Here is a 66,673-nt window from a genome sequence, read left to right as displayed (position 1 = left end):
TAGTGCCATTTTCTAGGGCCCAATAAGCTCCCAATAAGAGATTGGCACCACTACCATTCTCCACTGGTAGAAATGTTTACCGTAATATTATAGGAGGGGTATTCCAATGATCATAGGAGAATGGAACTAGGTTCCAATCCACATGTGAGTTTGGGATTCTAAGTGCCATTTTCTAGGTCCGTGCATGAGATTGGCATCACTGGAATGGTATTTTAGAGGATGGCACCACTGCCATTCTCCACCAATGGAACATAAAAGGATGCACATGTGATTGGTACCATTGCCATTCTCCATGTTCCAGCATGAGATTGGCACCACTGCAATTCTCCACTGGTGGCATTCTTTGCATGTCTCCTATGTGTAGTTATCATATTGAGTTGAATTTTCCCTAATCCTCCATAAAATTTCAAAGTTGAATTTACCCTTTTAGTGTAGCATGACACTGGTGCCAATGTACCTTTGATTGACATAAATCTTTTACTTAAAGCCTTCACATTTTGCCAATCTTTAGAATTTTTTTATATTTTTTAATTTTAGAATGGTATTGGTACCAATTCTTACACATAAATCTTGATTAGTGTTCCAAGTCTTTCACTTTACAACTAGAAATTTCCAATTTTCAAATTTTATTTATCTCAAGGGATATTGGCACTAGTGCCACTCTGAAGGACTTCTTATGAGTCTTGGAGAATGGAACTAGTGCCATTATCCATTTAAAATTTGGATTTCACTCTGTAAATTTGCCATTCAATAATGAGAATCAAAATTGAGATTGAAGTTTAACTTAAAATCGAAATTTGAAAACTAGAATTTAGTTTTTGAAATACAATCTCAAACAGAATTTATATATTTGAAATACAAATTGAAATTAAAAATATCAATATGAATTTTAATTTGAATCTAATATTGGAGAGAATGGCACAAGCGCCATTCTATATATCCAAAATTCAAAAGGGAACAATGGTGGGAAAACTATATTTCAAATTTTGAATTATTTAGTAGTTTCAAATTATCAATTTAACCTTCAGAATCTACATTTCAACCAAATCAAGCCCTTTCCTCTCATTTCAATTGATGCCTTTCCCTCATTCGCTTTCTATTCATTTCAAACAAATCAATCCTTTCCCCTCATTTCAAGCTTCTTCTAAGTCATACCCTTTCCACACACGGGTTCGGTTTGTAATTTATTAAAATTTTAGTGGAAGAGAGAGAGAGACTTTGAACATGCTCTAACTTTGAGAAAACAAATGCAGAGAGAGAGAGAGAGAGAGAGAGAGAGAGAGAGAGATTCGAATGTTGCCTAACCTTTTTAGCGTGCAGGGTTCCGTGCTCTTCCCTCTGCATCCACGAACTTGGACTTGGTGCTCACCAACAGACTATGTAGCTCAAAGCCTCAAACAATCACAGACTGTATGCATCTCTACTGAGTGCTGAATCCCACGCAAATGTGTACACTTCGGTCATGTAGTTCGAGGTCATTTGGTGAATTTGATGCATCACTCATCACATCTATGATTGTGAGGCTTTGCACACTGCAAGATTGAAGGCAGGGGCCGTAGAATTGAGGAGAGTCAACAGATAGAGGACTGAGAGGAGTCAGAGATGATGGAAAGGACTGAGAGACTTAGAGCTGAGAGGAGTCTCTATTATAGAGCAGTGCAGACAATTACTTACAACAGATTCACACAGAATTGAGGATGGGTCACTGAGCTACGAGCTCGAGAAGGTCACACAGACTCACAGAGAGTCTTGAGGGCAGGCAGGGGCAAAATCAAGGAGGTCGCATGGACTTAGACAGTCAAGGGAGTCTTGATGGTGGAAGTCTTGAGGGGGGGGCATGCAGTGACAATACACTACTATGTGAGGGCTCAGATGGAGTGACGGAGTCAAATGGACTCAGACGGAGTCACGAAGAGTCTTAAAAGTTGAGGGTGCCACACTGCTACAGTGGACTGAATGCTGTTGAGGGGTCTGCTCTATCTCAAGACTCTAAGGAGTCGTGAGGACTTAGTGAGAAGCATACAAGGAGATTGACAGCATAGCATATGAGGATAGTATGAGGAGTATCTGACCTCTAAGGAGAGTACTATGTACGAGGAGATTGATAGTAGGGCAATGAGAATGAGTGACAAAGGAGAAGGTAGGTAGGTACTAGGGTTCTTCAAATGTTTACCCTTGCATCTCATTAGTTTAACCTTTTGTATTTATTTTTAAAACAAATTTAACTTTACCTACCTAGCCTATTCAACCTAGATACATTTATTGGACCTTAATCAAGGTGAGTATACTCTAACATAAAAATATGTAACTCAGCATAACGAAGCTAACATGAATAAATTACTCACACAACTAAAGTAATATGATCAAGTATTTATCCTACGCTTTTCTTTTATTTAACATATTTCTTTCATCTAGCCTATGCATATCTTTTGTTTAACATACTTAACCTATGCATTTCTTTTATGTAACATATCTAACCATTGCATTTATTTTATTTAACCTATTTCCCCTATGCATTTATTTTATTTCTTTCATTTAATTTTTTATTTAACCTATGCATTTCTTTTATTTCTATTTTACATTGTCCACACTCCTTTTTTCCTTTTTTGCAGTGTCCTCACACCTTTTATTTAACATATTCTCATCTTCATTTTAAAAAATCCATAGCTTGCGATCTAATGATGAGCATGATTACATAGCCTCCATTTTTTTACAAAATGTGGAGAAAAATCACATGCTCATCAACTACTTCAATCTACAACTCAAAAATTTACATTACTTGGACCTTGATCAAGAAAAACATACTCTAACATAAACATTTGTAGCTTAACCAACCTAGCATAACCAAATTAACGTGAATAAACTCACATAACGAGCTAGGTTCCTTAAAGTAATATTGATCAACTATACCACATATATGAATAAATGGAAATAAAATAGTGTATGGTTTCAAATGATTACCACATTTATACACACACACAAAGTCTATGGTTTCAAATTTTGGCATCGCAATGGGAGAATGGCATTTGTGCCATCTTCCAATCTCCCCATTTTGCAAAGCTAAATTCTTTTAAACCCATTGCAATGTCCCAATTCAAAATTTTGGCTTTGCAAAGGGGGAATTGCACCAGTGCCATTCTCACAATGCATTGTACTTATTTAAAATATTTGCTTCACAAAGGGAGAATGGCACTAGTGCCATTTTCCCATTGCAATTTCCTGATTCAAATCTTGGCTGTGCAAAGGGGAAATGGCACTAGTCCCATTTTCCCAGTGTAATTTCTTGATTCAAAATCTTTGCTTCACAAAGGCAGAATATCACTAGTGCTATTCTCCCATCACAATGTACTGATTCAAAATGTAGGCTTTGCAAAGGCAGAATGGCAGCAATGAAAATATGAATCAGGGTATTGCATTTGGAGAATGGCACGAGTGCCATTCTCCCAATGCAATGTCTTGATTCAAAATTTTGGCTTCACAAAGGTATAAGGGCACCAGTGCCATTCTCCCATTGGAATGTCCTAAAGATAAAAATAGTGTATGGTTTCAAAGGAATACCACGTTTACACACACACACACACACACACACACACACACACAATCACACACATGCACATGCACACACATAGTGTATGGTTTCAATTTCTGGCATTGCAATGGGAGAATGGCACTGGTGCCCTTCTCCATTCTCCTATTATAAAGCCAAAAAATTTAAAATTTAAAATTTTCACCACTACCATGTTGGGATAAGTGTGATCAAGGGCTTGCTCTATGATGCATGTGTGCATCTATGGGAGTCACATGTGTGTGTGTGTGTGTGTGTTATAGAGGCACATCTAGTGCTATGATGTGTCTAGTGTGTGACCTAAGTGATGATGTATAAGCCAAAGGTCCCCACATGGAAGGTTCCTTTGATTTAGGCTAGTCCCACTAATGTAGGGGCTGATTGCCACTGATATGGGGGAGGTGCCTACACCATCCTCTCTTTCTATAAAATGGAGGTCATTACTTAATTCTAATATAATGGATTTTTCACTTGTGCTCTCACTCTTTGCGCCATGATGCATCTCTTCTACCCCTCACTCTTCTTCATTTCGTATCAGAGCTGGTAGGTTCTAGAAAATCCACTTTGGTAGTGCCACCTCATCATCTTCCCCATCACCTCCATTTTGAAGCTCTCTGTCCCTTTCTCTTCAGAAATGGCTAAGATCCGTTCTCTTCATTCTCTGTGTCTTTTGCCAAACCCTCTTAATTAAAGATTCTTCCCTCTGGGGTGCACCTTTGGCTCAAATCATTGCTCTAGATGTGGTCTCTGCTGCTCGTATTGATCCAAACACAGCACAACAACTGGTAGCAAAATTATGTGCCTATAGAGTAAATGATGACTTGCCCTTCAAGCACAAGTTAGGCAATGCCTAGAGCATGATTTTGGCAAAATCTGAGCCTATATGGTCCACTGGTTGCAAAGAAATCAGCAAAAGAATAGTCGACCTTGGAGAGACTCTCACAAGCAATGTGGCGCACTATTTTGCCTCTCCTCTACTGTGCTTACTCTCTGGTATAAGACTTTCATTCCAACTCACAAAGCCCCAAATCTAAAGATGTGTGGAGTGAGAATTCAAGCCTCCATGTTACTCTGTTTCCTTGCAAGCATTTTTTACAGTTTTTGAAAATTTGATGCTAGAGTAAATGCTATGTTGATGCTTGAGAATTGAAGTAATGCCAAGGTTCAGTTCAGAGAAATGTATTTTTAGTTTGAAATTCAGTTAGAACTGATCTTTTGTCAAAATGCCAAGCTCTGAGGGATCTTCAAATGATAAACACTTGAAGAAGACTACAAGAAGGACAAAGAGCTTGCTGATCCATTTCTTCATACCTTGTTTCCATCTTTGTTAGTTGTCAGCTGGCATAATAGATGGGTTGCATTCTATGTGCCTCTCCTTTTTGTAGCAATACAGCACCAATTGAATGCAAAGATACACTTGTATTTACATAAAAGTCTTGAGACCAATTAGGGGGCTTCAATATTGGGCCCTTACTCATGACCTCCTTAAGTTGTTGAAAAGACTCCTATTGCTCCACGCTGCATTGGAAAGGAGCTCCTTTTCTTGTCTCGATAAGTTTCCAGAATGACATATAAAGGATGCCAAGAGAAATTTCTTAGCTCAATGCACATTTAAGGCAATAGATGGTCAACACTATGCCTATGCTTGTAATGAGCATTCTAGAGGAGCATACAGTAAAGGAGAAATTACTTATGACACCTTCGTGAATGTGCCTCAATTCCACTAATATTATGCAAGCATTTGTATTTTCAAGAACGAGAAAGAATATTTGATTGAGTTGGAAAGACTTAATCATGACATTCATGCACTATGAAAGATCACTTCCACTTTAGAGATGTTGGCAAAAGCTAGGATCATATGGAGAACTTTTAATTCTCCTATGACCACCCTCCAAAGAACTCCTACTAAAGTGGAAGTGGAAAATCTTGTTGACTTCTACACATGATTGAGTGCAATTGTACCAAGGGGAAAGCAGGAAAGGATAGAGGTGATGACAAGCTTTAAGACACTAAGGGACAGTATCAAGACTACACAAGTATAATTTTCCGTAGTGATGAAGTTTTTGATCAGATAAAAAAAGTATGTCTGGCATGTGAGAAGAGAGATGTCACATATGAGGCTCCATAATTTATTAAAGACAAGGCAAAGAAGGATGAGAAAAAAGAGATGATGGCTTAGATGTGGAGGCCTATAAGAAATTGGCCAAACAAATACGCAAGTCTTGTTGCAAATAAATTAGTGTCCAAAGAATGATTTTTTGGCAAAAAGGGATAAAGATCATTGCATGGAAGATTGCATCATCTAGCAAGTCAAGCGTGATACAATAAAAAGTACGATTGAATATTTGCTGACAGAAAAAAATATTCCAATGTCAATGTAAAGTTTATCAGAGTATTGTGAAGCGGATGGCATCAACTTTACCATCGGCTAAAAAGAAGGCTTGGGCACACAAATGGGTCAATGTAGAAGAGGACGGGTTTGAAGTTACTCCTATGGCGAATGACATTCTGGAAAATGTGCATGCATATGCACAAAAAATCATCAATGAGCACACTCTCATAAAAGAAAAAACTTTGAACAAGTGCTTTTTTTTCATACATGAGATAATTTGAGTCTGGAAAGAGTGTAGAGTGCAAGGGAGTTTCATTGAATGAGTTATTGTCCGACTCTTGTTCGATGACACCGCTTGGGAGAGGCCTCAGATTTTCTTTGTCTATGAAATATCACATGATGATATTCCTCAACTCCTTGATAGAATATTACATACCACCATTGATAGAGTGGGGCTATGTAACATCATCATATTTGCTGATAAAGAAGACAAGGGAAAAAATTTTGCTACCCTAAAAAAACAATATGGCAATGAGCTTAAGATTTACACTGGTATTGGGACAAGAGAGAATGCAATCTCAAGATACATAGTCTTGAGACCTTTGGCTTGTGCATGAAGAGCCCTTACAATGATCACTCCTTACAAAACAACATAAGAGCGAATGCAAAGAGATTGCAAATAATGCTGGAAGAGCATAAAGCTCCAAGTCTCCTCCATTGTAATGCTAATCACTATGAAAGGCCAGCAAAAAGTGCTGTTTTTTTAATTATTATGATGAAATTTTTACTGCCGCCCAGATGGAAAGTCACATTGTGTTGAATGGGACATTTGTTTGAAGCTCTTATAAGAAAAGGACACTTTATAGATATTATTGAGATCCCTACTTGCTTGGAATACCTTGATACCGTGGCTGCTCTCACAATGAAGTATGATAAAAAAAGGTCCAATCTCACATGAAGAGGATGCTGACATAGAGATGGCCATGTATGATGAGAGCAAGAAAGAGGATGAAAATGCTGAAAGCTGTGGATATGATAGTAAGGACACCAACGATAATGAGGAAGCTGAAGGAGATGGATATGACATTGACCTTGCCTCAGAAGGTTACATAAAAAAACCATGAAGATATCTAAAGGTATGAAAACTTATCCTTAATTTTCTTCATTTATTTAAAAATCCTTTTTTTTGTTATAATTAATTTAAATATTTGAATCTCATAATTATTTTATCCTTTTATAGGGGGAGGAAAAGGAGGGGAGGACATAGCTAGAGTAGAGAATATAGGAAGCTCATCTCAAGAAAGCAAAGCTGCTCTGTCTATCCATCGGATGAGTCTAGAAAATAATCATACCTTACAGCAGATGGGGAAGTCATTTCAAGTTAGGTTTAGAGTTCGAAAACAACCTCTTACTTTTCTATTTGATGAAGAGAACATTTCAATCCTCTTAAACCCCAAGAAAGAGATTAATGACAATGTCATAACAGCCATCCTCAGATTTGACACAAACTTTTTCTTGACTTTATGCTTTTGTATTTCCATTGGATCAAATGAACTAATACTCTTTTCTTTTTATTACAGTATGGTTTTAGAACATCTTCCCCTTTATATACAGAGACATGTATATATGGTCAATCCTCTTGTTTCTAATGTACTTAGCAATAAGCAAAAGACCATAAATGATGTTTGCAAGTGGCTGCAACTTGTTGATTTAATTGAGGTGCGAGTTATCTTTCCTGCATATCACAAGGAATAAGTATCAATCCTTACTTAGCTTATCTCTTACATTGTGGAGGATTATGTCAAATAATAATCATTATTAATTGACAATGCATCACGCATTGGAGCTTGGTGACTATGGACATCTTAGCCAAGCAATGTTTCTTTGTCAAATCAATAGCATCTGTCCATGGCAGTGTGTCAGAGTAAGTTAGCAATAAGTTCAAAAATCTTGCTTTGCTTTTCTCTTTTTAAGGGATTTCCCAAAAAACTGTCCTAAGCTATTGCGTATGTAACAAATCCAATCCTTCGGGCTTTTTCAAAATTTACATTTTTTTAAAAAAATTCCCCTAGCCTATTGCATCCTCAACAACTTAGAAAGGCTTTTTTTATTTAGATTTCAAAAACTCTTTATTAGTAATATTATTTATCTATAATATAATATAACAATATATTAAAAATTATGTAAAAATGTATTAAAACATAGTGTAGTCTATATTATTATATAAATATGTTATATTTATAAGATATTATTTTCTAAGATTATTAATATTAGTTATATAAAATAAGAAATAAATATAACTAATAATTAAATAAAAAATATTTAACATATATATTAGCTATATATTAAACTAGCTAATTCAAAATGTATATTATTGATATAAAGGAAGAATGATAGTCTAATATATTTTTATTTTAAAAAATTAACATATTTAAAAAATAATTTATAAACAAAACAATATTCTTTCAAACAATTAAAGAATACAAGTACATCATAAAGTAAGGGGTATGTACTGAGGCCTTAGATTTTCTTTGTTTAAGGCTTGTGTAGAGTTTCATACCCATCGGATATCATTTGAGTTGTTTGGAATGCGTATTTTCCTATTTTGTACCATGCATGTGCCCATCTCCAATGGATATGATACTTTGGATAAGATTTACACTACATTAGTGTAGGACCTCTGTAAATTATCATACCCAAATGATATCATGTAGTATATGGTTTGAAATGCATATTTATCATTTCTTAGCATGCATCGTGCAAGAGTGTTGAGAAATACGCACATGGCATTGTGCTTCTTAGGTCTATGTACTTGTTTTTGATGGGTATGATACTTTATACGAACATTAAACTTGCTTACTTTAATGCTTGTGCAAAGTATCAAACCATTCTTTGGTGTGATTTATCATGCAAATTTTACTTAATTTTTAATATATGAAATTATCCTTAACCCTAAAGCCTACATCCTAAATTCTAAACCCTAATCCCTTGCACCTAGACCCTAAATTGTTCAACATATATTCTACATTCTAAACTCTTCACCTTAAATGCTAAACCCTAAACCCTAAAGCCTAAACCCTTGCACCTAGACCTTAAATCATTCAACCTCGATTCTACATTCTAAACTCTTTACCTTAGATGCTAGACCCTAAACCCTTAACCCTTAACCCTTAACCCTTAACCCTAAACTATACACCGTAAACCATACAACTTACTTTCTATATTCTAAACTTTTAACCTTAAATACAAATCTACAAATCCTTAACCCTAAACCCTAAACCCTAAATTATAAACCGTAAAACATACAACTTATTTTCTATATTCTAAACTCTTAACCTTAGATATAAAGCTATAAATTCTTAACCTTAAACCCTAAATCCTACAACTTATGTCCCAAACCCTAGAACCTATATCTTAGACCCTAAAACATAATCTATAGACCCTAGACTCCAAATTATAAACCTTAGCTGAAACCCTAAAATACAAGCAATAATTTACAATTTTAGGTGATTTGTTTTGGGTGTACCGCCAGCTTCTTGCATGTGCAATAGGTTGGTGGGTAAAACCCTCAGCTATTGTGGTGATTTGTGCAATAGATTGGGATTGCACATTTGGAGTAGTGTAGCATATTGTTTTAGACTAGATAACCCTTTTGTTGTCGCACTCCAACAAGAAATATTTTTGTTAGGGTAAGGTCAAATTCATGGCTTTATACCTACTAATGGAACGAGACTTAGTATGTCTTTGTCACATCACGCCCCAAGCATTGCATCAAATCATGTCCCATAAATAGTTCTATACATGCCTTTTTTTAAAAGAATTATGTTGCACACACTGGAACACGTGTGGGTTGTTAACGTTAATTTTTCAGAATGGTGTTGGGCATCTATGGTCTAAAGAAGATGAAACCTGGCATGATTGTAATAAATAAAATGGCATAAATTTGTTAGCTAGGAGGTATTGGATTTGGAGTAGCACAGTGTCTTGTTTGAGGATGGATAGCATTTCTTTGTCGCACGTTGAGGTGGAACATTTTTGAGTTGGTAAGGTCAAATCCATGGCTTTATATCTTGTAGTGGACAAAGGCTTGGTATGCCTCTAAGTCACATTGGACCCAAGTGCCATACAAAATCTTATCCCATAAATAGGAATATACATGCTATTTTTATTAAGAAAACTTATCACACATACTAGAACACGTGTGAGTCGACAACATATATTTTTCATAGCCATGTTAGACACCGATAGTCTAAACAAGATGAAACTTTTAAGGATTGTCATACTATATGCATATGATATGCAATGTTATGACAATTTGCACAGATCTTACACTAGATAAGATGAAGACGTATCTAAAATATTATAGATATCCTATATTAGATAAGTAGAAGATGTGTCTAGAGTTTCATAGGGATGGAAGATAAGCACAAAGAAAGACGAGTAGTAAAGAACTACTAGATATTCATTAGGGACCATTCAAATGATATTGGAGGAGTATGATACATTGGACTTCCATTGAGTAAGATGAAAACTTTTACAAATTATCACAAGTACATAGGGTAGGAGCACACAAACATATTTATTTATTTATTTATGTGCTTATATGTATATGCATGCATGCATGCATACATACATACATTTACATACATATACATATACATATACATATACATACATACATACATACATACATACATACATATATACACACACACACACACACACACACACACATTTACATATACATATACATATACATAACATATATATATATATACACACACACACATATAAATATACATATATATATATATGCACACATGTTAGAAGAAGCTTATTTGAAAATAGGAGAGATATGTATGTAATATATACACATATATATATATGTGTGTGTGTGTGTGTGTGTATGAGAGAGAGAGAGGGAGAGATATATTATATTATATATAATTTGATACATGAAAGAGAGAACGAAAGAAGAAAATGGGAGGGCGTGAGATAGGAGAGGGAGAAATTAATGAAAAGTGGAATTGGGAGTGGGGAGGGAGGGAAGAGTGGGATGAGGAGTGTGGAGGGAAAATGGGGATGTGGGAAAGGTGGTAAGGGAGGAGAGGAGAATGAGAGATTAGGATAAGCGATTGGGGGCCAATGACAAAGAGAGAAAAATGGGGAGATCCAATGGGAGAAAAGCCTAGTTTTTCCTATATATTCTCTATTTCTCTCATTCATTCTCCCATTTCAACAAGCAAGAGCAAGAGGAGGAGCAAGAGAACTAAGATACTTTTCCAGATAATTCTTTTTTAAGTTCACTTTCAAATTTATGATCTTCTCGCAAATAAATTTAGGAAAAACAATTAGAGAGAGAGAGAGAGAGAAATTTAGAGAGGGAAAGAGAGAGAAAAGAAGTGAAGTGAGAGATTAGCCATGGTCATTGTCACAGTAGTGAGAGTGAGGTGGAGGGAGTGGAGTGCACTGAGGAAGAGAGTAAGTGATTGGCCATGACCATTGCCACAGCAGTGAGAGTGAGGAGTGAGGGTGTGGCATGAGGGAGCTAGTGTGAGGGATTGGAGTGGCCATGGCAACAAGAGTAAGGATTGAGAGAGGGAGTGTGAGGCAATGGTGTGTGGGAGGGAGTGTGAGGGATTGGAGTGTGAGGAGTGAGAGAGTGGAATGTGAGGGAGTGGATTATGAGGGAGTGGAGTGGCTAGGGCCGCTAGCTCGATAGTGAGAGTGAGGAGTGAGGTAGTGGAGTGTGAGGGAGTGTGAGTGAGGAGTAAGGGAGTGGAGTGGCCACGGACGCGGCCACTGTCACAGTAGTGAGAGTGAGGAGTGAGGGGCTGGAGTGTGAGGGACTAGAGTGGAGTGGCCATGGTGGTGGCTATTGCCGCGGTAGCAAAAGTAAGGAGAGAGGGTGTGTGAGGGAGTGGAGTGGATGCGGCCAACAATGATAATGAGAGTACCGTGGCAGCGAGAGTGAGGAGTGATGGAGTGAGGTGTGAGACTGTGAGGGAGTGAATATGCCATGGCTACTACCATTGCAGCAGCGAGAGTGAGGAGTGAGGGAGTCAGTTGTGAGAGAGAGATGGAGGGAGGTCAGCGCGGTGGTAAGGGAGAGCTCTCTTTGTGAGGGAGAGGAGTGGAATGAGAGAGTCGAGTGTCACAATGAGGGAGAGGAGTGGAATGAGAGAGTCGAGTGTCACAATGAGGGAGAGGAGTGGAGGGAGGTCATTGGGAGAGGAGTGGATAAGACAGAAGCCAAAATCTAAGAAAATGTGGGAGAAAGGGAATGTGAAAAGATGTTAAAAATTTAAGAAATGGAATCATACCTCTTTTGAAGAGAAGTGAGCTGTAAAAAGTTGAGGAGTGAGTTGTTGTATGACATCATATGAAGTAAGAATGAAAATGAGGAGAAGCTGAGAAGTGAGTCATATGAACTTGTACCAAGTAGAAAATGAGGAGAAGATGAATAAAAATGAGGAGGAATGAAATAATGAGAACCTCAAAATTCAAAAATTGAATTTCCCCCCTCTCCCTCATCTCTCCATGTGTACCTACCCTTCCCCTTCTCGCCATGCTCACACCCCCCCGCCATGTGCACAGCCCCTCCTCCCCAACCCATCCTCATGTTTTGAAACAAACTTTTTAAACATTTAATCCCATGCCTGCTCCCTCATCCTGCCATGCTCACACCCCTCTGCCATGCACACACCCCCTCCCCCCAACCCTCCCTCATTTTTTCAAACAACCTTTTTAAACATTTGAAATCCTAGAGAGAAGAGTATCTCAAAATTTAAAATGTACATTTTGAAACAACCTTTAAGAGCCGACTATTATTAAAAATGAAATGAAAATAATATAAAACTGAGATTTAAAAATATTTTTTAAAAAAGTTAAATTTTTATTTTATTTAAAATTTGAATTTAATAATTAGATAATTATTAAATTAGTAACAATGTAAAAATTTAAGTTTCCCGTACTTTAAAAAAAAGTTTAAATTTATTTTTACTTACATTTTAAGTTCAATAAATTTGTTTTTATTTAAGTTTAAAATTTTTTAGTTAGAATTTTAATTTCATTTTATTCATATTTTTCATTTATTAAATTCGAATTTATTTTCATTGTAAATTTAGTACTTATAGATTTTTATTTCCAAATGAAATTAATTTTTTTTCTCTCCTTTTCAAAAATTTAAATTTAAATTTATTTAGGTTATTAATTTAATTATTAGAGGACAACTACCTTTTATCTTGAAATTGATATTTTAATTTACTCTTTATGTACAATTATAACCTAAGCAAATTAAAAAGAACTTTGGAAAAGAAAATATATCTTGCTTTAATTCGCTTCAATGGTTGGTGTAGTCTAGATTAGCATAGATTACTTGGCCTTAGAGGAGACACAAGTTTTCGATTTTGCTCAAATTTTCCCGTCTAGCTCCTAATCAATTGGAGTCATTCCCTTTGCTCACATGCGGTTTCACACTCTTCATGACAACCCTCAAGTGATTGGCTCAATTCAATATGGGTAGCTATATGTATCAGTGTGCAGGGCGGTTGAAATTGAAATCATTGCGCATAGCATATTACAATTTTATCAGTGTGTAGGGAAGTTGAAGAGCAGATTATACTTTTATTACTGATAGATTAAAAATGCCATCAATGAGTGATAGTTTTTTATACATTTTTGCAAATAATGAAGCCTTGTAAAGCCTTCTAGGTTATCCCCATTTTTTGTTAAATCATCTATGTATATATTTGAGTATTGTAAAGTCTTCTAGGTAGACTGTGACAGTGGTATCATTGGGCAGATTGTGACAGTTCTATCATTGGGCAGATTGTAGCAATGGTATCACTGGGCAGTTTGTGATAGTTGTATCATCGAATAGATTGTCAGTGGCACACATTGTACTTTTGTGAAAAAAATTATTGTTCTATATATTAAAATGACTTATCCTTATTGTTTTTGTATATAGGAATCATGGAGCATGCCAAGATTATCATGGATGTTGATGTTCCAGTATTTGTTAATGATATGACCTTGATGCACGATGGAAAAGTTTATGCCCCAAAGGACTTCCCACAATGGAGTGTACTTAAGACCATTAAGAGAGCTTGGTTCTCAGTAAAAAACAAAGAGAAGCTATTCTTCGTATGTGACAAAGAGGGACTTTGAGGAACATGAGGAGCCATAGGGTCCAACTTTTGGAAAATGCAATATGCTTCACGGGGGCACTATGCTCGGAATCACAATAAGGAAGGACAACACTTTAATCACAATTTACGCCACGTCTAGAACTGGCAATAGACAGTTTGTTCTCTCCAAGAAAGATGCAAAGCACTTTGTGATGCCGCCTCCAAAAACAAACCATTTTCTTGAATTGATGCCTCTGCATTGGAGATCCTCAAACTTGTATGGGAGCAATTCCCCAGTGGAAGCAAAGAGAATGCAGTCAAAGATAATGCTTGAATACTTCCAAGGTGCCATCATAGAGGGACCTAAGGTAAAAGGAACTACACATGAGGCAGAAACTACACAGGATGAGGCACAACATATAACCTTGGTTCATGTCATTTCTCATCTCCTCTCCTATCTCCTCGCTAGCTTTTTTTATCTTTAGTTCTTCTCTCACATTTCTACTTGCATATTCTATTCACTTCTCCTCTCCTATTTCTACTCGCATACTTAGTTCTCATCTCCTCTCCTTTCTCCTCGATATCTTTTCTCTCCACTCTTTAGTTATCCTCTCCTATTTCTACTCAGTGCATACTTTGCAAATGAAGAAAGTTCTTGCAATTTTCAATTTTGTTGAGCACACAATGAACGACTTATCATAGATTGCCAAGAATAAAAGACACTGAGAGGAGTGAAAGAGGCAAGGACCATTGACACAATATGAGAAAGATGATTTTATTGCCCAGAAGTGGCTCGAAGCAGAAGAGAATGACAAGATAAGACATTACATAGAAGAGCTACGAAAGTACTCTTCAAAAAGAGAAGAGCTTGCACATCTATTAGGAGAGATGTCTTATAGAGTTGCTCATTCTAGACAATGTTCAACAAACCAAGTTGAAAGTATTAAGAATATACAAAAAGCATTCAAAGAAAGACTGTTTCATTATTTAGGCATCTTTATGTATTATAATTATATTGATGAACATGGAAAAAATGATGCAGAGGATGGTGTAATCCACGAGATAGAGATCGCTAATGTGAACTCAAGATTGTAGCTTATTTCTCTTATATTTACTTGTACTTGGATTTACTTATACTTGGATCCCTCAGTTATATCATAAACTACTTTCACAAATGTGATGAACTCTTTTTTCCATGTACTCTAGTTTTAAAAACATGTCACATCCAGTCTTTTAATATTAAAATTTTTAAGCTTACTTTTTGCTTCAATATTTTATTTCAAGAGACACTTTTTTCCCCATTTTTTTATCCAAAAGTACCTCAAAAAATGAGTTTGGATAGTGCACTAGTCTAAATAAATTTGGGCCCATCATCAGTCCAAAAATAATGAAATAGGTGTTGCTCTTATCTTATTTTGTAACTTGATTTGTTCTTAGGGGGAGGAAACTTCAACCCATTTGGAGATCCATACTTAGAGACTGGATCTCAAGAAGAAGAGGAGAGGTTTGCAAAAGAGGAGGGCATGTGATCAGAGGCCTATGCGGATAGGCCACAAACAAGGAGGGCGAGGAAGATGAGAAGAGTTTGGAGGAGGAGGAGCAGTAGTAGGATAGGATATTTTGCCTTTTTGTATTTTGACACTTTTTACATTTTGTAGCATATTACTTTGACCGATTTGCCATTTTCAAGTTTGGCACTTTTGCCATTTTGTAGCGTATTACTTTGGCAAATTTGCCATTTTCAACTTTGTCGCCTTCGCCATTTTGTAGACCTTTTTTAAAACATTGTAACATGAGTTTGTAGACTTCTTTTGTAACATTTTAACATATTTCTAATGAAAGAAAAAATTTTGGGGCAAGATGGGACTGAAATAAACCCCATCCTACCCCACATAATCTTTTTTTACTTTTGTTAAAACATTGGTATATACCGACATTGCAGTGTCAATATCTACCAATGCTCATACTGATGCCCATCCAATGCTGAGAACATTCACTTAGTGATGCCCATATTGATATTGATGCTTTCTTTGTGATATACACACCGACGGACATTCTGACACTTTTCACTTGTTTTAAAAGAAATTTATTTGTATTTTGGATTGGTATTAGTGTCATAAAGTGGCCTGACATGTCTTTTAGTGGGTAGGTTACAATGACACTCCAAATCCTGAGCTCTAGAAATTAAAATATGAAAAAAAAAAGTGCTCTGTGGCTAGCAGAATGATCATAGGAAACCATTTTCTCATCTAGAAACTTAATCAAAATAGCCAATTGCTCATCGAGGTAGCTGGGTGGGCATTGGCTATTCAAATGCCATCTGGCCTCGTCAACTTCACACTACTCCACCCTCATCATCTCCACCACCCTCGTTGACCTCACACTACTCAAATGTCATCTTCACAACCTTAGTAAACTTCATGCCTCTCCATCCTCATCTCCTATTGCACCTCGTGCTCCATCCTCATATCCATCATATGGAACCACCAAGCACTATGTCCCACCTCCATATTTTTCTATTTGTTTTCCTATCTACCTCCAAAGTGGTGGCGATTCCCTCCCATTATTGTAGAGCATGGTGTAGAGATATCGAGCTCCACTCGTGATATGCCAAGGTGCCCATTGTGCATTTATGTCACCGACTTGTTAGCTGTAGATGCGGTTGGTACACTGCCCATGAATAATAGCTGGATGAAAGCTATCTTTATGTACTCTAGTTAGTGGCTCAGTTAGTATGCCACCTTAGTTAGTTGAGTTTGGTTTGAGACCCACATATAGGGTTCACCTATTCTTTTGTACTTAGAGTTCTTTTGGCTTTTACAACTAAGAAGAGGAAAATTGTTTTCAGCCTCCACCTTTGTGTATATTCTTCCATTGTGTATGTGAGAAAGTTGCAAGTGAGAGTGCTTCCTTCTCTCCCACTCTCTTCACACAGTATCAAAGCTCGGTTCTAGTAAGGAGATCAAGAAAGAAAACCAAGTTTGTGGTGTCCTAGTGAGAGAATCAATGTTGCTTTCCTTTTTTTTGAGTTTGGGAGCAAATCTATGCAGGTCGCACAGCTAGAAAGTGCTAGAGTGCACTATCTAAGTGCAAGAGTGCACTGTTTAAGATTGGGATGCCCTTTGTGGTGTGGTAAGAGGGAAATATATGCTACTTATGAGGCAAATTCACCCTTGAGAGGCAGAAGTTGTGTTTTTTTGCAGTGACAGAATATTTTGCAGTCTTTTGTAATGGTGTTTGATGCTCTTTCATAGATTGTCACTGAAAAGATTGACAAGAACAACTTCCAAGCATGGAAGTTTAGAATGACAAATTTCCTTAAGGGAAAAATCTATTAGCAGTTCATTACTGGAGCTGAACAAGAACTAGTTATTCCTAATGTTCCCAATTAACAAGAGTTGTAGGCATTTAAAGGCTGGCATGAGAGAGCCAAAAAAGTTATGCACTAACTATTTATCAGTATTTCAGATTCTATGATTGTGCATATTCAAGATGCAAGCACGCCGAAGGAGGCATGGGATACTTTGACAAAAATGTTTAGCACAAATACGCAAGCCAGAAAAATGCAACTCAAGTAGGAGTTGCATAATGTGCAGAGAGAAAAGATGAGCATCAATGACTACCACATGAAGGTGAAGAAGATTTCAGATGCACTTGCTTCTATTGGGTCACCAGTGGAAGATGATGATTTGGTTTCTATGACCTTGAATGGTCTAGGAAAGGATTATGCACAATTCCGGACATCCATTGCTATCCGTGAGAATTTTCTTAATTTTGAGGAATTGATTGCTCTTCTAATTTTTGAAGAGCAGAGAAATGGTGGTGCACGCATCTTCTTCAAGAGGAACTTCAAAAGATGACAACTTCCTAACCGAGATGGCGATTCCTATTTGGATCTTCTAGGTAGGTGTGAACTTCATTTTTTGCATTGCTTGGCTAGAAATTGCACAGTTTTTGTTAGTAGTAGGGAAGGAGTGATCTCTATGTGTGGAAAGATGAGTCCTGGTTGGTTACTCAAATGCTCGAAGAGGTAGAGGCAGAGGTAGAGCAAGCCAATTTGGAGGCTGTGGTAGAAATCAGAATATGCAACAAATTCAAGAAAACCAAACCTATGGAGGAGGATGTGGTAACTTTAGAGGCAGGAGGAGCCAAAGAGGTCATGGTGGATGGCAAAGAGGGAAAAATGCAAACAGCAATGTTGAATGCTACTACTATGGTAAAATGGGTCATATGGTTAAAGACTGCTATAAAAAATAGAATGACATCATGACTGGAAAATTGCAACAAGGCAATTATGCATCCGCTAGTAGACAGGGTGATGACAAAAATGAGCATCTGTTTATGGTGCAGCACATGACCAATTCTGTGACAAGTGCAGAAGAAAGCAATGATGTGTGGTATGTTGACTCAGGTGTGTCAAACCACATGACAGGTCATGCAAAATGGATGCAGGATGCAAGGAAAATGGAAAGACCAAGATTTGTGGAGATCCTATTATGCAAATTGGTAAAATTCCTTTGTTTATGTAGGATGGAAAAAAGAAATGCCCGTCTAATGTATTTCATGTCCCAAATATCACCAAGAACCTGGTTTCTATTGGTCAAATGGTTGAGCAGGGCTTGCAGGTCTGATTTAATCCTCATGGATGCTTTGTTGAGGATATGAAAAATAAAGGTCTCTTGATAGAAAAAGGGAAGAAGAAGGGTAGGATGTTTACGTTGGATGTGAACATGCCTGAATTGAGTGCAGCAATGTTTGCACATGGGACCGATGTAGTTGCAGATATTGATATCTTGCATAAACGCATTGGAATTAATCTACTCTGATGTGTGGACTCCTAAAACTACATCTATTGGAGGCTGTCATTATTTTGTCACTTTTATTGATGACTACAACAGAAAAGCTTGGGTATATTTTATGGAAAAGAAAAGTGAAGTGTTTGGACCCGATGGCCATGATACTTTGAATGGGCTTACATTGGTGCAGTCAATTCAAGCATGTCCACATCCAATGTAAGCATCTTGCCCTTCTTCTTTCCTTTTGCTATCGAGCGATGATTATTTTGCATATCCTCAACAAAGCATCCATGAGGATTAAATATGACCTGCAAGCCCTGCTCAACCATTTGACCAATAGAAACCAGGTTCTTGGTGATATTTGGGACATGAAATACATCAAACAGGTATTTCTTTTTCCCATCCTGCATAGACAAAGGAATTTTACCAATCTGCACAATAGGATGTGCAGTATCATCACCAGTCTCCACAAATCCTAGTCTATCCATTTTTCTTGCATCCTGCATCCATTCTGCATGACCTATCATGTGGTTTGATGCACTTGAGTCAACATACCACACATCATTTCTTTCTTCTAAACTTGTCACAGAATTGATCATGTGCTGCACCATAAATAGATGCTCATTTTTGTCATCACCTTGTCTACTAGAAGCTGCATAATTGCCTTGCTACAATTTTCCATTCATAATGTCATTCTGCTTTTTGTAGCAGTCTTTAGCCATATGACCCATTTTACCACAGTAGTAGCATTCAACATTGCTATTTGCATTTTGGCCTCTCTGCCATCCACCACGACCTCTTTGGCTCCCCTTGCCTCTAGAGTTACCACATCCTCCTCCATAGGACTAGTTTTCTTGAGTTTGCTGCATATTTTGATTTCTACCACGGCCTCCAGATCGGCCTCCTCTACCTCTGCCTCTACCTCTTCCAGCATTTGAGTAGAAGACAATTTCTTTTGAAGTTCCTCCTGAAGAAGATGCACCACCATTTCTCTGCTCTTCAGAAATTAGAAGAGCAAACAACTCCTCAAAATCAGGAAATTTTTCACGGACGGCAATGGATGTCTGGAACTGTGCATAATCCTTTCCTAGACCATTCAAGGTCACAGAAACCAAATCATCATCTTCCACTGGTGACCCAATGGAAGCAAGTGCATCTACAATTTTCTTCACCTTCATATGGTAGTCATTGATGCTCATATTTTCTCTCTACACATTGTGCAACTCCTGCTTGAGCTGCATTTTCCTGGCTTGCATATTTGTGTTCTACATTTTTGCCAAAGTATCACATGCCTCCTTTGGCATACTTGCATCTTGAATATGCACAATCATAGAATCTGAAATACTGATAGAGAACCAGTACATAACTTTTCTGGCTCTCTCATGCCATCCTTTAAATTCCTGCATTTCCTATTGATTGGGAACATTAGGAAGAACTGGTTCTTCATTTCCTGTAATGAACTCCCAATAGCCTTTTCCCATAGGGAAATTCGTCATTCTAAACTTCCATGCTTGGAAGTTGTTCTTATCGAGCTTTTCAGTGACAATCTGTGAAAGAGAATCAAACGTCATTATAGAACACTGCAAAATATTATGTCACTACAAAAAACACAGCTTCTGCCTCACAAGGGCAAATCTGCAAAACTAACGAAAGTGGTATTTGACCACACAGTCACTTCCTAGTGACGATTTTGCATGAACAGGCAATAAGGATGATTCTGTAACTCCCAGTATCTCTGTGCATAGGAATACAATGCAATTTTTACAGCAACTTTTCACCGACCTGAAGAGCAGTGGTCGCACAGCAAAAACAGGGCCTTTTTCTCAGTGCTTGCAAAGAACTTCCACCTCAAAAACGGGCCCCGAAATGTCCTCGAATCAGAAAAATAAAGTCACTAAGGACTTACCAAGACACCACAAATTTGGTTTGCTTTCTTGAGCTCCTTACCACGAACCACGCTCTGATACCATGTGAAGATAGTGGGAGAGAGGAAAGGAGTCTCACTTGCGGCTTTCTCACATACACAATGGGGGAATACATACAAAGGTAGAGGCTCAAAAGAGTTTTCCTCTTCTTAGTTGTGAAAGCCAAAAAATCTCTAGTACAAAGAAATAAGAGAACCCTATATGTGGGTCTCAAACCAAACTCAACTAACTAAGGTGGCATACTAACTGAGCCACGAACTAGAGTACATAAGGATAGCTGTCATCCAGCAATTATTCATGGGCAATGTACCAACCGCATCTGCATCTAACAAGTCGGTGACATAAATGCACAATGGTCACCTTGGCATATCACGAGTGGAGCTCGATATCTCAACATTTACAAGATGGGCGAGCTTGTGAGGTACTTTACATGATACAAAATTTGAAGCGTATCACTGCTCCATGCAAGGTTTTCATATTGCTAATATGGTGCACTTTTTTCTTTCTAGGTATGTGAGCTCAAAGGAAATAGATCCTACCATGCTTGAGAATGCTCGAGTTATGTCAGTGGAGGTGGTTTGTTTAGTGGAGGAGCCCTTTCCACGTTCTATTCTCACAAGCCAACTACATCTCATAGTGCATTTGATGGATGAGATTGCTATATGCGACAATGTACATGCACGATGGTTGTTATTCCTTGAGCACTTCATGAAGGCCTTGAAGGGTTTCGTGAGGCAAAATGCAAGGCCCAAAGGTAGCATAGCCAAGGGTTGGTTGGTACAAGAGTCACTTGTATATATTTTCGAGCTTCTTGTTGATGTGGATAGCTCTCTCCCACAACTATGAAGAGATGATGAAGACCTAAGGATGACCTCTATTGTGCCTCAAGGGCAAGAACGGAGCAAAGTAATAGACACATAGTTGCTTAATAATATCAACCTCTATTGCATGCTTAATAGTGATGTGATGAAAAGATGGGTGACAAGATACGAGGATGCAAAGGCAAGAAGACAAGGAAAGAGAGTCCTCTTTCATACACATCACGAATCTCATGTGCTATACCCTCAGCATCTAAGAGCACTTCCAAAGGATATTCATGTGGATTGGCTACTTGACGATATGGAGAGAGCAGAGAGAGACGAGGGGATGCATATCACAATAGAATAATGGGAGTATGCTAGAGGATGCATAAGCAAGGTCGATATATAGAATGTTATGCATAAGTCAGGAGCTTTCAACAATTTAGATTGCTTATTTAATTGACTTTTTCTTGGTGTAGTATACTATGTTCAATGCTATATGGTGTGACGGCGAGCATTTTCAGACACAACGGATTCATGATAAGAGAAACACACAAGATTACGGCATCATTGCTAGCTTTGAGGAAGCCAATGGAGCCATGGATGATTATTGTGGCATAATCCAAGATATTATTAAGCTTGACTTTCAACACTTCTTTGTGTATGTTTTGGATTTCAAGTGGTTTAAGGACGTGGTGGAAAGAGGCCCTAATGCAATAATCAAACGCCATGCAAGTGGCTTTGTAATTATTGACTCCATATAGTTTTGGCAAAGCAAGGACACACTAGTACTACCGCAACAATGTGAACAGGTACTGTACACACATATAAAAATACTCACTTTTAAATATTTGATACCTTCGATGCAAGAAAAATAACATGATTGTATTTGTGTTTGAATTAGGTTGTCTATTAACCAATGGTGGATAGTAATAGGTGGTGGCATGTCATACCTATTACGCCAGGTTCCAAAGTGATGTATAGTAGCGTATGGAGGGCCATGGAGGTGATGATGACCGTATACGAGAGAGGAGGATGATCATGAGATAGGAGATATAGATATTGAGGCCATTACCCATGAGGACGAGCCTATCATTAGTGATGCTGATTTCGATGAATACATGAGTAGCACAAGTAGTAGTGGGCTGAATGTATTTGTAGATCTCAACATTGGTTTCGATTTTGAAGTAGATGGTTTGACAAGGGTTGATCTCATTGAGGATGAGATCAAACCGTAGCCCATCATTTTTTACATATTGTCTCATTCTTCTCACCTCACTTAATTTTTGTATATGTGGGTTTGCCAAAAAGCATTGATATTTTTATTAAAAGTACGTGCTTTGGTAATCATGGGCAATGTTTGGAAAGCAGTGATGCACATTTATCAGCTTGCACCAAAATATCACTTTCTGTATTCTCTGTTCTGTGTTTATAAAGGCATCTAAATCCGCATCTAATTCACAGTGCAGACAAGCTATTAGACGTGCTAATAGACCCACTTATAAATGTGCCCATATTTTCACTATTCTAGCTACACCTATAGATGCGCCTGCTATTTTGCTCGTCTATAGTTCCTTTGTCTTGTTGTGATGCATAACATAATGGGTACCAATGGAAATTGAATTGTGCTGTAGATTTGACTTTACAATAATTGATATAGTTATGTTAATGGATTTTTAGAACTTCAAATATTAATATGAGAGGTAGATTTCAAAACTTGAACTTTCATTGTACATAGATTGCTGGTTTTTCATGAACAGTGCGTGCTGTGGACTTGTAACTACTACTAGAGTAGTGAAAAAAAATTTAAAGCTTGCAAAATCTAATGTTGAGGTAAATTTGAAAACTTGAAGTTTCATTGTACATGAGCCTAAGTACTATAGGAATACTAAAATACGCTCAAAATACGAAAGCTATTTGAAAGTGATATCTTTGTGTCGACCATCGCGGAGGTTTGGGCTAGTTTCCTCTTCAAGAAGGTCTTTAATGAGCATTTGCATATTGATCGGTGCCTCCTCCGTAAAAGCGCGTCGTGTAGTACGCTTCAGAGCAGACACTCTACCCCTCATCTCCTCCCCTTCTGCCTCCTGCATCACCCTCCTCACCAGCCTCTCCACCTCCTTCCTCTCTCCCTTCTCCAACTTCACCCCTACCTTCCACTCGTTCACTATGAACCAGCAATTTGTTACTTGATCCATCATCTTTGGCCACCCGATCATCGGCACCCCCATGCTTATACTTTCCACTGTCGAATTCCACCCGCAGTGTGTCAAGAAGCCTCCCACCGCTTTGTGCGATAATACTCGCAGTTGCGGTGCCCAGCGTATTATCATCCCTTGCCCTTCTATGTTCACCCCGTCGGGCAGAGCTTCCTTTATTTTTGTTCCAGATTCTCCATCCGAATCTGCTCGAAGAACCCACAGAAACGGCTGTTTGCTGGCTAGGAGCCCAAATGCCATTTCCTGGATCTCCACTGTAGACATCGGGGCAATACTCCCCAAGGATATATACAACACCGAAGAGGCTTGCTGCGTATCTAACCATTGCATGCAATCGTCTTCATCGCACAAGCTCGCGCCGACTCCAATGTCCAGGGCGTTTCCTTCCTGGAAACAAGAAGAAGGCAGCAGAGGGCCTAGAGTGTACAGGTTGGGCATTCTTTTCCGCAGATGCTCGTAAGCTTGGCTCTCTAAATCATGGAAGGAGTTTATGATAATACAACGGGCCTGCTCCAAGCATGCGAATTGCTCTTTGATTTGGGCGAAGAGCCACCGCGCACTATCCTCGCCTGCAACCGTTCTGAAAGGCAAGTCGGCAGGATACAAGGGCGGTACACCCTCTACACAGGTGACGAGATCCTGAGAATCGGTATCCTGAACTGCAAACATAAGCTATTCCAATCAGGATATATACATCACAATTTTCAACTTGGCAAATCATGAAGAACCCTTGAGAAAGGTATTCACCTTCTCCTGTGAAAGGATTGCAGCCAGTTGACATAATCTCGGGCACATATAAACTACAGGCGAAAGCGACCAGCGAATTCGGAAAGAACGAAACTCTAGGAACGCTCCACTTTGTCGCCACCTGTTGCGCCCAAATAAGAAACGAGTCCGCTATGACGCAGGTTATGGATGGCTCTTCCCGTCGCAGTTTCTGAACAAGCTCATCGAATCCACTCGCCATACACTCCACAGCAATTGGAAAGTCGCTACGGAGCGGACTACGGTCATGACTGCTGGGAAGACCGTCCGAGATCCCCACGAGGCGGATATTCAAGCCAGAGTCCGCGATTTTGATTTCCTGGTGGGCTTGGAGCATGCGTTTGACGTTGTACTCGCTGGTAACGAAGGTGATAAGGAATCCTTTGGCAGACAAGAGCTTGGAGAGCTGCATCAAAGGATTGATATGGCCCTGGAGGGGGAAAGGAACCACTACAGCGTGAGGGGTACTCGACGCATGGGAAGGGGGAAGTTTTGCCATGGGGAAGGCGCAGTTGTGCTTGGGAACGAAATGATATAGGCAAAGAAAGCTGGCAATATGAAGATAGACGACGTTGGGCAACGCAGTCTTTTGGGAATGCAGCGATATAGGGGAAGAAAGCTGGCAATATAAAGATAGACGACGATGCACGTTTTCCTTGGCATAAACAATGCTTGGCTAAATCAGAGCTTGGAGAACTTTTTGACTTTGTGCCACAAACTTCCTAATTTAATTAGTTTCTCCACTCCTCAAGCAGAACCGACCAGCCCTGAAATTTGAAGCCTTCGACCACCTTCAAAGCCCTTTAGGCATTCTAGGGAAGGCCATTGGAAAAATTGAGGTTGCAAATGAAGGCCAACAATTGAACCAGGTTGCAAATTTTTGCATGTAAATACATGTATTTACCCCTATTTACTTACTTTTGAAGGCCAATGACAGATTTTCGTTGATAGATGAGTTTTGTTTCATTAAAGAAGACACCAACTTTGATGGCCTTGTCACATCTTCTTGAAAACACAAGAGCTAGTCATACTATAAACTTCATGTCTCTTGGGTGGGTCACTCATAGACGTGTAACATAGCACATTAGTCCATGGAGCAGTATTTTTTTAATAGAAGGACTCACATGCAAGTTACATACATGAGGGGATTTATAAAGTGACAACTTGTATGTGTATATTTATGAGGTGTCTAACTTTAAGATTGAATCAGGTTTTGCATGTGATCATGTGAGGATGTGATCATGGGTGGTAATCATGTTTTAAAAACTCCTATTCATGTTGACCTAGTAAACGTCAACCAGATGACTTGCTCAGTGGTACTCATGGATTTATAGGTGCTAACTATAATATACCATCAGTATAATTATTTTTATTAATGGAGGATTACATTGCCAGTATTACGCCATATACCAATGGTAAATTTACATTTTTTATATGTTTAAAATATTTAGTGATGACATTGCCTAAATAATGGCATATTGTCAAAGTCAAGCGTGTCCTTTTTCTTGGGGTTGTGAGCTCTCATGCCACTTGTGCAGTGGGGGTTGGCCAACTCTAAGAAAGGGCATCTCTTATGGCTTAGGGTTGTAAGCTCTTTTATTTTGCTAGTATTGGGGCTTTGGCAATTGTTTGAAAGAGATTAGTATTTAGAAGGTTTTTTACCTCTTTAGTATTGCGGCTTAGAAAATCCTTTGGAGGAGACCAGAGTTTAAAGGTTGCTTTTTAAATCTGGATTTGTATGTCCCAAGTGTACAAAATATAGGCTCTTATGTGCTTATATCACGTGCATTCAAGGCTTCTTTTGTTAAGCCCTTTGTAACCTATCTCTAGCATTTCCTTATAAAATTTTATAGATTTTATAAATCCCATAGTGTAAATATAATTTTTTGCTATAAGAATTTTAAAAACTCCTTCTACGAGAGATACATTACTAGTTTTGGAGTCACTTGGGAAGCAATATGAGAGACTCCAAACATATGATATCCAAATATATCTACATTAGGTGTGTTACTTGAATCTACACATATGAGAGAGAGGTGTCAATTGCAACAACCCTTGGCAAGCCCAAATTTGACTCCTCACAGTGCCAAAAGGCTAAGAGAAATAAGGTGAATGATATTCATAAGGCCTTCCTAAAGGAGATGGATATTGGATTGAATTAAGGGAAATAATGGTATTGATTTTATAACTTGTCATGCTAGTGGCTTCATCCATTGTTCACATATATGAAGCTAATTTAGGGTAGTGTAATAGTGATCAGAAGGAAGGGTAGGTTCAAGGGTAGACAAGAGGTAGCAAAATTGGGAGATGGGTGTGTTTGGAGATCTAGTTGTCGATGTATGATTGGCATGTTGCTCCAAAGTTGATCCATAGATTTTTGTGAGCTCGTGAATGCATTGTATGATACTGTGTTTTGACATGAATTGTTGGAGTTGGGTGTTTAATTGAACTATTGTAGTCAAGGTTAAAATCTCCTAATATGTATGTGGGAGTCCTCCTGTTCAAAGTGGTGAGCATTTGGTGGAGGGTGTGAGAGAGCATGTATGCCTTGATCTTGGGTGGCTGGTAGACATTAACTATAGCTACGGAGGAGATTTTCCAAGAGTATGATATAGAAAGCAAGCATTCAACACCATCTTGGGAGTTGTACTACTCTCTCATGCACATTGAAGTTCATTTTTCTAATATATCGCAATTCCAAGACCTTGTGTCAAATATGCATGTGTTGTGTGTTGGATCAACATGCATTTCTTGTAAACAGAGGATTGTTGCTACACAAATTCTTTTACTCGAGAGGATTTCTAGCTTGTGTGCAAGAAATAACATACTATTAAGGTATTGCAATGTCCACTAGTCATATTGCTTCTATGCAAAGACATGGATCTAATCTAGTGAACAAAGAAATTGTGGCTTTAGTTGCTCAATTTCTTGTTCAAAGGACTATCAAGTCAATATCACAAACTTGTGTATAGTCATTTTCATACACATTGCATCCTATACAAGATGATACGACATGTTCAAAATACTTACTAGTCAAGTTAGTAACAAGACCTTGTTGGAAAAACTAGACCCTTCACTAGTTTCTCCACCTAGAGAAACTAGACTGTTGACTACTTTCTCCACCTAGACGAAATGATAAGTGGCTAAGTTGTGTGGAAAGAAAGAATCTTAGAGAGGAGAAGGGAATGGTTTAGTTCAAAACTTCAACTTTATGTGCCCACAAGGTAGAACTCACAAGCACCAAACTTAGGAGATAGACGATAGGAGAACAATTCCAAAATGCCTCAAGAATATGTTCTACAAATTTGAGCCAAAATCTCTTTCCAAAGACTTCACCAAAGATCCAAAAGCATGCAATAGTCTATTTCCCTAGATGTTGTGTGGTGAGCACAAACTTTGCTCATACTTTTTTCCTTCCTCTCCTTTGGTTTCTTGCTCACAATTCAATAAGCCACATCATTAGGGTTCATAACTAATTCACAAATGGCTTAAATTCTAGCTGGTTTACAGTCATTTTCTACACGTAGCTTCTTGTACAAGATGCCACCACATGATAATAAACGTATTAATCAAGGCAACAATAAGATCTTCACAATGTTCAATCGAGGGAAATGTTGTTGAGTGTATTGTAGCGAAGGAAATTATTAGCCCAATAGATGAAATTTATTGTGCATGTTTCGTTATTGGTTGGCATGTTGGTCCAAAGTTGATCCATGGATTATTGTGAGCTTGTGAATAAGGTGTACTATATTGTGTTGACATGGAGTTTTGGAGTTGGGTGTTGGATCTCATTGAATTGTTGTAGTGAATGCTATAATCTTGTAATATGTATGTTGAGGTCCTTATGTTTGAACTTTGAAGTGTTGAGCATTTGGTGGAGGGTGTATACACTTTGGTCTTTGGCGACTGGTAGACATTAATTATTACTATGGGTGGAATTTTCCAAGGGTGCAATATGAAATCTCCTAATATGTATGTTTGAGTCCTTATGTTCAAAGTGGTGATCATTTGATGGAGGGTGTATACACCTTGGTATTATGTGACTTGTAGACATTAAGTGTAACTATGGGGGGGATTTTCCAAGAGTGCAACATGAAAAGAAAGCATACAATGCCATCTTGGAAGCTATACTTCTCTCTCACGCATTGGAGTTTGTTTTTATAATTAATATGTTGCAATTGGAAGACCTTCTGGTCCTAGAACTACATTGGAAGTTAGGGAGGCATGTCCTCTGTGTTGGAGCAACATGCATTTCTTGTAAACAATGGATTTTTGCTACATAAATGCTTTTAAATCAGAGGATGTCTAGCTTGTGTGTAAGAAATGACACGATATTAATAGATTGCAACGTCCTCTCATATTGCTTCTATGCAACAAAGTCTCAACAAAGTCCATTTAGTCTAATGAACAAACAGATTGAGATTTTAGTCACTCGATATCTTGAAGGACTATTGATTCAATATTAGCAAGCTTGTGTATAGCCATTTCATACACATCGCATTCTATACAAGATGAGATGGCATGATTAGAAAACGAGGTAACAACAAGATCTTGTTGGAACAGCTAGACCCTTGGATAGTTTCTCCACTTAGAGGAAATAGTAAATGGCTAAAGTGTGTGGAACATAAGAATCTTAGAGAGGAGAAGGGAATGGTGTAATTCAAAACTTCAACTTTATGTTCCCACAAGATAGGACTCACAAGCACAAAACTTAGGAGATGGACAACAGTAGAACAATTCAAAAATGCCTCAACAATATATGCATGGATTTGAGATAAACATGCTTAAGGAAGGCTTCACCAAACATCCCAAAACATGCAGCGGTATTCTACCTTGGCTGCTCTATGGAGCACAAACTTTTCTACTTGCCCTGCTTTGGTTGCAATCTCCTTCACGAGCTTCAATGATCTTTTGTGGTGCAAGTTCCTTGGAAAATACCCTCTTGCCGACATGTTCTCTCCTACTAGCTATAAGCCAACACCAAGGTCTAAGCTCAAGGGGTTCACCTCATAAAATTTTAGTATACCACATGCATTCAAAAGGAGGGGTATTTTAATTTAACTTTTTGGAAATTTTTAACAGGTTTACAATAACAAGAGTGGTTTTTTAATTCAACTTTAGAAAAAAATCACTTAGTTCATAAGTAAAGAGGGGTGTTTTTATCAGGGGGAAATTTTAGTTGAGGGGTTTTTTTAATACCCCTTGAATGCACATGATACATAGGGTTTCTAAGTAGTGCACCCCCTGAGGATTTAAGGGATGCTTCCTGTCTAAACTGTTTGTGAGAACTATTGTGCACTTATCCACTCCTCTACTAGACAATATGTTGATGCTCTACATGCTAAAGTAGGGTAGAATGCGTAGAGACAGAACTCTCTTTTGCCCCCCAAAATGGGGCTTTTATAGAGGGATGGGAAACCCCAAACTAGCTCAACTAGTCTGTAATCCCATTGAGCAATCTAGAGCCATTCTAAAAATAGACCAATGGCTAACCAATCTACCACAAACCAATGGACCCGGTCTGTGGATCTATCGACCACTTGTTGGCTCCTTTTGGTAGCGTATAATATGCCTCCTATAAGAACATTTTGTTGGTTGTATATTAGCCCACCTTCCCTTTCCCTAAACCTATCTAGGTCTTTCTAGGAGCATGTACTTTTGCAATGACCCCTTGATGTGCTACTTTTGCAATGACCCCTTGATGTGCTACCTCTACCTTCGCATCTCATACACAGTCGTTCATAGTAACCACAAAACTAATACACACGCCTTGTGGAAGCTCCAAGAAGGCCTACAAATGTCATCGTACAACATGAACCTCATGTCCTACATGGTGCTTGGAGGTTTTTTATGCCCACCTCTAATAGTGGACCATGTGGTAGCTCACATGGACCTAGCCTATAGTTTTTCCCACATGGTGTGCTGCCTCTACCAGTCTTAGCATCTCCTACACAGTGCAGCCACAAAACTAATCCACCCCCATGACAAATCCCAAATCTTCATCTAATAGGCCCAACATATTTGTCTTGCTATCACTAAGGCACATTACCATTTTCTTCTACTTTTGATATTGCGTAGCAATTTCTATAGACCAACTCCATTCCCAATGAATTTGTGACTATTTGGAAACACCTTGTGGGCACTCCATTGGCATAAAAGTCCAAGTTATTGTAGTACACAAAATAAGAGACGCTCTGCAAATTCCCCCACAACAAGGATAGTTCAATAAGATAAACTAGTTGTGAGAAGAACTTTGAAGACAGGCTTTGACTATGCTTTCAAAGTAGGTAGACACCCCCTTGGACATAAGGTCTCCACAAGATTGAAAAACTCAAAAACAAAGCACAAGATGTAAACATGGTTTTGGATACTTTAGGACAAAGCACAAGTAGCAAAGGAGGAGTGATGGTTAGTTCTCACCTTGTAGAGTTCCTCTTTCACAAGTTGTCAAAACATAGATCATGGAGGCGACACTGTGATTATGAGATCCAAACCCATTTTGGATGACCCCTCTTGGTGAAGGTGCATACGCTATCGTTTATTTTTTTTTTAATTCAAAGAAAGGAATTTTCTATTAATGATTGAAAGACTTCATACAAAACAGTAGCCCTGAAGGTGCTGAGTATGGAAACAAACCAAGAAAAGGTTGAAAGAAAAACCGGCCTGTTCCAAAGAAACCCAACTCATTGCCTAGGGAATCTCTAATACTAGGGCTAACAGCCATGTGGGGGGGCTATACAACTAGTGTATCCCTCGCGGAGTGAAGATGTAAAAGACTCCTACATGCCAAGCCTTGCAAAATCGAGCACGCCGCTCAATAGTCACTCTAGAGCTTGGACTCCCATGCTCCCAAGTGGAGCATAGAGTATAGATGATATCCTGCCAGATAGCGACCATGGTAGGTGGAACCTGATGCTCACCCATCACGAGACTGCAATGAGCCACCCAAATGTTCCACGCAGTGATACTGGCTACCACCTCCCTAACGCAGTCTCCCTAACGCAGTCTGGAGAAGAAATGGGAGCTAGGCTATCAGGAGGGACTGCCTCATGGAATGCTATCCTTTATATGCTCTGACCCTATATCCGATAGGATGGGGAGATTTCATCGATCTGGAACACAGCCGCAAACTAGACCATAATCATGTCCAAAACCTAGAATGGACATCTTGGGGCACTCTCTAGGTCACCCAATGCCGTTCCCTTGAAGGGGTCCACCTTGAAGAGTCCATCTGAAGCCTCTTGCAATTCCGTGTGGTGTAAGAAAAGAATGGCATCTCATCCATGTGCTCAACAAGACCTTTCCTGGAGGGCCAGAACCACTCTCCCGGATCCCACTAGACCTCGCTCAAGGGTCTACCCTCCCACAGCCAGAAGCGCCATCTGGGGGCACCTTGCTCTGAGATAATGGGAGGGTCAATGTGCCACTCCTTCCCCAAACGTCCCACCACTCTGATCATCTGCTAGTGAATCCCATCAAGACTCGCATCCATCTCAGGGTCCCTCTCAATGAGCGGATGAAGTAAGCCTCCAGGTCCTACATAGTAGAAGTCGAGGTGCGTGCTGCCTCGCTGCATCATCATCCTCAAAGGGACACTAGTCTGAGATAACGGCCCCAACTAGATGTTGCTCCTCCAAGTGTGAAGTCCCTCCCACTAGGACAAGTTTAGGGATGGCTAGGTTGATCTCTCTCATCCACTGCCCTGCCCCTCGCAAATGCACTACGGCCTCAAGCATCGCCTCTGACTCCCTAGGTAATCTGCTCCATCTGCCAAAAGACCTAGTCAGGCCAATGTCCCACTGTGCCCAACCAATTTGAGTCCGTTGTCCAACCATACGCCCCTCCTGATCTAAGATCTCACGGTGCCACATAAGGGGCTGGCGCTCAAACTCCTCTCTGCATCTAGGTGGAGCACAAATGAGACCCCTTGCTAGTCTCTGCCAAACCCGGTGAAGGCTCTGCATGAAGGGGGTACCCTTCCCTATAAGGGGAGCCTCTAAGAAGATCCACCTGTGTGAAGGCTGCCACTGTGCTTCGGTGCGTGGGCTGTTCCTCAGAAACCCTCTCTCTAAGAGGAGCTTCTAAGGCTCTGCACCTGGAGTGAGGCCGCAGACAAAACCAACTTGCCTAGAAGGGCTCTGCTCTGCATCTCCAGATCTATGATACCCAAACCTCCTAGTGCCTGTGGCAGGATCACCGTCTACCAAGTGACCCGAGCTCTAGTATTCCGTGTGCCATCCGATCCTACCCAAAGGAAGTGCCAAACCAACCTTCGGCGCTTCCCAATGCATCCTCTGTGAAAGCACTAGTAGAAGGCGATATACCAGGCCATGGCAAGAAGGAGCTTGTTTGCCACTAAGGCACGCCCTACTAGGGAGAGCAGATCAGTAGAGAAGCTTGCGCTGAACCATGCTCTAGTAGGACCGGGCCGATATGCTACTCTACTATAATATCAATACCAACCTGGCAACCAAGGTATCTCCCTGTTTGGCCCCACAGTATCCATCTGAAGCCAAACTCACTCCCCCACTCCTGGATCTCCTGTGTCTTCTCATGGCCTGTGAAGAAACCTATAGACTTTTTCCAGTTGATCCACGCCCCTGGAACCTTGTAGTAGATAGCCATGGCTCCCCTGACTCTCTCCAAACTCACTGTGGTGCCCTCAACATACAAGGCTGTGTCATTTGCAAACTGCGAGTCAAGTAGCTCCTCCTCCTGTCGGATTAGAAGCCTCATCCCTATGAGACCCGCCACCTGTGATCTCAAGTAGGAGCCCAAAGCCTCCACCACGAATAAGAAGAAGAAGGGAGCAAGTGGGCAGCCCTGGTGGACTGAGCACAAAAGAGGAAAGGTCTCGCCCGCGTGTCCTCCAATAAGCATCTGGCTAGAGCTCCACGCACAAAGCGTAAAAACTCCTCGGACCCATCCATCTAAGAAACCCAATCTTTGCATAGTGCCCTCCAGGAAGGACCACTCCACCCTATTATAGGCCTTCTCAAAATCCAAGAGAAGGATGGCCAGTGGCTGTGACTCCTCCCTGGACCAATCCATTGCCTCCCAAAAACTGAAGATGTCCAATATGCTACGCTCCTAGAAAAACCCCATTTGTGTGTCGTGGATGATGTTAGTAAGATGGGGCTATAACCGCACGCTCAAGACCTTGTCCAGAGAGGATATTGTAAGCAGCATCAACTAGAGTGATCGGTCTCCACTGCCAGATATTTGACCTATCTCCCCCTTTTGGGATCAAAGGGAGGGAGCCTGTGTTGAAAATCTCCTGGCATGCTAGTCATCCAAAAGGGGTGGAGATATCTCCTAGAAGTTTTGAAAGAAGTCCAGAGTCAAACCATCCTCACGAGGACACTTCTGGAGAGCCTTGAGGGCTTCCCATTTCTCCTCATCCGTGAAAGGCTCCTCTAGCCTGCTGCATAAATCCTGTGAGACTACTACCAGAACGTGATCCCAAACTACCTCTCGGGCCACAATACCAGTTGGAGTCATCATCTCCGTTTGAAAGAGCTAGCTATAAAAACCTATGGTCAGGTCTAAAATCTTCTGTAGGTTAGAGTGCATGATGCCCTGCTGCGGATCCCAAAGATGCAGTTGTGTGCTTGCCAATCGAGCCCAAAGGTCTGGAAGAACTGCTTCGTCATCCCGTCCTCTTGCTGTAACCACCGGCGGGCTCGAGAAGAGTGATAGGAGAACTCAGGCTGCCGAATCTCCATGTCTTGAATCTCAATGCGAGTGCTCTGAGCTTTGTCTCTAAGCCACTAAGAACCTGATTTCTGCTCCCTGACCTGCTCTATCGAGGTGGGTTCCCTTCTCAAACCACGCTCATGATCCTAAAGCATCCTTTGGCAAAATCCTCTTACTCCTCACTTCTCCTCTAGATCGCATCGGCCACCCACGAAGCCGAGCCCTCGCCCAGTGTCATCTCTAACTGCTCCCAAATCCCTGCCATGACCTGTTGTGTCTCCTCCTCCTATAGGAGATCCTCTAGAATGCAGATCCCCTTTTGGGGGAGACCTCGATGGGGCTGCTCTAAGTGAAGTACTACAGGAGAGTAGTCTTACATCATGGTACCTGCCAAAATCTTGGTAGAGCCGCCTCTGTATAGTGCCCAATACCCAACGTAGAAACGGTCTAGTCTCTCAAGCAATCATGTCTCCTCTATCCAAAGGAGAATAAGAGGTTGCCATGTATCTTGCTGAAATTTGGCTCTCGCCACGGGTCCCTGCCACTGATCATGAAAATGAACTGCTCCTAGGTGCTACACTCTATTGGCGGCATCTCAAAGCAGGAGGCGTTGCCCTACTTGTCTTCCCTAAACTCTAAGTTTTTGAGGTCCGGTCCAAAAATCCAAGAGTCTACATCTAGAAGACTCTCTGTTAGCCTCCTCCAAAAGGCCAAGCGATGCTGCCTACACGCTGGGGTATAGACGTTTAGGATCCCAATCCTGGACTCTCTTGTTTTAACTCCCATCCAAACTACCCGTCTTGGGATCAGCTCGCCATGATCATACACCTCTGGTCTCAGCCAAAGTCTGTGAAACCGAGATGCAAACCCCTCTCCTCCATCCTAATGCAGGGGACCACTCCTCAGAACCTCTCCCTAGGAGGAGGTGGTGATGTTGTCTGATGTTTGCTACTGTTGAGAACATATGCTCTTGGATCAAAAGGATGTCCACTATCCGCCCTACCACTACCCTTTGCAACTCCTACTAGAGTATCAGGTACTGTGCCAGCTGACTTACGAGCACAGTCATGGATCCCATGCATGTTCCAACTCACTATGGTCAAGCTCATGAGGATGGGGGCGCAGAGAACAAGGCTCTCCTATGAGTGGGTGCCTATTCCAAAAAGATTTCCTTATGTGACTTTGCCAGGTGTTCTGAGGGCAAATAGTCCATGTCTATGCGACGACGTACTAGGGTGGATACCAACTCAATGTCGATCTTCCATGCCCACTTCATCATGAAGGAGACTTCCACCCCGAACCACTCCGCACACTTCTAGAGTGGCAATCTGATAACTCCTACCACCAAACCACACATCACCTCCTCTCGCATGAAGGTCAGCTAGAATTCACCTCTGCACCATGGGCGTACCAAAGATCTAGTCCCCGTACTCCCATCCACTCGTCCATCATGTGGGAAATCTAGTCTCCCATAATAGCATCAAACACCTCTAGGGCCCAGCTCTCCAACCCTATGGAGGCAAACTGGAAACTCCAAATGGGGTGTGTCTAAGAGCCCACTGCACTGGTCAAACCCCCCTTCCGTGGCTACAGGATCATAAGCATTACCTCCAACGCCAAAGGATAGGAGTTCGGGATCTCCAGGTAATTCCAGGGTCCCAACCTCTAAAAGTCCCACAGTAAGGGGAATCCAAGATGGAGCTAGGGGGTTGCTGACCTAGAGGAGGAGCCCCATCCCTCTGGCTCCCTCCATGAAAGGGCATGATGTTGCAGTGAGGGAGTAGAAGGGCACATCGTCTTACCCTTTTCTACTGGTAGGGGTGTAGAAGACAGGGAGGGGGGAGGCTGAGGAACCTGCTACTACAGAGGTGGAGAGGGGGGCAACGGGGGCGGAAGGTGGGGGGGTGGAGGTAAGGGGGTAGATGGTGAGAATGATCACAACAGGGGGGTAGGAGGGGGAGGAGGGGGTGAGGGGAACCCAAGGGGGTGTGGAGGGGCAGGCGAGATTGCAAGGAGAAGGAGGGGCGGAGCTGGGGCTGAGTAGCAACGAGGGGCGGGAGTGTTAGATATGCTCAATGCCCCACCCTCTTGGTAACCACCAGTGGTCCAAGGTGCTCAAGTTGTAAGGCTTCCATATGAGGAGAAGCCATGTGTGAAGTGGATGGAAGATGAGGTCTATCAATGAGACCGTTGATGGTAGAAAGGTGATTGTGTGGGAGCCCCTTATTCTTACTGGGGCCTGGGGGCCAACTGGTGATCCCCAGCTGGGGGTTCCAGTCGGGCCGCCACGGGCAGAGGGGGGAGCTCACTGAGCAGCTCCTTCTCTAATTGCCCTTCTACAACCTCAATAGTACGCTATCGTTTATGAGTTTGAGTGGTTGGGATATATATCTAAAAAAAAGAAAGGAATCCTTTGGAGTAAGAAAGGAGAATTTGGGCTTAGAGACAGTCATCCACAACACCCAAACCTTGTACAACTAGGTGAGTCTGTGATGGAGATGATGCCCCAAAATATTTGAAACCCCATCAACAAAACTATAAAGGGGTCCAATCCACCATTATCCCTAACTATAGTAATAGACCTCATGGTACAGATTACCAAAGGTATTGAATACCTTCACAGCCTACACATCATATATTGTTACCTCAAGTACCAACATTTTAGTTATATCCATATCAACAAAAACTTTGGGATTTTGAAAGACCTAAAGGAAACGTATGGCTAAATATAGAAGATTTCAACATCTCCAAGGCCAAGCACCTTAGCTCTAACTACATGACGCAACCTATAGGAACACTTAATGGGATCTTAATTGGAGGGCTCATGAGGTTTTTAAAACTTGACCAAAAGATGAAGAAGAATTTGTAGTCATTTCAAACATAGCTTTACTATTGTAAATCCTTCTCGGGGGGTGTACTACTAATAAGAAGCCCTACATATCACGTGCATTCAAAGGGTATTAAAAAAACCCCTCAACTAAAATTTATCCCACAGTAAAAACACCTCTCTTTACTTATGAACTAAGTGATTTTTTTCAAAAATTGAATTAAAAAACCCCTCATGTTATTGTAATTCTATTAAATTTCTTCAAAAAGTTGGATTAAAATACCCCTCCTTTTGAATGCACGTGGTAAATATTAAACCATATATTGTACAGGACCGCTAATCTCTTCTAGGAAAAATACACTACAAACAAGGAGTAGCTCACATCAAGAGTGTCCGTTGCTGAGGAGGGAGCTCGTTTCCTTTAGGTCTTCCATAAGCATTTGCATGTTGATGGGTGCCTCCTCTGCAAACGCGCAGCGTGCAGCACGCTTCAGAGCCGACACTCGACCCCTCATCTCTTCCCCTTCCGCCTCCTGCATCACCCTCCTCACCGCCCTCTCCACCTCCTTCCTCTCCCCCTTCTCCAGCTTCACCCCTACCTTCCACTCGTTCACCATGTACCAGCAATTTGTTTTCTGATCCAGCATTTTTGGCCACCCGATCATCGGCACCCCCATGCTTATACTTTCCACTGTCGAATTCCACCCACAGTGCGTCAAGAACCCTCCCACAGCTTTGTGCGATAATACTCGCAGTTGCGGTGCCCAGCGTATTATCCTCCCTTGCCCTTCTATGTCCAGCTCATCTGGCAGAGCTTTCTTTATTGTCGTTGGGAATTCTCCATCCGAATCCACTCGAAGAACCCACAGAAACGGTTGTTTGCTCGCTACGAGCCCAAACGCCATTTCATGAATCGCCTCTGTAGACATCACGGCAAAACTCCCCAAGGAAATATACAACACCGAAGAGGCTTGCTGCGTGTCTAACCATTGCATGCAATCTTCTTCATCGCACAAGCTAGCGCCCACTCCCGTGTGAAGGGCATTGCCTTCCTCGAAACAAGAAGAAGGGAGCAGAGGGCCTAGAGTGTAGAGGTTCGGCATTATTTTCCGCAGATGCGTGTAGGCTTGGCTCTCTAAGTCATGGAAGGAGTTTATGATAATACAACGCGCCTGCGCCAAGCATGCGAATTGCTCTTTGATTTGGGTGAAGAGCCAGCGCGCACTATCCTCGCCTCCTAGCGTTTGGAAAGGGAGGTCAGCAGGATACAACGGCGGTACACCCTCGATACAGGTGACGACATCCTGAGAAGCCGCATCTTGAACTGCAAAGGTAAGCAATTCCAATCAGCATACATCAGCATACATATCATTATCTTCCATTTGGCAAATGGTTCTTGTTTTCAAAGTATAATTTACCTTCTCCCCTGAATGGATTGCAGCCAGTCGACAAGATCTCGGGCACATATATACTGCAGGCGAAAGCGACCAACGAATTCGGGAAGAACGAAACTCTGGGAATGCCCCACTTTGTCGCCACCTGTTGCGCCCAAATAAGAAACGAATCCGATATGACGCAGGTTACCGATGGCTGTTCCTGCCGGAGTTTCTGAACAAGCTCATCGAATCCACTGGCCATGTACTCCAGAGCAATCGGAAAGTCGCTACGGAGCGGACTGCGGCCATGGCTGCTGGCAAGCCCGTCTGAGATCCCCACAAGGCGGATATTCAAGCCAGAGTCCGCGATTTTGGTTTCCTGGTGGGCTTGGAGCATGCGTTTGACGTTGTACTGGCTGGTAACGAAGGTAATTAGGAATCCTCTGGCAGACAAGAGCCTGGAGAGCTGCATCAAAGGAGTGATATGGCCCTGGAGAGGGTATGGAACCACTACAGCGTGAGGGGTACTGGAGGCAAGGGAACGGGGAAGCTTTGCCATGGGGGAAGGCGCAGGTGTCTGTCTTTGGGAATGCAGTGATATGGAGGAAAATATAAAGATATACGACGCTCGAGGATGAAGATAAGATATACGCGCACGTTTTCCTTAGCTTTGGAGTCTCTGTCATAAAAAAATCCTAGTACTACAAACAAGATCTTGGAGAGCTGCATTAGTTTATGGCCTCGAAAGGGAACGGTACTCTTTTTACGTCACACAAAAATTGTAACTTGCTATTTAATTAGTTTGGCCAACCTTTAACTATTTGTTTAGTTTGGCCACTCACCGACCTTTAACTTATTACATTAGTTGAAGTGAGATTAGAAATTCTCTCTTTGGACACCAATAGGAAAGGGCCCAACTACCCACCGCTTGCACATTATAGTTGTCATTCATTCCAAGTTCCAACCCATTTCATCATTCCAACAATTCTCCAATTCATGATGTTGAGCTAATAAGTGGAGTATGAGTTAATATACAAACCCTCTATCAAATATAGAATACACACAGAGCATAGTAATTTTGCAACGGCTATCTCACTCTGAGGATACGCATGTGACATAGTCATAGTATACATTCACTATTAAAACACCATTTGGAGACCCTATAAACGTCACCCATGTGCTCGCATTTGGGCTTTGATGTGCCTGTCACATCTTTTTGACAGCTCAACAGGTAGTCCATGCACTATCTCTCAGGGGTTCACACAAACATGCACACATTAATTCAATTTCATATTAAATTATTGATGTATGAGTTTTGTTTTTAGAGATACACTAGCCTCATGACGATATTTAAATCTCCATCTCAAATGATAATCTAACATGGCTATTAAAGAAGACATTTAGGCTTGATATGCTTGCCACATCTTTGTGATAACTCAAGAGCTGGTCCATACTCTAAACTTCATGCACTCTCTCTCAAGGGGTCACTCATAAACATGTAGCTATGGCATGTTATAAACGCATGACAAAAAGGAAAAGGGACCATAGGCGCATTTGCAGACGCGTTAGATTTTTTTTTTTTAGTGATGGGCGCATCTATTAGCATGTCCACAAACCCATGTCTATAAAACAATGGGATGCACTTATAGATGCGCTAATAGAGAAGCTTATAAATTCTTTACATAAAATTTAAAAAACAGCGGGACTCGCTTATAGACGCTCTGGAGAAAATTTTTAAATTTTCAAAATGATGTTTGGTTGCAAGAATCCCATTTCTACAGTGTGAAATGGAATTCCTATAGCCAATAGCATTTTAATTTGCATGATTTTATGCACATCAATAGCTATTGGTAATTCATTATATATTATTAAATGAGTTAAGGGACGAAGTACTGGAATTTGAAGTCATAGTTCAATGCATCCAGCTCATAAGTGTCCTTACTAGCCAATACCATATCATCCACATAAAGTGCTAGGAGTATCAGGGGCCACCTCTCCTACATCAAAGGAGATAACTCCTATATCATAGGGACTCCTACATCATAGGCACCTCCTCAAGTGGGATCCTTAAACTACATCACCACCTGTGTCATGGTCCATAGCACTAAGTGTGCGCTTCACTATACATAGAGAGAATCATATGACTACTACAACTTCGAATAAAATATTAAAACTCCAAAATATTTTACATCACAAAGCATTCATGGATAGAACATTGCACGAGGAAATTGAATGCCAAAAAAATAACAGGTGTGTATATTAATTCATGGCCCAAAAAGTATTTGTATATACATATAGCACGAAGCCAAGCCACATGTGGCTTCAAGTATAGAAAAGAATACTAGCTAGCTAGCACTACTTCTTTAACTAATTGGAGATATCCTTGTCATCGCTCCCATCACTACTCCCGCCACCCTCATAGCCTTCTTTGTAACCTTCTTCCTCCTCAATACCCCAAGGAGCCTGTAAACGAGGAACATGTATCAATGTATGAAAAATCAAGAAAATTTTATAACATTGATATTTTTTAAGTACTTTTAAATATCTGCATGGGCGTTCTAGTAGCCCAGCTATACTACTCCAACCCCTCGTCATAGAAGTGCCTCCAAGTAGATTGACTGTCATGTCCATGATGATAGGCTGTCTCGCTAAGAGTAGGGTACCTGCCCACGATATCAAGCTATAACATGACACAATTTGCAGAGGGGTTAGAATAAAGGAACAACCTCACGTAACAAACCACATAAACACAATATAATATGAGATTGATACTCACAAATTGGGCCTCCCATGATGCAATATCCCTTGCTCCAAAATGTGAGGATCCATATTGCTCCATCTCAAACCGTTGTGCCTCAACGTGCTGCAGACTAGGGTCCTCTTTCACTAGCTTCAGGGCTTTCTTCCACTCACGCTTATGAGGGGTGTGTGGCTGGCCCCTTGGTGGTTGTCCTCCCATCTGGATCTGTCATGCCTCGATGTGCTATAGACTCGGGTCCTCTTTTGCTAACTTCAGGGCTTTCTTCTACTCGCGCTTATGAGCGGTGTGTGGCTCGCCCCTTGGTGGTTGTCCTCCCTCTCTCTTGGCAATCTCAGCCAGTGCTTGCCTCTTTAGCAAAGACCTCCTATTAGCAAGGATAGTGGCAATCTTTGTCTTTTACCATGTCTCAGTGTTCTTAATTGGGATACCTCCTACGAAATCTCGTGATTGTATCCATAGCCAAACTTTCCTTTTGCTCTTTGAACTTCATAAAGCAATATTTGTAGTTCTTATGAACTATAGAGCACATGAAGGACATGATTTCCTTCCCCTTTGAATCCTGCAAGTTATATATCATACCATCACTCTCTAGCATGTCTATATCTTGAATCATCCCCTCAACCAAAGCACTGTGCCATACATCCTATGTGGCCACTCTCCTTGCTACTATATGTTGTGACGAGCTACTGCGATGGGCACTCGCCTCTAGAGAAGGGTCTCCCGACTTCACGAGAGGAGACGCACAGCTCTACGATCTGGAAGGGGCTCCCAATAACATGGGAGTAGGCTCGCGGCTATATGATATGGAAGGGGCTCCTGACTGCACGGGAGTAGTTTGGCGGCTTTACCTTCTACTGGGTTGTCTTGACTCCAGAGAGGTGACCACAGGTGGTGTGGGTGTGGGGTGGTTTGGAGTATGCACAACAACACAAAGCAACTATAGACGTGCAAAATAGCGAGCACGTCTATAGGCATTGCTTTAATAGAGAAATTATGGCCACGTCTAATAGCACGTCTAATAGTGCGTCTATTTGCACGTGTATTGATGCATCTATTAGTGGATCTACACTGAGAAAATATGGGCCCGTCTAACACTGCATCTAACAGCGCATCTATTTGCGCGTGTATTAGCGCGTCTATTAGTGCGTCTACACTTAGAATTAGACACGTATTTAGATGCAAAACACAGAATACAGAAAGTGAGATTTTGGTGTACATCACTGCTTTCCAAACATTGCCCACAATTACCAAAGCACATAATTTTAACTAAAACATCAATGCTTTTTTGCAAACCCACATATACAAAAATTAAGAGGTGAGGAGAATGAGACAATATGTAAAATAGTTTTGCCAATATCAATGATGGGCTACGGTTCAATCTCATCCTCAATGAGATTAACCCTTGCCAAACTATCTACTTCAAAATCCAAACAAGTGTTTAGATCTACAAATACATTCAATCGACTACTACTTGTGCTACTCATGTGCTCATCGAAATCAGCATCACCAATGGTAGGCTCATTCTCACGGGTAATGGCCTCAATCAATATCTCCTATCTCATGATCATCCTCCTCTCTCATATCACGGTCATCACCACCTCGATGGCCATGATCATCCTCCATACGCTCCATATTAGTAAATGTACTATACATCACTTTGGAACGTGGCCTACTAGGTATGACATGCCCCCATCTATTATTGGTTGATAGACAACCTAATTCAAACACAAATACAATCATGTTATTTTCCTTGTATCGAAGGTATCAAATATTTAAAAGTGAGTATTTTTATATGTGTGTACAGTACCTGTTCACATTGTTGCGGTAGTACGAGCCTGTCCTTCCTTTATGGAGTCAATAGTTACAAAGCCACTTGCATGGCGTTTGATTGTTGCATTAGGGCCTCTTTCCACCACGTCCTTAAACCACTTTACATCCAAAACATACACAAAGAAGCATCGAAAGTCAAGCTTAATAATATCTTGGATTATGCCACAATAATCATCCATGGCTCCATTGGCTCCCTCAAGGCTAGCAATGATGCTGCAATCTTGTGTGTTTCTCTTATCATCAATCCATTGTGTTCGAAAATGCTTGCCCTCACACCATGTAGCATTGAACATAGTGCACTACACTAAGACAAAATCAATTAAATAAGCAATCTAAATTATTGAAAGCTCCTAACTTATGCATAACATTCTATATACCGACCTTGCTCATGCATCCCCTAGCATACTCCCATTCTTCCATTGTGATATGCATCCCCTCGTCTTTCTCTGCTTTCTCCATTTCGTCAAGTAGCTAATCCACATGAATATCCTTTGGAAGTGCTCTTAGATACTGAGGGTATGGCACACGAGATTCGTGGTGTGTACGAAAGAGGGCCCTTTCTTCTTATCTTCTTGCCTTTGAATCCTCGTATCTTGTCACCCATCTTTTCATCATGTCACTATTAAGCATGCAATAGAGGTTGATATTATTAAGCAACTCCGTGTCTATTACTTTGTTGTGTCCTTTCCCTTGAGGCACAATAGAGGTCATCCTTAGGTCTTCATCATCTCTCCATAGTCGTGGGAGAGAGCTATCCACATCAACAAGAAACTCAAAAATATATACAAGTGACTCTTGTACCAATCAACCCTCGGCCATGCTACCTTTGGGTCTTGCATTTTGTCTCATGAAACCCTTCAAGTCTTCATGAAGCGCTCGAGGAAGAACAACCATCGTGCATGTATAGTACCGCATATAGGGCTTGTGAGAATATAACATGGAAATGTCTCATCCACTAAACAAACCACCTCCACTGACATAACTCGAGCATTCTCAAGCGTGGTGGGATCTATTTCCTTTGAGCTCACATACCTAGAAATAAAAAAGTACACCATATTAGCAATATGAACGCCTTGCATGGAGCATTGATATGCATCACATTTTGTATCATGTAAAGTACCTCACAAGCTCGCCCATCTTGTAAATACAATCCTTCACGTCCTTCGATGCACTACGAGAAATGCTAGTAGGTAGTATGAACTGAACACATGGGAATGGTTGATTAGTTCCTTCTAATTCACTCACAAATTTGAAAGGAAAAAGATATTATGCACATAAAATACTTACTTGGAGCATCTTGTGCCAATCATGAGATTTCAAGCCATATAATTGCTCTACACCTCTTTTCTTGCTCTTTGTAAAGGCCCCCTTCAAATACCTCATGCATCCAGTGGGAGTACGAATTGTAGTAATAGCATGCTTCACCGCCATCTCTAGCTTTGATAACCTCCACGATGCATGAGGTCAAAAAACACGCCCATTTGGTCTCTCTTGTGGCCAAGCTTCATGCATCCTCCCTGTGGTACGTAGATGCTCCCTTATGCCTACGGAATCTCGTGTCCCATTCAAATGTTCCCAAATGGTAGATGCCACATTCTTGAAGATATGCATGGGATCAAGCAGGTGATTGATCTTGAGGTGGGACCAATATGGTAAACGATAAAAGATGGAGTATCTAAACAAAAGCTGGTGTTAGCCGGCAATCTTTATTTCCAACCAAGATAGCACACAATAGTTACAAACCCTTACCGGCTCATGCCAAGTGGTGGAGGAGTCGTGGAACCATCCCAAATTCTCATCCAATCTCCCACAGTGAGTGATTGTGGGAGGACTTCATTCCTTCTTCCTTGAATCTTGGCCATGTGTCTTCAATATGCTTCCACGTAGGAGTGTCTGCAGGAGTTCTATACTTGCCATCGGTTGATCGATGGGAGGAATGCCATGACATGAGCCCTGCAATGGATTTGCACTTGAACATATGTTGGATGCGAGGGATTATGGGAAAATGTCGCAGAACCTTACGAGGCACGTCCAAAGTTTTGAGATCTGCTCTATATCTTGCCTCTCCACAAGTAGGACACTCTCTTGCATCCTTATGTAGTCCACAAAACAAAACGCAATCATTGACGCATGCATGGATGCACTTGTAATCTAATCCTCCAAGAGAGGTCACATGTTGCCTTGCCATATCTCTTGAGATCGGTAATTTATTCTCCCTTGGAAGCATTTTACTCAATAGCCTACACGTGAAGACCATAAATGAGGAAAAGCATTCGAGTAATTGACCCACTAGCATAATTCACCATGTTTGCAAAATAGACTTTAAAGCTTACTTGAGTAATGCATTCAAACTTGAATTGCTCATCTATAGATGGTTTGCGAGTTTGGTAACTCAAGGGAGGCACGTAGAACAAAGAATATGCACCCCTCAAACAGTGGAGTCGATGCTACGGTAAAAAGATCATCCTGCTCCATGCTATCATCCCTCCCTTTGGATTGACGGACATATAAATCCCGCACCATATCATCAAACACCTCCTCCTCCATGGCTTCATGAGGTAATGGTGGAGGGCTACTATCACCATCACTCCATGCATCCGTAACGGTCCCTCCTGAAGCTCCCACCTCATATCGTCGACGCTTCGCCTCCTCACGACGAGCATAGGGCAACATATGCGGGTGTGGCACTGCATCCTGTATCAAATTGAAACGGGATCATAACTCAAACATATGAACACCCATAGGTATCTCAATCAACCTTAACTCTTTAACACTTACCATGTTTACAGTCGCATCCCATTCTCCATACTTTGAGATGTGATTGAGTGTAATCCTGCATGCACGATACATGTTTCCTCGACATCGATCACACATACATTTGACTTTTTGCTCCAACCACACTTTGCGATAGTGGATACAGAGGGATTCATCCTCACTAGAGCTACTTGTTGAAGATGAAGACATCCTACAAATAAACAACCCAAAAAATTTGCTCTTGTATCAAATATTTAATCTTAAAACTCTATGGCGCATCTAATACCGCATCTGTTCTGTGGTGCATGTCTATAGGCACGTCTAAACCGTGTTATAAATGCATAATTAAATGTGCATTTAGACGTGTGTATAGATGCGCAATTAGACGCGCTTTTAGATGTGCTTATAGACGTGATTTTCAAACCTAGTTTTAGCATGCTTGCTTTTCTTCACATACTTTTAGTGTCGTGCAGCTTGCTCTGCTATTAACAGACAGTTCCGAGCATCCACACTTATCTCCAAGCACCCACACTTATCTCCAGGCTTACACAATCATCTCCAAGCACACAAGAGAAGACGATGAACAAGGAAGAGAAGAAAGAGAAGCAGCTTTGAAGAAGGACAAGTAGCTTCCATACCTCTATCCAAGGTAAGTCTCTTTACTTTTAATCTTCTTTGAAAGTTTCTCTCTTTGGATTTGTCCTTTGTCATATCCAAGAAACGAATGTTTTTGGTATAGTGTTGTGCTTTTGTGTCAGGTGCATGTCTTTTTCGAGTTTTTAGAATAGTTTGTCTATCAGAGCGCATCTATAGATGCATCTGAGAGCGCGTCTAAGAGTGCATTAATAGATGCATCTACTCTATTTTTGGAAACAAATAGCCGCATCTATAGATGCGCTATTATACGCGAAGATAGACGCGCTTTGTTATTTTTCCCTAGCTTGGCCTTCCCTTCCCTTCCCTTCCCTTTCCTTTCCTTTCTCTTTCCTCTTCCCTTTCTCTTTCCACTTCCACTTCCAAGAAAAGGATTGCATATTGAATGATGGAAATAAGTGATTGCATGAATGAAGAAAGGGATTGCATGAATGATGGAAAGGGATTGCATGATTCAAGAAGGGGATCGCATGAATGATGGAAAGGGAAAGCATGATTGAAAAAAGGGATTGCACTCTATATTTTCCTCTCTTTTTCCTTCTCTCTTTTATTCTCTCTTTCCTTCTCTTTTCGTCTCTCTTTTTCTCTCTTATCTCCTCTCTTTTTCTCTCTTTTTTTCTCCTCTCTTTTCCTCTATTTTCCTCTCTTTCCTTCTCTCTTTTATCCTCTCTTTCCTTCTCTTTTCGTGGTAATTTTTCTCTCTTATCTCCTCTCTTTTTCTCTCTTTTTTTCTCCTCTCTTTTCCTCTCCTTTCTCCTCTTTCTTATCCCCACTTTTTCTCTCTTTTTCTCGTCTCTTTTCCTCTCCTTTCTCCTCTCTTTTATCCCCACTTTTCCTCTCTTTTCTACTCTCTTTCCTTCTCTCTTTTTCTCTTCTTTTTCTCTTCTCAGCTCATCAGTAATCTCCTTTTTTTCTTTTTGCAGTTCATCATGTGGCCAGGAAGCTCTTCAGGCTCACTTGATGTTCGGGAGACCATCATTCGGGAGTTATATAACATTTTGGGGCACCCTCCTAGTCCTGGGGAATTATACGTCTACATGACGGGTACTCTAAACACTCCCCAGGAGTCGGCACTACAGACTCCAAACCACCCCAACCCCACACCAACTAAGATTACCCCAGTGGAATCAACATAGCCCAGTCGGCTACACAGCCGAGCCCCTCCCCCCATGCCATCCTATGCCCTTTTCCCCATGCCATCAGGAGGCCCTTCTGCCTCGCAGAGCCATCGGCATACTCCTGTGCAGTCGAGACTCGGTTCTCCAGCTACGAGTGGTCCACGTAGTCTCGTGCAGTCGAGAGTCGCTTCTCTGGCTACAAGTGGCCAACGTACTAGCTCAACATGACACAGTAGCAGGCGTAGTAGCAGGGAGAGCGATGGGGGATGCATGGCACAGTGCTTTGGGAGTGGGTGGTGGTGGGGACAAGGATGATTCAGATGATTTAGATGTGCCTCCGGGTGATGGTATGATCTACTATGACACCACTTAGATAGGAGGCATCTTGATGGATGCACGGGGGAAGGACATCATGGCCTTCATGCGCTCTATAATTGCTAACAATTACAGAGATTGCTTTATTCACTATAAAGACCATCCAAAGAGGTTGGCTAATGAGACCTTTGCTACTGTCCTCTCTAGGTATCCTAACCCCCCCAATGTTCAATTCACATATAAATGGGCCAAGTCAAATATTGTTATCATACTTGGCAATAAAAGATCTTTGCTTAAGAGGTAGGCACTAGCGGATCTTGCCAGGCTCGAGGGAGGTCAACCACCAAGGGGCCCGCCCCACACCGCTCACAAGCATGAGTGGAAGAAAGCAATGAAGTCAGCGAAGGAGGAACCTAGTCTGCAGCATGTGGAGGCATGAAGGATCCAAATGGAGCAATATGGAAGCATGCATTTTGGAGCAGGGGGGGTTGAATCATGGGAGGCCCAATTTGTAAGTATTGATCTCAAATTATATTGTTTATGTAGTTTATGAGGAGGTTGTTTCTTTCTACTAACCCCTCCACAAATTGTGTCATCTTGTAGCTTGATATCGTGGGCAGGTACCCTGCTCCTATCAAGACAACCTACCACCGCCACCATCACAGAGAAGATACATGGAGGCACTTCTATAATGACGGGTTGATTACTGAGGAGTAGTATATCCGAGCTATTGGAACACCCCCCGAGGTATTTGAAAGTAATTAAATAATGTCAATATTATAAGTAAAGATTTGATTTTTCATACATTGATATATGTTGTCCCTTGTTTACAGGACCCTGCACAAGAAGATGAGGAAGAAGACGAGGAAGAAGGAGGCAGAGAAAGGAGTGCAGAAGGGAGCGTAGAAGGGAATGAGGACGTGGAGAACTCAGATTAGTCGTAGAAGCAATGCTAGCTACTCTTTTTTGTTCTTAAAGCCACTGGCTTAGCTTCGTGCCTCTTCTATATACACTCCTCTTATTTTTGGTACTTGAAGCCACAAGACGTGGCTTAGCTTCGTGCTATATGTACATACAAGCACTTTTTGAGCTATGAATTAATATGCACTCTTTTTATTTTTTTGGCTTTCAATTTTCTTGTGCAACATTCTATCAATTAATGCCTTGTGAACTAAACGTTTTGGAGTTGTAATGTTTATTTGGAATTGTAATTGTTGGCTATAGACGTGCTTGCAAGAGTGCTAATTAAAATGCGGTTGGCTGTAAGAATTGAATTACATAATGTGGAAATGGGATTCCTGTAACTACATAGGATACACAACATACACAGCATTTTGTTCAATCACACAAAATTTAAAAAATATTACGTAGCATGTCTATCAGGGCGTTTATAAACACATCTATATACACGTTTGTCTGTTCAAGGGGCGTCTATTTGCGCATCTACAAACGCATCTATAAATGCATCTATAAATGCGTTTAAGGATGCGTCTATCTATTTTTTAAATTTTCTAGCAGAGCGTCTATTTATGCATCTATATGCACATCTATAGGCACGTCTGTCTACTATATATATGCGCCTTTAAACACGGGTCTGTAGACGTGCGAATAGACATGCAAATGACATGCTCGTAAGTTTTTTTTTAATTGAGTAAACGCATCTGTGTGTGCATTTGTAGGTTCTTTGTCTTGTTGTGATGTACTCTCGACTCTTGTGGGGTGCTTTGAGTGCTTGTCATGTAGGTATATAACTCCTATGGAGTGGGAGGGTGTCCCAAAATGTTATATTATTGCTACAAGAATGCATCTTGAGGATCGGGAAAACCTCTTAAAGAGATTCCTAGAGTGCAAGGAGATAGCTACACCTATGGAGGTAAATGCAAGATGGCTGAGATTATTGTAGAAGTAAAGGAGCTTGCGAGTTTGGAGGAAGCACTTGCAAACCAAGATTGGCAAAATGCTATGCAAGTAGAATATGACAGCATCATGAAGAATGAAACTTGGGAGTTAGTAGATCGACCACCTAACAGAAAGGTTATTGACACCAAGTGGGTTTGGAAGGTAAAGTTCAAGGCCTATGGGACTTTGGAAAAGTACGAAGCCAGATTGGTTGCACAAGGATTTTCACAAGTTGAAGGATTTGATTTTCAGGAATCTTTCGCTCCGACTACCAGAATGACCACTATTCACACCAGTGGCTGCTCATAAAAGGTGGCCAATTTGTCAAATGGATGTGAAATCAGCAGTCTTGAATGGTGACCCCAAGTGTATGTGGCTCAGCCACCTGGGTTTGAGGCCCCCCATTCTGAGAACAAGGAAAGGTGGAAAATCTACTATTATTGTTCTATATGTGGATTATCTCCTTATTACAGGTGACTATGAAGACATGATCTAGCAGACTAGAAAGGCGTTGAGCAAGGTTGAGCATAGAGTTTGAGATGATAGACTTAGGCTTGATGCACTACTGTTTGGGGATTAAAGTCTCGCAAGAGCCAGGCAAGATCTTCATCTCTCAATACACCAGCAGACATCGAGAGGTACAGGAAGTTGGTCGGCAGTCTCATCTATATGTGCACCAAAGGACATCAATTTTACTAGGAGTGAAAAAACGTTCACCATACATATGGAGCATTTGGATACCTCATGAAGCAAGTGCTGGAGTGCCCCATGATGCATTGCCATGCAAGGTTAATAGAATTTTCTACTGTAAATAGCTTATGATGTTGAGACATTGATAACAAGTGGAGTTGTGTTTTCAAGCCTACAATACCACAATTAAGGGTTCTTGTTCTAACTGTCCTTGTTGTGGATGGGTAGAAAAGTAAAATCTATTTCTTCCCTACTACACATCCTTGGTTTTCATGTAAAAAATGCCCTTTACATTGCATTCATCCTCATTCCCATGCTATTATTGCATTCCATCCTACACTATATTCATTAGAGTAAAGTCTCCCACATCTAGGGGTATTGCCCACATATATTTCCATTGGGTATACATCATCAACATATATTTTGTAAAGTCATAATTCCATATATACTTATATATATACCATCCATGTCTAAAAAAGTAGAATTCAGACATTGTCTTTTCTATAGTTCCCCTAGACAGTCCAAGGTATAGATTACTCGAAATCATCCACTAAATTAGTCTTGCTTGTATGGTAACTAGGTTACAATGAACATCCTGGTATCTAAATAATACATGTTCTTAAGTGACTTCCCAATGGGCCTCAAAATGTGTCGAAATGCCATTGGGGGGTTCCCAATGGGTTCTACAGTGGTAGGTGCTCCTGAACCGAGGACCATTGTAAATTGGTCTGATTCACCTGCATGTATCATCTCAGTGTTCTTCCCTTTTATCAAAAAGTCGAGGTAAGTGGCTAGACTCACCTACATCCATCCACAAGCACAACATTCTAGAACATGAATATAATGCACTGTGGGACTCCAGGCTTCACGGCCCGGCCACAGTTGTTATCCTTGTCAACCCAAACATTTGGATTATGATAAAACATGGAAGATACCTTCTTAAGGAACATTGCGGGTCATTATTCCAAGGACCAAATGTAAAGGGCCTTCCCATCCCTTTTTGTAAGGAACTTCAAGGGCTATATGATGGTAAGCACATTTCTATAGAATTGGAAGGGTGTAGCCAGAGAGTGATGCCATCATGGGTCTTATTCTTCGTCCGAAAAAGTGCAGCAAAATCAATGTTGAATCTAAGATCACCAAAACCTATAATATATCACATGCTGCAAATGTAAATGTCACGCACAGCTAATGCAACCAAGCTAATAGTCTATTACAATCTGCTTTTCAAAGATATTGCAGTTAGTCTTCTCTTTACTTTATTCAACCAGCCAAAGATATATACACCTAGGAGTTTTCCCCATAGGTTTTCATTAAGCAAACATATCCCTAGTTCGTAACTCATAAAAGTGAGAGTAAGTCGAGTGAGAGGACCATTCAACAACATTGGTTGGCAATCTCCTACACAGCACTCCAGTTTTTAGATGGGGACTAATGATCTTTGTAGTTTGACACCTGCTCTTCCAATAATTGCAATGGCTTTGTGATATTATCATGCCTATCTAATAGCAGCTATGTGTTCCTATATTGAAAAAATCATTGGAGAGCTTCGTATCCTCATATAAGAGGTGAGTGTGAGAATCTGGGCCATATCTGCAAACTATTAGCCTCACACTTTAGATTATCTACTATCTATCTTACTTCTAGACTTTAGAAACGGTACATCAGAGTATGATACAAGGTATTTTTAGTTGCCTGTCATGAAATGAAGTCTCTTACAAGGAAAAGCGACCAAGGAACAGTCATGAGACCCTTTCACAACCTCCACATACGTAGGCTCTAGCATTATTTTTGCCTAGCCTGCCTATGGAGTCAAGGGTTGTTCCATATGTGTATCCTTGTGTTTGATGCAAACATAATGAAAGCTTTCCAAGTATGCGCAGTAATTTTGTCATCCCTGTAGTATGTAGTACAATACTGATGAAGGAAGGTCCTCATAATCAATTTGGGTTAGCCTACGTATATATCAAATGGGCTTGTGTCGCGGCCTTGCCCCTCATGGTGGTCCTGAACTTACGACCTTGCCTGGTCATTTTGTCCTATGAAACGATCCTACATAAACCATCGGTGGGTATTTCCTATAACCATAGCTCACACAGACCTTGCATACCTGTGTGAGGTTTCATGTAGGCAATATCTCGCAAGCAGGTGCAAATATCACGTAGAGGAACTTTGAATCTAGTGAGGAGCTCTTGAGCATCTGGATCTAGCTGCCAAAGAGTATCTCAGTACCCTCCCGCCAAACATAAGTTGACGGTTATCATGCCTTGGGCTACAGTCCGTACGGTGCCGCGATAGTTAATTAAGAGTTCTGAGAGAGGAGTGTGTGTGTGTGTGCATACAAGCGTGCATGTGTTTGTGTGCATGCACGTGTGCATGTGTGTGTGCATGTGCGTGTGCATGTGCGTGTGCATGTGTGTGTGCTTGTGCATGTGCCTGTGCATGTGCGTGTGCATGTGCGTGTGTGTGTGCGTGTGCGTGTGTGTGTGCGTGTGTGTGTGCGTGTGTGTGTGTGTGTGCATGTGCGTGTGCATGTGTGTGTGCGTGTGTGTGTGTGTGTGTTACCTATCAAAAAGTAAATTCTAGCACAACATGCTAGAACATGAATACAATTCACTGTGGGACTCCAGCCTTCACAGCCCAGCCATAATTGTTATCCTTGTCAACCCAAACATTTTGATTATGATGAAACATGGAAGATACTTTCTTAAGAAACATTGCGGGTCATTATTCCAAGGCCCAGATGTAAAGGCCTTCCCATTCCTTTTTGTAAGGAACTTCAAGGGCTATATGGTAAGCACATTTCTATAGAATTGGAAGGGTGTAGCTAGAGAATGATGCCATCATGGGTCTTATTCTTAGTCCGAAAAAGTGCAGCAAAATCAATGTTGAATCTGAGATCACCAAAACCTATAATATATCACATGTTGCAAATGTAAATGTCACCCACAACTAATGCAACCAGGCTAATGGTCTATTACAATCCGCTTTTCAAAGATATTGCAGTCAGTCTTCTCTTTACTTTATTCAACTAGCCAAAGATAAATACACCTAGGTGTTTTCCCCATAGGTTTGAATTAAGCAGACATATCCCTAGTTCGTAACTCATAAAAGTGAGAGTAAGTCGAGTGAGAGGACCATTCAACAACATTGGTTGGCAATCTCCTACAGAGCACTCCAGTTTTTATATGGGGACTAATGATCTTTGTAGTTTGACACCTGCTTTGCCAATAATCGCAATGGCTTTGTGATATTCTCATGCCTATCTAATAGCATCTATGTGTTCCTATATTGCAAAATCATTAGAGAGCTTCGTATCCTCATATAAGAGGTCAATGTGAGAATTTGGGCCATGTCTGCAGACTATTAGCCTCACATTTAGATTATCTACTGTCTATCTTACTTCTAGACTTCAGAAACGGTACATCAGAGTAATATTAGCCTCACACTTTAGATTATCTACTGTCTATCTTACTTCTAGACTTCTAGACTTTAGAAACGGTACATCAGAGTATGACACAAGGTATTTTTAGTTGCCTGTCATAAAATGAAGTCTCTTACAAGGAAAAGCAACCAAGGAACAGTCATGAGACCATTTCACAACCTCCACATACGCAGGCTCCAGCATTATTTTTCCCTAGGCTACCTATGGATTCAAGGGCTATTCCATATGTGTATCCTCATGTTTCATGCAAACATACCGAATGCTTTCCAAGTATGGGCAGTAATTTTGTCATCCCTGTAGTATGTAGTACAATACTGATGAACGAAGGCGCTTGTAATCAATTTACAAGGTTATCCTACGTATATATTGAAGGGGCTTGTGTGGCAGCCTTGCCCCTCATGGTGGTCCTGAACTTACGACCTTGCCTGGTAGTTCCGTCCTATGGAACGATCCGACATAAACCATCGGCGGGTATCTCTTACAACCATAGCTCACACAGACCTTGCATACCCGTGTGAAGTTTCATGTAGGCAATATCTCGCAAGCAGGTGCAAATATCAGGTAGAGGAACTTTGAATCTAGCGAGGTGCTCCTGAGCCTTTGGATCTACCCACCAAAGAGTATCTCAGTGCCATACTGGCAAATGTAAGTCGACGGTTAACATGCCTTGGGCTTAAGTACCTATGGCGCCACACTGGTTAATTAAGAGTTCTGAGAGAGGGGTGTGTGTGTGTGTGTGTGTGTGTGTGTGTGTGTGTGTGTGTGTGTGTGTGTGCGTGTGCGCGCGTGTGTGCACATGCACATGCACGTGCATGTGCGTGTGTGTGTGCGTGTGTGTGTGTTACCTATCAGAAGAATGAAATCTATTTCTTCCCTACTACACATCCTTGGTTTTCATGTAAAAAATGCCCTTTACATTGCATGCATCCTCATTCCCATGCTGTTATATTGCATTCCATCCTGCACTATATTCATTAGAGTAAAGTCTCCCACATCTAGGGGTATTGCCCACATATATTTCCATTGGGTATACATCATCAACATATATTTTGTAAAGTAAGAATTCCATACATACTTATATATATACCATCCATGTCTAAAAAACTAGAACTCAAACATTGCCTTTTCTATAGTTATTGCATTCCCATGCTGTTATTGCATTCCATCCTGCACTATATTCATTAGAGTAAAGTCTCCCACATCTAGGGGTATTGCCCACATATATTTCCATTGGGTATACATCATCAACATATATTTTGTAAAGTAAGAATTCCATACATACTTATATATATACCATAGAGAGATAAGGGGGGGCAGCGAGAGAGAGGGGGGGGAGAGGGAGGGGAGGGGAGGGGAGAGAGAGAGGGGGGGGCCGCTGCCGCGGCAGCGAGAGAGGAGGGGGGGAGAGAGAGAAGGGGGGGGATGCAAGAGCGAGAGAGAGGGGGAGGGAGAGAGAGAGAGGAGGGGGGGGGCGTCAGGGGGGGAGAGGGAAGAGAGAGGGGGGGGCCGCTGTCGCGACAGCGAGAGAGAAGGGGGGGGAGAGAGATAAGGGGGGGCAGCGAGAGAGAGGGGGGGGAGAGGGAGGGGAGGGGAGGGGAGGGGAGAGAGATGGGAGGAGGGAGAGAGAGAGAGTGGGGGGGGCCGCTACCGCGGCAGCGAGAGAGGAGGGGGGTAGAGAGAGACAGGGGGGAGGCCGCTGCCGCGGGAGGTGGGGGGGAGAGAGAGAAGAGGGGGAGGCGCAGCGAGAGAGAGGGGGGAGAGAGAGAGAGAGAGGGGGGGGGCCGCTGCCGCGGCAGCAAAAGAGAGGGAGGGGGGGAGAGAGAGAGAGAGAGGGGGGAGAGAGAGAGGGGGGGGGGAGGCCGCTGCCACGGCAGCGAGAGGGAGAGAGGGGGGGAGAGAGAGAGAGGGGAGGCCGCGGCAAGTGAGAGAGAGAGTGGGGAGCGCAAGTGAGAGAGAGGGAAAAGGTGAGGAGAAAGGAAGAGAGAGAGAGAGAGGGGAAATGAAGAGGAGGGGAGAGAGTAGACTAAGATGAGAGGAAACGTAAACTAGAGCGGAGAGGAAAGAGAGAGAAAGAAGAGTGAGAGAGATGGACGAGAGATGAAAATTTAGAGAGGGAGGACATGAGAAAGTACGATCGAGATAGAAAATCTTACCAATGAAGAGGAGAAATGAGTGGGCGACGATCGAGAAAAGATAAAGGAGCTACGATCAATGAGGCATATGAGAGGAGATTGGTGTGTGATTTAGTCGAAACTTAAACAAACAAAACTATAAACCTTGGTGTTTGATGAAAATTTAGAGAGGAAGGGCACAAGAGAAAGTACGATCGAGATAGAAAATCTTACCAATGAGAAGAAAAAATGAGTGGGCGACGATCAAGAAGAGATAAAGGAGAGATGTTTTGATGGAAGAATTTGGGAGCTACGATCAATGAGGCATATTAGAGGAGATTGGTGTGTGATTTAGTCGAAACTTAAACAAACAAAACTATAAACCTTGGTTTTTGAAAAGAGAAATGTGTGGAAACTAGAATTTCAAATTTCCTGCCTTTTTTTAAACTATGAATCCTTGTGTTTGAAAAGATAAACGTGTGAAAACTTGAAAATTGTGATAAAAGACAACCTTGTGTTTCAAAAGACAAACGCGTGGATGTGAAAAGACAAATGTATGCTAAAAGCAAAACTTGTAGAAACTTGAATTTTAAATTTTTATTTGTTTTTGAATTTAAAATGAGTTTCACTTTCATTTTCAATTTACTAGTTTAATTTAGACTATAATGCATTTTGTTTTGGAATATAAAAAGTATAATTTTAATTTTATTACATTTTAAATTAAAATTTTAAAAGTAGTTTAACTTACATTCGTTATTATTACTTTAATTTATTTCTTTTTAGGGAGAATTAATATATTCTTCTAGGTAAATATTAAATTTTTTATTTTAAGTCTTGTTTTCTTTATTTTACGTTATTTTTTCATAAACTTTAAGTTAAACTTTAAGTTAAACTACTTTATAGTTTTTATTATTTAAATTCAAATTTATTAAGATTTTAACTTCTTATTAATGTGAATGTAGGTAAATATTAAATTTTTAATTTTAAGTCTTGTTTTCTTTATTTTACGTTATTTTTTCATAAACTTTAAGTTAAACTACTTTATAGTTTTTATTATTTAAATTCAAATTTATTAAGATTTTAACTTCTTATTAATGTGAATGTTCAATTCTTATGAGTTGTACATAAATTAGTTTTTGAAAATATAAATTTTATCTTTTTTAAAATGAGAAGGGGAAGGGAGAGAGAGAGAAGGCGGGGGGCCGCTGCCGCAGCAGCGAGAGAGAATGGGGGGGGAGAGAGAGAGAAAGGGGTGGGAGGATGGGAGTGGGAGAGGGAGTGGGAATGGGGAAGGTGAAAGAATGGACGTGGGCGTGGGAGTGAGAATGGGGAAGGTGGGGTGGGAGGATGGGGGCGGCAGCGAGAGAGAAGGGGGGGGAGAGAAGGGGGGGAGAGAGAGAGAAAGGGGTGTGAGTTTAAAAAAGATAAAATATAAATTTTATCTTTTTTAAACTCACAACCTTAGTGTATTAAAAAGAATAATGGAAAATAGATTATTTTTTGCTTTTAATTTGCAACCTAAGGATATTAAAAAGAACAATGGAAAAGAAATTATTTCTTGCTTTTCTTCGCTTGGACGGTTGGTGTAGTCTAGATTAGCATAGATTAGTTTGTCCTTAGAGGAGAGAACTCCAAAAAAACCAATCAAAGCCATGCTCAAAATATCCCGACTAGTTCCTAATCGGAGTCAGTCTATTCGTTCACATTCGGTTTCACAATCACAACAACCCTACCATTTAAGCAACGATTAAGGTTTTTAAACTTTCAAGATGATTGAAAGTTGTATCAGTGGACATGACAGATTACAGTTGTGGAAGTTGACAGAGCATTTTACACTTATATCAGTTGCGGGAGTTGACAGAGCATTTTGCACTTATATATGACAGACTTCAAATTTGTATTCAGAGATCATTGTAAATCCTTATTTTTTTTCACATTTATGCTCTAAGCCTTGTAAAGCCTTTTAGGCTATTCCCAAAGCATTTATGCTCTAAGCCTTGTAAAGCCTTTTAGGCTATTCCCAAAGCATGAAATTGATACTTATATGATTGGGAAGAATAAAAACTTGAGGTGTATTAATGGGACTCATTGTACTTTTGATTTTTCAAAGTAATTGTAGTTTGTCAAAGTACTTAAAATTTGTGTTGTGCTTGAATACAAGATGGATCTTGAGGCTACAGCATTTGTCAATGGTATGACACTGAAATACAATGGAAGAATTTATGCCCCAAAGGACTTCACAAACTGGACAGTTGTTGACACAACAAAGAAAGCATGGTTCTTGGTCTTAAGTAAAGGAAATCTCATTCTAGTGATGACAAAGAGAGAGTTGGAGAAAGATGAGTGGGCATCAAATGTATCTTTCTCAAAGAGCAATTTGATTCAAGGGGGCACCTTAGTAGGAATAAAAATTGAAAAAGACAGCAGTACAATGATGATTTACACAAAGTCAAGAATGAGCAACAGATCGTTTCTTCTTTCTAAGAAAGATGCAATGCACTTTGTGATGCCGCCGCCAAAAGCACCTAGATTTCCTGAATTGGTTCCTACATTGGAGATCCTTCAACATGTGTGGGAGGAATTTCCCATTGAGGAAGCAAGAAAAATGCAGTCAAAGATTATCCTTGAATACTTTCAGGGTGTCATCCAACAAGGTTCAACTTCATTGGAGGGACCTAAGGTGCAAGAATCCACACATGAGAAAGAAAGTGATGAGACACACCATGTAGACCTGGTTCATGGTAATACAAATGAGAGAGGAAGTGGAGTGGATGAGACAGAACACATTGTAGCAATGGATAAGGGTCTTGTACACGTGGATGCTTACAAGGGATCTACATCTGAGACAGGAATTGAATTGGTGAAGACCGGACATGCACATGCATCTCAGACAGAAATTGAATTGAGTGAGACACGACATGCATCAGATAAGACAGGACATGCACACACATCTCTTGTTCATGGTATTACTCACTTAGATGGTGTAACTCATGAAGTTGATGGAATAATAGAACAAGTGAAGCCCTTAAGTATACCTGAAGTTGAGGCAATAGAAGAAGAAGTAGGGCGATCTAAAGCAGTTCACATTGAGCCCCTAAAAAATAAACCTCGACGTCAAATGCAAAAGGCAAGTACTTCACGAGCTACAGTTCCAAGTCCTATAACTGGAAAAAGAGGTCGTTCATATACAAAGAAAGGGCAAAGAAGAGAAGAGGAAGAACATGAAGAGGATGCGGAGGGTCTTGAATGGAGTCAGATCTAGAAGCAGAAATGTTATCATGAGGCAAGGGCACCAAATCCCAAGTGTGGTTTGCACTTTGATTGATGGAAAAAAACTAGTTGTTTCTAATTTGGTACTCCGTCCAAGAACATTTTGGCCAGTCATGGGAGATTATAGTCAATCCATCAATTTCTCTCAGCCTATAGATTTTGAGATGCAATTCACTAAGTTCCTCGGAAAACAAGTTCCCTCACTTCAAGAAGGACAGAGTTCAGTGAATGATCCAGAACGACATATAAGGGATGCCAAGAGAAATTTCTTAGCTCATTGTACATTTGAGGCAATAGATGGTCAGCACTATGCCTATGCTTGTAATGAGCGCTCTAGAGATGCATACAAGAAAGGAGAAATTACTTATCAAACCTTCGCGAGTGTGCCTCAATTTCACTACTATTCTGCATGCATCTGTATCTTCAAGAACGAGTAAAAATATTTGATTGAGTCGGAAAGACTTAATCATGACATTTATGCACTACGAAAAATCACCTCCACTTCAGAGATGTTGCTCAAAGCTAGGACCATATGGAAAACTTTTAATTCTCCTTTGACCACTCTCAAAAGAACTGCAACTAAAGTGGAAGCGGATAATCTTGTTGACTTCTACACATGCTTGAGTGCCATTGTACCAAGGGGAAAGCAAGAAAGAGCAGAGGTGATTACAAGCTTCAAGACAGTAAGGGATAGGTATCAAGACTACACAAGCATACTTTTCCGTAGTGATGAAGTTTTTCATCAGATCAAAGACGTGTGTCTTGCATGTGAGGAAGGAGATGTTACATATGAGGCTCCATCATTGATTAAAGAGAAGGCAAAGAAGATTGAGAAAAAAGAGATGACAGCTCGGATGTGGAGGCCTTTAAGAAACCTACCAGACAAATACGCAAGTCTTGCTGCAGAGAAATTAATGTCCAAAGAATGGTTTTTTGGCAAAAAGGATAAAGATCATTGCATGGAAGATTGCATCATCCAACAGGTCAAGCGTGATGTAGTAAAGAGTGCAATTGAATATTTATTGGGAGAAAAAAATATTCCAATTAGCCAATGTAAAATTGATCATAACATTGTGAGGCAGATGGCATCAGCTTTACCGCAGCTAAACAGAAGGCTTGGGCGCATAAATGGGTGAAGGTAGAAGATGATGGATCTGAAATTACTCCCTCTATGAGAAGTGACATTCCGGAAAATGTGTATGCAAATGCACAAAAAGTCATCAATAACCACACTCTCAGAAAAGAAAAAACTTTGAACAAGGGCTTTTATTTCATACATGAAATCATTTCAGAGTCTGGAAAGAGTGTTGAGTGCAAGGGAGTTTCATTGAGTGATTTTTTGTCCGACGACACTGCTTGGGAGAGACCTCAGCTTTTCTTTGTCAATGAAATATCACTGGATGACATCCGTCAACTCCTTGATAGAATATTACATACCACCATTGGTAGAGTGGGACAATGTAATATAGTCATATTTGCTGATAAAGATGACAAGGAACAAATGTCTGCTACCCTAGAAAAACAATATGGCAATGAGCTCAAGATTTACAATGGGATATACTCAAGAAAAAGGGACAAGAGAGAATGCGGTCTCAAGATACAGAGTCTAGAAACCTTTTTCTTGTGCATGAAGAGCCCTTACAATGATCACTCCTTACAAAACAATATAAGAGGGAATGCACAGAGATTGCAACTACTGCTGGAAGAGCATGAAGCTCCAAGTCCCCTCCATCGTAACGCAAATCACTATGAAAGGCCAGCAAAAAGTGCTGATCTTTTAATTAGTATGATGGAATTTTTGCTACCGTCCGGATGGGAAGTCACATTGTGCCGAATGGGACATCTGTTTGAAGATCTTATCAGAAAAGGACACAATGTAAATATTATTGAGAGCCCTGCTTGCTTGGAATACCTTGATACCGTGGCTTCTCTCACAATAAAGTTTGATAAGAAAGGTCCGATCTCACATGAAGAGGATGACATAGAGATGATCATGTATGATGAGAGCAAGAAAGATGATGAAAATGATCAAAGCTCTGGATATAATAGTGAGGACACCAGCGATAGTAAGGAAGTAGAAGAAGATGGATATGACACTGACCTTGCCTCTGAAGGTTACATAAAAAGACCACGAAGATATGTAGAGGTATGAAGACTTATGTTTAATTTTCTTTATTCATTTAAAGGTCTTTTTAAATTTATAATTAATTTAAAATTTTGAATCTCATAATTATTTTATCCTTTTATAGGAGAAGGGAGAGGAGGAGGATGAGGAGGACATAGCTGGAGCAGAGAATATAGAAAGCTCATCTCAAGAAAGCAAAGCTGCTCTGGCTATCCATCGGATGACTCTAGAAAATAATCATACATTGCAGCAAATGGAGAAGTCATTTCAAGTTAGGTTTCAAGTTTGAGAACAACCTCTTACTTTTATATTCGATGAAGAGAACATTTCAATCCTCATAAACTTCAAGAAAGAGGTCAATGACAAGGTTATAATAGCCATCCTCAGGTTTGACATAAACTTTTTACTGACTTTATGCTTTTGTATTTCCATTGGATCAAATGAACTAATATTCTTTTCTTTTATTACAGTATGGTTTTACAACAACTTCTGCTATATATACAAAGATGTGCATATATGGTCGATCCTCTTGTTTCTAGTGTACTTAGCAATAAGCAGAAGACCATAGATGATGTTTTTAAGTGGTTGCAACCTATTGATTTGACTGCGGCGCGAGTTATCTTTACCGCATATCACGAGGAGTGAGTATCAATCCCTACCTAGCTTATCTCTTACATTGTGGAGGATTATATCAAATAATAATTATTCTTAATTGATAATGCAGCTTGCATTGGAGCTTGGTAATTGTGGACATCTTAGCCAAGCAATGCTTCTTTGTCAATTCAATAGCATCTATCCATGGCAGTGTGTTAGAGTAAGTATAACCTACTTGTGTCATAATTATGTCAATGAGATGCATCCTATGCAATGCGCACATTCATTTATGTTTTCTATTTTGATGTGTAGATTTGCTCGAAAGTTGGTAAAAGCTATAGATGCACTTATGCAAATGGAGGGTGACTTGGAAGATCAAATAGAGTATATAACATGCCCTGCAGCGAAGCAGAATGATGACCACAGTTGTGGGTGGAGAGTGGGATATAACTGCTTTTTGCTCCTTGCACAAATTTTTAATTTGAGAGGCGGTGAAACCTCATTGTCCACATATACAGACTTGCATCTATATGCATTTATGTCATCTATCATTAAGGCATTTATTGATAACATGGTGGAGCATCCAGAGGAAACATTGGTTGCTACGCCCATAAGTTGTCCTAATGTAACCGTTGTATTGGACGAAATGGGGAGCTCTTCTGAGGTTAAGGTCATCATTAGCAAGTAACCTCGTGTTTTGACTTTTGGTAGCGAGGAAGTTACAATCCTCTCCGACCCTTTGAAAGAGGCTAATGACAAAGTCATGATGGCCATCCTCAGGTTTGATATGAACATCTCTTGACTTGATACTTCAATCATTTGATTCAATCTGCTTCTAGCATTTGTTTATTTATTGCTGCAGTACGGTTATATATCATTTTCCTAGATCAGTACAGAATCACGTCTGTATGCTCGATTCTCTTCTTTCAGCTGTACTTAGTGATACCAAGAAGACAGTGATGATGTTTGTTCAATTCTACAACCTTTAGACTTGGATGGCATACTACTTGTCTTTATGCCATACTATGAGAAGTAAGTATGGTCTCAATCTTTCTTTTACTCTCTTATTTATAATATTGTGTCAATTAATACTTAATATTATGATAAATCTTATCGCTCTTTATTGGTGATGTAGTTCACATTGGAGCCTGATGATAGTATGGGACCTTGATGACAACCATTGTCGGTTTGTCAACTCAATTACAGGCTTTCACGGGGTGTTCAGGTAAGTGTTCTTTTATCATATCATTATGAACATGCATCTTACTATTTTACTACACAAATTCACTTTGTCATATGTCATGATGGACAGGTCTGCAAACAAGTTAGTTTCTGCGATTATGAAAATCAGGGAGCATCAAGACCAACCAAATTTCCAGACACGCCTCGCAGTGGAGCAAAAAGACATGTTTAGTAGTGGGTGGAGAATTGCCTACAACTTCATGTTGTATCTCAATGAAATTTTTGAACATGTCTCCATAGAAGCATATACCAAGCTCGAGCTACAAGATTTTGTGGCTAAGACTGTTCACTATCTAACTGCTATCATTGGGAAACAACATGATGGACTCAATGAAGAACCTGAGGGAGCCAAAGAAAAAGAAGAGACAATTCAGTCTCCTTCTGTATCCTCGGGGGGTCCATCTTACATAAGCTAGCTATACAACGTGCGTTCAAAAGGTATTTAAAAAACCCCTCTATAACCACATTTTATATATTTTATATACCCCTGTTGTGAATTTTTGGATCAATAATTATATCCCTTCAATAAATTTAAAATTTGAGAAGCCTATATTTTTTGCCCTCCTCTTGTACATTTCAGTGTAAGTTGAAACAGACGCTACTTATGAAAAATTGTATTGTATAATTGAATAAAACCCTTTAATTTGTATGTCGTGGAGATGCATGCTTTACACCCATACTAATACCTAATAGAATGTATTTTCAACTTTTGATCGTTTCAATTTTCAAAATCTCATATATTTACTCCACCTTATCTAATTTTGTTTCCCTTGCACGCTCCCAAACTGTCACTAGCTATTAGAGATTTGCATGAAGTAACGTGAATTGAACTATGAACAAAATGACACAAACTTATAAGAAGATGACCCAAACTTTAACCTTATGTTGATCTAATGGGAGTTTTTATATTAAATATTAGGAAAAGATAGTGCGTATCATCTCATCATAAAGGCATCCAACTTAATCATGTTAAGTGCACAAAGTTATTAAGCTTATTATCACTCAATCCATACCTTTTTCTCAATTTATGTTGCTTTACTTTTCTTTAATTTATATATTTATGTATTTGCATCACTTTTTTAAAATTTTTAGAATATCCTAAATTTCAAACCATATGGTAGATGCATATGATATAAAAGAAAAATTTATGAAACGATGAAATATTATAGCTTCTTTATTGAATTCACATCTTAATTATTAATGCATCTAACAATTTTTTAGTTTGAAAAGCACCCTTTATTCCATTTCTACTATATTTCAATTCAAACTTTTGAAAGACCCATGCTTCCCCTCACAATTTTAGAACGATGAAATATTATAGCCTCTTTATTGAATTCAGATCTTAATTCTTAATGCATCTGACAATTTTTCAGTTTGGAAAGAACCCTTTATTCCATTTCTACTATATTTCAATTCAAACTTTTGAAGGACCCATGCTTCCCCTCATAATTTTGAGACCATATGTAACAATAATAATGAGCTATTTTGACATATCTAATTGTAATGGGTGGATCTTTAAAGGAAGCCATACACCACCTGTACATTGAATGCATAGTTTCTTGGATATAGTCTATTCTTCCTTTAGTAGTCCTTTAGAGTTTTACAATCCATCTTTTGCTGCACAATATGGAATTTCACACGAAGGTTTAGTTAGAGATTTGAGATGTTTCAAGCTTCAATGAGATCCATATCACTTGCACTGATTGCACAATTTGGTAGATAAACTATATTTTGTAGATGCTCAATTCAATATCAGAGGAATGAAGGCAAATCCCTAGGTCTTGATTCTTGTATGGTTTGATTCTTGTGAGCATTCTACCAGGGGAATTGCAGACCGTGTAAAGAGACCGGAGTGCTCCAAAGGCTAGATTGCTTACATAATATGCATTGCACGACTTGATTCTTGTGAGCATTCTTCTAGGGGAATTGCAGATCGTGTCAAGAGACCGGAGTTCTCTTGAGGCTACAAGATTACATACGTAACTTAATTGTATCAGCATTCTGCCAAGGGAATTGCAGACCATGTCAAGAGATCGGAGTGCTCCCGAGGCTAGGTTGCTTACATACTATACGTTGCATGACTTGATTCTTGTGAGCATTCTGCCAGGGAAATTGCAGACCATGTCAAGGGACCGGAGTGCTCTCGAGGCTAGATTACTTACATACTATACATTGCACAACTTGATTCTCTAAGCATTCTGCCAGGGGAATTGCAGACCGTGTCAAGAGATCGGAGTGCTCCCGAGGCTAGATTGCTTACATACTATACATTGCACAACTTGATTCTCTAAGCATTCTACCAAGGAAATTGCAGACCGTGTCAAGAGATCAGAGTGCTCCTGAGGCTAGATTGCTTACATACTATACATTGCATGACTTAATTCTATAAGCATTCTACCAAGAAAATTGAAGACCGTGTCAAGAGACCAGAGTGCTCCCGAGGCTAGATTGCTTAATACTATACATTGCATGACTTGATTCTCTAAACATTCTACCAAGGAAATTACAGACTGTGTCAAGAGACCAGAGTGCTCCCGAGGCTAGATTACTTACATACGTAACTTGATTGTCTAAGCATTCTGCTAGGGGTATTACAGATCGTGTCAAAAGACCGGAGTGCTCCCGAGGCCAAATTGCTTACATACTAAGACTGGATTCTCAAAGTTATGGATTTCAAAGTTATGAGCTAAGACAACAAAGGAGTAAAATTCAAATACAATTTCTTACAGTGTTTAAATAGTTATTCAAACATAACAGATATGCATAATCATAAAGTAAATATGAACTTAGACCTTCTCATTTAAATAATGACTTTGCAATTACAAACCAATAAATATTTGACTAGAAAGACATTCAAGGACTTATACCGACTCAACTTAGCTCTTAAATTTTGACCTATAAGGCTATATCGTTTTCAATAAAAATGTCAAATCCTCTTAAATAATAAAAATATTATATGTGGGTGTATGTGTATGTGTACACTCACACATACTTTTTTTTCAATGAAACCACAATATTTATATTAGAAAAAAGATTTTAAAATGAGAATAGTCTCAACAAAACACTAAAGCACTGGGAGAACACCTCTAGAGAAGAGACATCCAAGCCATTCTCATGACAAGCAACACACACACACTCACACACGAGAATAAAACCGAACGACTCAAATAGATAATTAATGATGGGAAAGAACATGCTAGCTACATGTCCATGTGACAACACTTAGAAGAATATAGAAGAAGCATATAGAAACATAGGCATAGAGATCCAAAAATGTAGAAGTAGAATGGCATAGAAGCATAAACCTAGGCAAACAGAGCATGAGCATAGCATTAACATACTCATTAACATAAGCATAATGACATAGAAGCATAAATTAAATTTTTATGTTATGAGAGAGAGAGAGAGAGAGAGAGAGAGAGAGAGAGAGAAACA

General features: G+C 40.4%; 2 protein-coding genes across 2 annotated transcripts; both read right to left on the bottom strand.

Annotated features, from left to right (window-relative positions):
• Window positions 1-23,460: 23,460 nt before the first annotated feature.
• Window positions 23,461-25,030, bottom strand: LOC147884114 (UDP-glycosyltransferase 85A2-like). Its single transcript, XM_087398149.1, has 2 exons — window positions 24,514-25,030; window positions 23,461-24,425 (listed from the first exon to the last, which is right to left on the bottom strand). Exons 1-2 carry the CDS (start codon window positions 25,028-25,030, stop codon window positions 23,461-23,463), a joined length of 1,482 nt encoding a protein of 493 aa, XP_087254275.1.
• A 12,407-nt stretch (window positions 25,031-37,437) lies between these two features.
• LOC147884113 (UDP-glycosyltransferase 85A2-like) lies at window positions 37,438-38,989 on the bottom strand. Its single transcript, XM_087398148.1, has 2 exons — window positions 38,473-38,989; window positions 37,438-38,378 (listed from the first exon to the last, which is right to left on the bottom strand). Exons 1-2 carry the CDS (start codon window positions 38,987-38,989, stop codon window positions 37,438-37,440), a joined length of 1,458 nt encoding a protein of 485 aa, XP_087254274.1.
• Window positions 38,990-66,673: the final 27,684 nt, after the last annotated feature.

Source organism: Dipteris shenzhenensis, chromosome 27, assembly GCF_047967505.1.
Source record: "Dipteris shenzhenensis isolate YYH24624 ecotype China chromosome 27, Dip_SZ_1.0, whole genome shotgun sequence".
NCBI classification, from domain to species: Eukaryota; Viridiplantae; Streptophyta; class Polypodiopsida; order Gleicheniales; family Dipteridaceae; genus Dipteris; species Dipteris shenzhenensis.
The sequence above is the reverse complement of the archived record's forward strand: the minus strand, read 5'-3'. Positions and strand labels throughout refer to the sequence as shown.

What these genes read in the sequence shown, in the direction of transcription:
- LOC147884114 (XM_087398149.1), bottom strand. Translation starts at nt 25,030, where the DNA reads ATGGCAAAACTTCCCCCTTCCCATGCGTCGAGTACCCCTCACGCTGTA. An exon ending in CAATCCTTTCACAGGAGAAG is followed by an intron (nt 24,426 to 24,513) that starts GTGAATACCTTT and finishes TTATGTTTGCAG; the next exon opens with TTCAGGATACCGATTCTCAG.
- LOC147884113 (XM_087398148.1), bottom strand. Translation starts at nt 38,989, where the DNA reads ATGGCAAAGCTTCCCCGTTCCCTTGCCTCCAGTACCCCTCACGCTGTA. An exon ending in CAATCCATTCAGGGGAGAAG is followed by an intron (nt 38,379 to 38,472) that starts GTAAATTATACT and finishes TTACCTTTGCAG; the next exon opens with TTCAAGATGCGGCTTCTCAG.